The sequence below is a fragment of the Homo sapiens genome, chromosome 1 (genome assembly GCF_000001405.40).
Source record: "Homo sapiens chromosome 1, GRCh38.p14 Primary Assembly".
Taxonomy (NCBI): domain Eukaryota; kingdom Metazoa; phylum Chordata; class Mammalia; order Primates; family Hominidae; genus Homo; species Homo sapiens.
The window spans coordinates 143,646,786-143,707,613 of NC_000001.11; the positions used below are offsets into that span (position 1 = coordinate 143,646,786).

At 45.3% G+C, this 60,828-nt stretch overlaps 1 long non-coding RNA gene, 2 other non-coding genes and 2 pseudogenes across 3 annotated transcripts; 2 read left to right on the forward strand and 3 right to left on the reverse strand.

The window, feature by feature from the left end:
- On the reverse strand, positions 5,265–5,430 carry RNU1-114P (RNA, U1 small nuclear 114, pseudogene; annotated as a pseudogene).
- Positions 14,185–37,767, forward strand: LOC124904406 (uncharacterized). Its single transcript, XR_007066578.1, has 2 exons — positions 14,185–14,305; positions 37,610–37,767. It is a non-coding gene; the product is annotated as an uncharacterized LOC124904406 (long non-coding RNA).
- On the reverse strand, positions 20,203–20,274 carry TRE-TTC7-1 (tRNA-Glu (anticodon TTC) 7-1; annotated as a pseudogene).
- A 6,921-nt stretch (positions 37,768–44,688) lies between the features above and the next one.
- TRQ-CTG4-2 (tRNA-Gln (anticodon CTG) 4-2) lies at positions 44,689–44,760 on the forward strand. Its single transcript has one exon. It is a non-coding gene; the product is annotated as a tRNA-Gln (tRNA).
- Positions 44,761–52,670: 7,910 nt separating this feature from the next.
- RNVU1-17 (RNA, variant U1 small nuclear 17) lies at positions 52,671–52,834 on the reverse strand. The gene has a single exon (NR_104078.1). It is a non-coding gene; the product is annotated as an RNA, variant U1 small nuclear 17 (small nuclear RNA).
- Between the last annotated feature and the right edge of the window lie 7,994 nt (positions 52,835–60,828).

The window sequence follows — 60,828 nt, forward strand, 5'->3', positions numbered from 1 at the left end:
ATTGCTGTGCTTAAGTGCCTGAGATGTATCTCAAATGAATAGGCCTGAGGAGAGAAGCTTGTGTCATTAGCTCTGACCCTGCAGCACTAATCCTTATTTACCCCTTTCTTTCACTCACCCTGAGCACATAAATATTTATTTGGTGAAAGAGCTTACACTTTAACATCGCACTGAAATAGCTCATTCCAAAGAAAGAGCTAATTCTAACCTCTCACAAGTGCTTGAGCATTTGCATAAGTGAAATTTCACTGTGTGAGTTTCACCCAACACCACCTCTGCTCCAGCTCCTGCTACTCTACTGCTCATACCATGGAACTCCACAGGTGGAGTAGAAGATGGAGGATGCACGATGCAGTACACAGCAGCATCCTCTTCAGAGAGAGTTTTATTTGCAGTAAATTCAGTGTGCAATAGGCAAAGCAACGAAGAGTCAAGGTGAGGCAGGAGAGCAGCAGAGGGAAGTGGAAGTTGGATAAAGAGTGAACTGAGTAGGAGCAGAAGCAGGTTAAAAAGGTGGGTGAGCCTAGAAGAAAACCTAGGCAATACCATTCAGGACATAGGCATGGGCAAGGACTTCATGTCTAAAACACCAAAAGCAATGGCAACAAAAGCCAAAATAGACAACTGAGATCTAATTAAAACAAAGACTTTCTGCACAGCAAAAAAAAAAAATATATATATATATATCATCAGAGTGAACAGGCAACCTACAGAATGGGAGAAAACTTTTGCAATCTACTCATCTGACAAAGGGCTAATATCCAGAATCTAGAAAGAACTCAACAAACTTACAAGAAAAAAACAAACAACCCCATCAAAAACTGGGCAAAGGATATGAACAGACACTTCTCAAAAGAAGACATTTATGCAGCCAACAGACACATGAAAAAATGCTCATCATCACTTGTCATCAGAGAAACACAAATCAAAACCACAATGAGATACCATCTCACACCAGTTAGAATGGCAATCATTAAAAAGTCAGGAAACAACAGGTGCCGGAGAGGATGTGGAGAAATAGGAATACTTTTGCACTGTTGGTGGGACTGTAAACTAGTTCAACCATTGTGAAAGACAGTGTGGCAATTCCTCAAGGATCTAGAACTAGAAATACTATTTGACCCAGCCAACCCATTACTGGGTATATACCCAAAGGATTATAAATCATCCTGCTATAAAGACACATGCACACGTATGTTTATTGTGGTACTATTCACAATAGCAAAGACTTGGAACCAACCTAAATGTCCATCAGTGATAGACTGGATTAAGAAAATGTGGCACATATACACCATGGAATACTATGCAGCCATAAAAAAGGATGATTTCATGTCCTTCGTAGGGACATGGATGAAGCTGGAAACCATCATTCTCACAAAAAACCAAACACCGCATGTTCTCACTCACAGGTGGGAATTGAGCACTAAGAACCCTTGGACACAGGAAGGGGAACATCACACGCCGGGGCCTGTCATGAGGTGGGGGGAGGGGGGAGGGATAGCATTAGGAGATATACCTAAGTAAATGACGAGTTAATGGGTGCAGCACACGAACATGGCACATGTATACATATGTGACAAACCTGTACATTGTGAACATGTACCCTAGAACTTCATTAAAAAAAAAAAGGTGGGTGAGCAAGAAGCAAGATAAGCAGAAGTTGAGCAGCGAAAACAAAAGTGAGATGGAGTAGTGAGTAAAAGCTTATGGCTGGCAGGATCCAGAGCAAACCAGTAAGAGGCAGCTCCTCAGAGATAGGCATGGGTATGGGAGAGAAAAAGTAGGCTTAAAATGACCCCGTATGATAATCAGCTCATTAAAGCTAATGCATATGGACTGCATATCATGGGTGTACTTAAAATTATGGGATGGAGGTGACCGGGAAGCACACTGGGGCCAAATAACTAAGCAACCCACCTATCAATCAGAAGGCACATGCTGGGTAGAGATTAGGCAGCCCCAGGAAAAGGAGAAAAAATATATATATAAAAAGACCCAAAGCCCAAAGTTCACCAAACTGATGCTGATCTCATTTTGCAGAAGTTAGCCTGTTCTCCCCTCTCTGAGAGTGTTACTGTGCTTAATAAGTCTTTTGCTGCTTTGCTACATGTGTGTGTGTGTGTCACAGCCAATTCTTTGTTTGAGACACCAAGAACCTGGGACTTCACAACACCAGCCAGTAACAAAGATATGTAAGCTTGGGAGGGAGGAAAGAAAGAAGGGAGCAAGAGGAGATTCAGACATGAGATGCATTCACCCTATGAGTTGAACCCCAGTCTCCAGCGTGGGAGTTGGCAATTCTATTACTGAACCATCAATGCTCCATGTGGTATAACCTCTCATGATTTTTGTTTGTTTGTTTTGTTTTGTTTTGCTTTGTTTTTTCAAAAAGAGAATCTCTGGTGGTATAGGCAGGCATGAGGGGTCAGGGAGGATGGAGGTGGGAAAGTTCTATAATAGGCTGACACAGATATTTTTGGAAAACAGAGCTAACAAAGCAACAGGCACTTGAAGCAAAGGCTTGCCCTAAACCTTCCACTGTTTGCCAAGGGAAGAAATTTTGGAGTCAAATTTTCACTTTCTCTCTTGTGTAGATCTCTGTAAGACATAAAAGTTTGGATGACAGTCATTTTGATTCTTGGACTTTACTAGAGACTCCAAAGACGCATCTGAGGAGAAAAGCTCTGGGTCCCTGGGATGACTGTGCCACTCGACATAGCCTCCTGGAGTGGCCAAAGAGAGTGTGGTTGAAAAAAGAAATATTGGAGTGAACTTTCACTCACTCCCACTTTTGTAGGTTTCTTAAAAACATGAGTTTAGAAACAAGATACTGGGCTTTTTCAAATGACTCAAAAGAGGTGTAGATGAAGAGAAGCTCGATCATCCCACAGATCTTTTGGAGTAACCTGGACACATCCCTAAATCTCCAGCTCCTGGGTCTTTGAAAGCCAGTTTGTCTCAGGGTTGGGAGGCAAGTGTTTGGAAAGCACCAAGGCAGGAGTTGGCAAAAAGGTTACCTCATCAGTGAAGAAATGAAATTTCCAGAAGTTTTCACCAGATCTGGGACCAGAGACAAAGGCCTGGATGAATTTCCTATGCAAACCTTTTTTAGAACCTCTGTTTCAGAGTTCTTCCAGAGACTCTTCAAAATTAGATCTGGTGAAACCGCTGCTGGTGGTGGATTGGTAGTTCAGCAGCAGAATTTTTTTCTCCCACGCGGGAGACTCGGTCCGACTCGCGGCCATGCAGGCCTTCTTACCCTTCAGGCAGGAAGGGCTACTACCTTTCTACCCAACAAAGTTATTATATTACCCAGGCTGTACTGCATTTATGGACCTTGGTCGTGGCAGCTACAAGTTAACCTGAGGGGCGTGCCACCTCTGGAGCATTCTCTGTGCTCGAACTAATCCCGGGATTTACAGTTCCTGTGCTCGAAGCCTGTCCTTGAAAGTGAGGAGTGTTTCCAGTAGGTTGCTGTAGTTTTCAATACTGGGAATTAAAACCTTTGCTACTTTCATCTAGTCTCCGGGGCAAACCCCTGGGTAACCCAAAGGCCATCAGACGGATTCGCGTGCTGGGCTTTCCACTACCTTAGGCCACGTGTCACTATGGAGCGAAGATCAAGAAGGTCCCGGAAGGAGAGAAGCTGCGGGGTCCAGGGAGACTTTTTGGTGGTTGGTCGGAGAGGCTTCAGCTGCCCAAGGAAAAGGGAAGCGTGTGGGGAGGTATCCGCATAGAGATGAGGGCCTCGGCGGAGACAGTCTCACGCAGAGGTATGCCACCTTGGCATCTGCGCCTTCCGTGGGCCAGTGGGTCTTCCGGGAGGGATTCTGTGTCCCTGGTATTGTGTGTCAACAGGTGTTAGCCTGATAGTTATATTTTTAATGAGAGAAAACGAACTACAGAATTTGCGAGTTTTGTTTTTTTTCTGGTTTTGCTTTATACCTCTTGGATTCTCCTTCCAAAGGATTCCGATCTGAGGGGCATTGGGGTGTGACTATGGTAGACAAGGAGTGGTGAATTTTCATCCAAAAATCTTTGGCGGATTCCCTTGCTCTCCCGCTCCCCAGTCTAACAGTAGTTTAAAACAGAAGATCAGCAACATTTGGAGAGTTTTTTTTTTCTCTGCATTCTGATGATAAACTTGATTTATTCAATTCCAAAAATTTCTTTATTCTGAGGTTGTCTTTCTATATTTTGAGTATAAAACCATGGCCATACAATGTTGGACCCACCAAGGTTCTTCTCTTCACTTGTTTATTTGTACAGTCTCTTTGTAATCTCAGAATTTCTTGAGTAAACTGGGAACTGTTATACATAATTCTGTGTTTTTGAGCATTCTTTGTAAACAGGAATCAGGATTGGGGGTGGGGAAGGAGGGAGGAGTGGGAGTGCTGATTTGTGTAACGGAAAAATCATAGATTACTTATGTGATGGGGCAAAGGTTTTAAAAACTCTTAGTGTCCTCAGATTTCCCCTTATACTATTTGCTGAAGAAAATCATGTCCTTGACTCCCTTCCTTACCCTCTCCTGGCAAGGGAAGGGGTCCCCTCCTGCCTCAGGGTCTCTGTCCTCCTGGGGTTAGGAGAAGCGCATCCAACTCCCTCTCCAAGTGCTGGAGAGGAGGCTAAGTCTTTCCCATGGGCTGGGGGCTTTGCTGTCCCAAGGACGGCTGGGGAGGAAGAGGAGGCAGAGGCGGAAGAGGAGGCAGAGGCGGAAGAGGAAGCCGGCTGAGATTTGTGAAGCAGCTCTTGCTACCGCGGGTAGGAGAGGGCGCGCGGGACCCAAGAGCCTCCGTGCGGAGCCAGGCCTCAGGAGCAGCCGCCTTGGTCCTGGAAGGGATGCCTCCCTCCATCCTGTCTCCAAAGAATGTAGGGAGACCTTCTCACCCGGTGGGAAAGCGACGTCTCCCATGCTTTCCCACCACGGACGCCTTATGTCCCTTTTCCTGCTAGTGTCTGACCGCCAGCCTGCGGGGGCTGCGGCTGCAACGGTTCCAAGCTGGGTGGAGGCTGCCTGCCCGCGAGCCAAGAGCCACGCTAGGAGGCAGGAGTCGGGAAGTCGTGTGCAGGCCCGGAGGAGACTCAAGCTACGGGTCAGGCTTTTTTGCCAATTGCCAAATTCAGCGTGTAAAACAGAGAGCTCACATCTGTCTGTTTGTAAGCTTCGGTGAGAACAACAAGGAAGGCCCTCAAGATCCCTAGGAGGGCGGCGAAGGGTCTCTGGCGAAGGGTCACCGCGTCGGCGGTGAGCCAAGGTATGTCAGGAGAGAGTGCGAACCCAGCCCCCGGGTAGCACGAACACCACCGCAGACAAGGGCCCCGCTTGTGGGGAAATCGCAGAGCCAGTGCAGCCGCAGTGCGGTGGACTAGCCTCATCCAGGGAGAACCCCCTTCCTGACCACGGTCTGTCCCCCGCCAGGTAAGAGGAGAGGAGGGACAGTACAGCCTCCTGTCCCGTAGCCGCAGGCTCAGGGTCACCACCTTCCCCTCTGCTTGGCCGGCGCCATTCTTCCAAACCACTCTCCGCCAAAGATTCCACGGACAGTCACCTACAAGACAACCCAGCCGTCCTTTCAGCAGCGGATCCCGCCCCGCAGCCACCGCGCCCTCTCACCCCAGCGCTTCTACCCACCGCCTCTGCCCAGTCTGTGCACTTCACCTCCCTCGCCCCGGCTCCCCTCTGAGCTTACAGTGGACAGGGGGTTCGTCCCCAACCCTTCTTGGGAATACTGAATAGAAAAGGGAGGAGCGTGCGCAATTCCTTGGTAGTGTGTAGACGGACATTGTGGGATTTGACTGTGGTACCATCGCTTTGACGTCCTAGTGATTTTTACACCTGCCTTCTGCTTAGAACACCGGCCACAGTTTTCCATTTGTGTCTACTCCACCTGCTGTCTTTGTTGGATAAGTGAACATCGTCCCCCTCTACCACTCAATCAACAAAAGGGCGGTCCTGGAGGACCTCACCCGCCGCTCACCTGCTGCTCACCCCCCTCCCAACCTTGCGGACATCGCCTCCGGTCGCCTCTTCGTAAGGCCTAAGAAGCACGTTAGCTGCGAACGGAGGTGAGGAGGCTCAGCTGACCGCCTGTGTCAGCTGACAACGTGTGACACGCACAAACGCCAGGACTTGGCTTGGCCTCTCTCTTAGTTATTTGCAGCTCTGCCCAATCGGCGCCTCCGGGACGGCGGAGACGGTGGGCTTCTTGGGTGCAGCTCCACGAAGGCTGGCATCCCTGCACAGCGGTGAACACCTGAGGGAGACGCTCAGTCTCTCTCTAAAGCAACTTCTGCGGATGACACGGAGATAAATAAGAGCAGTGTGTCATGAGAGGCCGTCCACCAGGACTTGCCCTCCTTTGCCAGGGTTTGCACCTAGCAGAGAGACTGTTCTGCCTCTGGCCCTTGGAGCAGGCTGGCTGACAGCGGAGTAAAGAAAAATTACTGCGGGTGTGCAGTCAGTGCAAAACAATTCTCTGACCGATAATTGAACCCGGGATGCGGTGGTGAAAGAGCTGAATCATAGCCACTAGACCAGCACGGGGGCACGGGAGGGTCTTTCTCAACCTTCTTGCCATATAAGTGACTGTTTCCCTGTGCGCTGGGAGGACTTGGGCCTTGTGGGGGTCGTTGGTCGCTCCTGGAGTCGTCTCACAAGGCCTTTCCCTCCCTCCTTTCTCCAAAAGAGGAGCCCGGAGGCGACGCACCCAGTACTCTGCGAGGCCCACCAAGGCCACGAGTCCCGAGTCCTGGAGCGAGTTGCAGCGTCCAGGCTGCACCTGACCACTGACCTAGAAATGTGCCTTTGCGAAGCGGCAGCGCATGGAGAAACAGTCGCTGGTGGCCAGGGCCAGAGTCGCGCACCGGGTAGCCAGAACAGGCAGGAGCGAGGAGGCTCCCGGGGTGAGAACGGGGCACCCCGCACATCATAAAGGACTCAGACCTTGGCAACCCCGACATCATAAAGGACTCACACGGATGTGGAAACCGAGACGAGCTGGATGGAAAACTTTCCAGGGGGGCTCCGGGGCCCTCAACTGCTCTCTGACCTTCCCCTGCAACCTGCGACACCTGCCATTTTCCCATCTTAGGCGACGGCAACGCTACCCTTCCTTATGCTCCAGGCAAAACTCCTAGAGTTCCCTCTGACGCTGGAGTTTTTTCCTCAAATCCAAAATCCAATTGGTCACCAATTCGTGATTTCCCGTCGGCCAAGTGCGTGGGCATTGATCTACACGCGAATTTCTCCACCTCGGCGGAATGGCCACTTAGGGGTGGGGGAGGGGCCCTCCGGTGGATTGTAAGGTGTTTAGCAGCATCCCTCGCCTCCGCTGACTAGATAGATGCCAGGGGTTAACATTCTCCCTCCGGGCTTCCCCTAGTCTGGCCTAGTGTCCCAGCGGGGATGGGGGAGTAGTCTGAGGGTGAAGTTGCCGCCTATTGAGAACCACTGGTGCTCATAGTCCTGCCCTCTGAGCTTGTGCAGAGGACTCTCCAGATGAAGGCTCAGGGGTCGATCCAGCTCGAGACCCCCTCGCTCCCCCCGCACAGTCGGACCTTAAAATTGGAGGGTTTTAACATCTCGACATCATGAGATTCTACCTTTAGGTCTTTTCTTCCGTTCTGTCCGCCAAATCGGCCTCTTCCGAGTTTGTTGACCAGGGCCAGCCAGGCAGAAGGCTGGTTTCGCTCAAAGAGGATCCCCTCGCCCTCCTGGAGCTTCAGGCCTGTTTCCGTTGGGTCTGCAGAGAAGCCTTAGGGGCCACTTCCTTCGGCATGGGGAGGGGGAACAGGTGCTCGCTGCGCGGGGAAGAAGAGGGTTTGACTGCTGTTCTCGACCCCCAGCGCCAAACCTCCACCCCGGTGCGCGCCCCTCCAGGCTCCTGCTGGTCCCACTCGCCGGTAATTAGGTCTCCGGTCAGCCTCAGCTCCCGAGACACCCAGGCCCAGAAGGACACGTAAGGGAAAGCAGCTATTCACTTCGGTCCTGTCCGCAAGGGATCCCTTTCTGACGGGAAAGAAAGGTGGCGAGTCCCGTTCTGTTGAGTAAGCGGAAGAGAGATCAAAGGGAAGAGAAGAAAAATCCTGTGAGGTTTCAGGATCTAAAGTTACCATGAAGTCGACCTAACCTCGTCTGGAGGTCCTCCCGTGGCTGGCGAAGGTGAGTCGAGTCTCCGTCTTCAGTTTGTCAAAGTGGACAAAGCCTACGACAACTGCCAGTACCAGCTACTAGGCATCCGCAGTCTTTCCAGTTGGTGGTACTGGAGGTCCCTACCCAGGATTTCCGTGGATTCCAAGGGTACAACTAAACAGCTTTTGTTGTTCCAACTGCTCTTATTTGAAGAAAGGGCCGATCTGTTGAGAATCACATAGGAAAACCACTTCCATAAGAGTGTAGCTACTGTTGTTGAGACTGTCACATTCTCCCTCCTCCTCCTTCCTCTTCCTAGAAATGTGCAATGAAAATTAATCCCCACGATCGGCCTGTTGTACTTTCAATGTACAGTTGGCAGAACCTAAGGTAACTCTAGGAGGTTCCGGGATGAATATTTGAAGTATGACACAGTCATTTTTATTTGCACGTGCATTCCAAAAACACATTGGACAAACACATCCAGTTCACCTGTGCCACACTTACAAAGACGCGAAAAGAGGGGCTACATACAAACAAGTGAAAGATGTAATCAAACGGCTTTTAAATGTCTGCTGTTTCCACTGAAGGTCTTCTTCTCTGGATACACCTACCAGTGTCTTCTCTTTCTCCAAAACCAGACATTCAAGTGCCAGACCCTGAAATCAGTTTTCTGGTTCCAACTTGTTCTTCCCCATTCTGTATCTCTGCCCCTCCACTCTCTTCTTTCATATGCAGGAAAGTTCAGCTCTCCCTCAGTTTCCAATTTGCAACATCCCATTCGAAGAATGCAATGACCAGCATCAAAAATTAGACACCTTCCATGGGACTCCGTCTCTCTCTTAGTTGGAGCTTCTATAACAATGTACCATAAATTGGGTGACTCATCCTAAACAGACATTTCTCACAGTTCTGGAGTTTTCAAGTCTAAGATCAAGGTGCCAGCATGGTAGGGTTATGGTGAGGAACCTCTTCCTGGTCGTAGACTGCCGTCTTCCCACTGTGTCTTCAGGTGGCTGAAAGAGGGGGAAAGAGCTCTCTAGTGTCCCTTTTATGGGGGCACTAATCCCACTCAGGAGGACTCCACTCTCTGGATCTAATTACCTCCCAAAGGCCCCTCCTAATAATTTTAACACATTTCCTGGGGTGGGCAGGGGAAGGTTAGGGTTCCAATCAAGGTATTTTGGGGGGACACAAACATTAGGTCTCCCGTGATCTTTCTAGAAGAAGAAATTATACATGACCCAAAGTTTTGTACATTTCACAGTTAGAAATAAAGAAAACTTTTTCTAAGATTTTGAAAGGCCTGAAACGTGAGGCCAACCAACCCCATCACTAAAATCTGGACTCTGTGCTGATTGTTGTGGACTTTTTGCGTGTTCATCCTCCCTGCAGACAACTGAAGATTCATTCTCTCCAGAGGGTAGAAGAGAAGATGTATTGGGAGAACCCACCCCCAATATTTCAAAGTAGGTTCTTTCTATTTTCCGTAAGTGTCAGCTGGCTGAAAAATAAAGAGACAGTACAAAGAGAGGAATTTTGCAGCTGGGCCACCAGGGGTGGCATCACATATCAGTAGGACCATGATGCCTGCCTGAGTCTCAGACCACCAAGTTTTCATTAAGGGTTTCAAAAGGGGAGGGTGTGTAAGAACAGAGAGTAGGTACAAAGATCACATGCTTCAAAGAGCAAAAAGCAGAACCACTGATAAGGGTCTAACAAAGATCACATGCTTCTGAGGGAACAGGGCAAAGGGCAAAAGCAGAACCACTGATAAGGGTCCAACAAAGATCACGGGGCAAAGGGCAAAAGCAGAACCACTGATAAGGGTCTGTGTTCAGTGGTGCACATATTGTCTTGATAAACATCTTAAACAACAGAAAAAAGGGTTCCAGAGCAGAGAACCGGTCTGACCACAAATTTACCAGAGCTGAGTTTTCCTAACCCTAGTAAGCCTGAGGGTTCTGCAGGAGACCAGGGCTTATCTCAGTCCTTATCTCACTGCACAAGACAGACATTCCCAGAGTGGCTGTTCATAGACCTCCCCCCAGGGATGCATTCTTTTCCCAGGGTATTAATATTAATATTCCTTGCTAGGGAAAGAATTTAGCAATAAGTTTCCTACTTGCACGTCCAAGTAGGCCCCCTGCAAGAAGAAAATTATGGCTCTTTTTGCCCGACCCCACAGGCAGTCAGACCTTCTGGTTGTCTTCCCTTGTTCCATAAAAATTGTTATTATTCTGTTCTTTTTCAAGGTGCACTGATTTCATATTGTTCAAACACACATGTTTTACAATCAATTTGTACAATTAACACAATTATCACAGTGGTCCTGATGTGACGTACATCCTCAGCTTATGAAGATAACAGGATTAAGAGATTAAAGACAGGCATAAGAAATTATAAAAGTATTATTTGAGAACTGATAAATGTGTATATTAAGATGAAATCTTCACAATGTATGTTCCTCTGCTGCAGCTGCAGCTTGTCCCTCTGTTTGGGTTCCCTTACTTCCTGTAACAAGGATCCTTGGCCCCAAGGGGGCAATCAGCATAGATGAGCAAAGACTTGTGTCCCACACTGAAATGAGAGGGATGAAGTGACAGCATATCTTGATCTATGTGATGGTTACATAAGTTATGACCTATTTCAAAGCTTATTATGCTGTGTGAAAAAGAACAAAACCAGAGGACTTGCACAACCTGACATTCAGACTCACTCTAAGCTGTTATAAACAAGGCAGTATGCAAGCGGCATTGGAAGACACAAATACATCAACAGACTGACTTGGGAGATCTGAAACTGACCACAGCTGTAAGGTCCATAGGTTTTTTGTTTGTTTGTTAATTTCTTTTTGTTTTCTGAGACAGGGTCTCACTCTGTCACCCAGGCTGGAGTGCAGTGGCCTGATCTCAGCTCACTGCAAACTCTGCTTCCCATGCTAATGCAATCCTCCTGCCTCAGCCTCCCAGGTAGTTCATACTACATGTGCATTTTAGTAGACATGAGGTTTTGCCATGTTGTCCAGACTGGTCTCCAACTCCTGGGCTCAAGTGATCCACCAGCCTCTGTCTCTCACAGTGCTGGGATTACAGGCATGAACCACCATGACCAGTCACAGGTTTTCAATAAAAGCAGTTCAATGGGGCAAAGGAAATAGTTTCAATTAATTGACTTTCACAAAGAAGAAAGGGGAGATGAACAAGGTTATTTCTCCCTCACACTACACTTGAAAGTAACTTGAGGCACATTATAGACCAAAACTTAAAAGCTAAAGATATAAAGCATTTCAAGGATACTTTGTGACTTGTTGGTAGACAGAGATTTATTAAACAGGGCACAGAAAAAAAATGTATAAAGGAAAGACTTGATAAATTAGACTTCATCAATATTAGCCATATCTTCTCATCAAAAGATGCCACAAAGAACTTGAAAAAATGAATCAGCCTCAGGGAGAAAATAGTCACAAAACCTATCTGACCCCCAAACCCTGTAACTATAATGTATGGTGAGATCTTCTTACCTGGTAACGAAAACAACAACAACAAAACAAAAACAAAAAATAATCAACCCAAGTATGCTAGAAGGGTAAAAGACTTGAACAGATACATAAGAATAAAAGGTACACACATGGTCAATAAAGCACATACAATATGTTTAGTTATCAGGAAAATGGAAATTAAGACCACACTGAGACACCACTATAACTCCCAGTAGCATGGCTAAATTTATAGGGAGAGGAAACACCCAATCTTGGAGAAGATGAAGAACAACCACAACTCTCACACGTCATTGGTGGAAATGTAAAATGACACAACTACTTTGGGACGTTTTGTCATTTTTTATGAACTTGCCCATATCCCACTCTTTGGTACCAGCAATTCGGCACCCAGGTTTTCCCAAGAGACACGAAAACAGATGCCCTCAAAATCTCTTGTGAGAAGAAAGTTCAAAGCAGGCTTATTCAGAATAGCCAATACCAGTTTATTCAGAATAGCCAATATCCAGACTCTCATTATGAGGGTGGGGGTGGGGCGGGAATGGCAAACAAACTGTGCTGTTTCTTTGCAATGGAATACTACTCAGCAATGAAAGAGGAATGAACTTCTGCTACACTCAGCAATGGATAGAGCCAGAGACATTATGCAGAGAGAAAGAAGCATGTAGAACAGAGTAGATGCACCGTGATTCCATCTGCGTGAAGTTCTAGAAGCAAAGGTAAAGTGAAAACAATCTGGAGAGTGATTGTTCACAAATAAGGCAGAGGACAACGACAATGATTTTTATAATTCTAGTGATTACGTTGTTGATTGAGTAGTCACTAAATCCAGGCACATCTGACAACAACGGTGTAAGGCAGAGTTTGCGAAGTGGCACAACCTTCCATAGAAAAAATGTTGAGGCACATAAAATGTAAGATACTTAACCAAGGTCAGGCAAGGACTGACACAGATTTCCAACACAGAACCTGGGTTCTTGGACATAGATTAGACTGGACCTGTCCACTTCTCTGTTTCAGGTGTCTCTGGGATTCTCAGCTGCACCAGAGGAGAGAGAGAAGGACAGAGAAGGAGACAGAGGGAGAGAGGAGTAGGGAAGAAATGGAGGGAGGCACAGGGCCTGTAGCTGTTGAAGAGCAGAGAAGTAACTCTTGCCAGTGTATTTACAGTATAGAAAAGTTTTCTGGCGATCAGGACATTAGCAGATGCTAAGCTTGCTGTGGTCAGGAGATGAATTTGATATGCCATAGATTTAGAAATTAAAACGAAACCCTAAAGTTATTGGAAGAGAATGTAGCAGAATACATTTCTGCCTTAAGAGATAACAGGAAAAAATAAAGCAAAGTAGAATTTAACCAAAGTTATCAACTTCTGCTCATCAAGAATCACCATGAAAAGGGAGAAGGTGAGCCACAGACTGGGAGAAGATAATTGCCCCGTGTTTACCTGAAAAAAAAAATAACTCAAATCTTGAATATAGAGAGTACTTTTTACAAATCAGTAATAAAAGGCAAAGCCAATTGAATTAGGGAAAATGCTTCAATAGCCTCTCTTCTCAAAGGATTGCTAAATGGTGAAAACGCATTAGTAAATATGCTCAACAGCATTACTCATTAAAGGAAACACAAATTGAAGCCATGATGTGGTACCGTTTTACATCCACCAGAATGGGTGTATTTAAAAGACAGTAAACACCACGTGCTGTCAAGGATGTTCAGCCAGTGGAACTCTCCTTGCTGGTGAGAAAGCATTCTGGAAGAAACCATTTGGCCGTTTCTAATAAAGTTAACATTACACCTACCATATGATTGAACAATTCCAGTACTTGGTATTCCTCAAAGGAAATGAATGCACGTGTCCACAAAAAGACCCCACACAAGAAGAATCTTCATTCGCCTTGTCCAGCTAGTGGAATCTGTTTCTTACCAGCAGGAGTAGAAGTCTGAACATTTCTCTTGGTATCATTTCTCTTGGCCTCTTGGTATCAGAGTCGCCAAGGAAAATACAACGCAGTCAAGCACTGGACGGAAAAACAACACATTATTCACACAGAGAGGAGACACAGCCGGGTGTGGGCTCCGCTTCAGTAGTGGGCGTTGGTCCCCCATGGCCATCCGGTCCCTCCATTTGGCCTGCACACACAGCCTCTTGAGAAGCAGAAGAAAGGGCCCCTCCCCCTCCCCTCAGCGGGGAGCAGATACAGCAGCTGGCCAGGTGCCAGTTGATGCACATGTTTAAGTGGAACAAAGGGGTACACAGTCTGATCGGGGGAAAGATACTCCCACACAAGGAGGTGAGTCCAGCACAGGCTGTGAGGACTCCTTATCTCTTGGGAAGGAAGTGCTCCAGGCCCAAGGCCCATTCCTACCCGGCAGAGTGGAAGTGGAAAGACCCCTGGCACGAGATTGCCTTTCCCCACACTTTCCTGTTGGCATACAAACTTGGCGACGAGCTGGGAGACAAGCCATTGTAGGCCACAACAAAGAGTTTGAAGTTTAAAGTCATTAAAAGCTTGTCGTTTCGTGTGTAACAGCCCCAGTGACTGGAAAACAGGTTCTGAGGGCACCATTGCCTTCGTGTAAGCCACCAACAGGGCTGACTGGGTTATTTGCTGTGTGAGGCTCGGAAATGGACGGAGCACGTCCAGCGCTTCCCTTGGATTCCTCGCCAGGTTAGTGGGCTGTGAGGTCTCTTTTCCTTTCCCTGAGGCGCCTGGTTGCAGGGAGCGAAAGTGGATAGCTGACGGCCTGGAAGAACGACATTGCCGTGACTCGGATTCGAATCGAGGTTGCTGCGGCCACAGCGCAGAGTACTAACCACTATACGATCATGGCGAGCCACAGGCCAAGCGATGATAGCTGAGCTTGCTCTACTAATTTTGACATCAATAGATTTCGATTATTAGGCGGCTTTGTTCCCAGACAGCTACAGGGGGATCGCGCTATTCTTTCATACCCGCTCTGCTTTTCCCTCCCTTCCTCCCAATCCTCATATGTGATGAGAAAAATTCTTATCTCCTCCACTCCAGCCTGGGCCTCTCTCGCGAGGTCTCTCTGTCCTCATTCGCACCTCCTCTACTTCTCTCCGGCCTCTCCGTATTTCTGCTTTTCACCCTTCCTCTCTCCCGCCGGACCGACCGAAGCAGAGGTGAGCGAGGGTAGCGCAAGCAGCGTAGCGAGTCAGGTGAAGGCGGAGCCAAGAACTGCGAGAGCTGTCACTAGAGCCCACCGGGCGTTCTGCTTGCTTCCCTTCGGACCCACGCGATTCAGGCTCAGGGAGTCGCGGACCCGGGCGTTTCCAGGATGCTGGGTCTGATGCCTGCGAGGGGCAGGACGAGGCGAAGGCCATTCCGCTGCCCTTCCAGCTTCAGAATCACCCAATGCACGGGTTTCAACCGTAGCCGGCAAGCTGCCCCTCTCCGGTTTTCCGAGGCTTTGGAGCCTGCACAATTGTTCTACAAAAGGCGGTGGCTCCGCCTAACGTTAGATGGACGCTTGCTCTGCGTGGTGATACCAGAGCGAGAGTCGACTGTTCCTGTGTCGCAGTCGGGTGGTGTGCTTGCTTCCAAGTCTGGAGGCGGGTGGTTCGAGCTCGTTCTATGGAACGTTTCCTGCATTTTAAAAATGCTTAAACCGCTGGCAACTTTCTTCTATCCAGCACATGCACTCATGGAAAGGCAGAGCGAGACCAACTTTACCCTCCTCTCATCCCTCTCCCTCTCCCTCCCCCTCTGCCCCTCCCCCTCCCCCTCCCCCTCCCCCTCCCCCTCCCTCTCCCTCTCCAGACGGAGTCTCGCTCTGTTGCCAGGATGGAGTGCAGTGGCGCGATCTCGGCTCACTGCAACCTCCGACTCTCTGGTTCAAGCAATTCTCCTTCCTCAGCCTCCAGAGTAGCTAGGCTTATAGGCACAAGCTACCACGCCCAGCTAATTTTTGTATTTTTTAGTAGAGACGGGGTTTCACCATGTTGGCCAGGGTGGTGTGGATCTCCTGACCTGATGATCCGCCCGCTTAGCCTCCCCAGAGTGCTGGGATTACAGGCGTGAACCACCGCGCCTGACACTCTCTGTCATTCATTTAGCCCTTTCCATACGCTTTTGAGGTTAAATTGGTTCTGTGATTTTACTATTACATATAATGCTCTAGTCATTCTTGTATGGGCACTTTCAGCCACTGGTGTAAGTATTTCTATAGGGTAGAGGTGCAATTACTATGTGGAAAGCAATTACTCTATCATAGTGTTCACACGGTTTTTATATCATTCCATTCTCTCTCCTCTGTTTGCTTATTAGATATAACTCTTTCTTTTGTTATTTTAGTAATTGCCTTAGGGCTTATAGCAAACCATTTTAACTTATCACAGTCAACCTTCAAGTGATATTATACCTCGCCTTCTGGCCTTGATGCTGATGCTGTAGCTGACATGCACTTTGCTTTTACGCATGTTACAAACCCCACAACACATTGTTATTGCTTTTGTTTAAATGGTCAAATTTTTACAAAAGAAATTTACAGAATAAAAAAAAAACTAGTATAGTTACCCATTTCTGGTGTTCATTTCCTCGTGTAGATCTGGATTTTCATCTGGTATTGGATTCCTTCTGCCTGGAAGACTCCTTTGACGTTTCTTGTAGTGTGGGTTGGCTGGTAGTGAATTCTTTCAGCTTTTGTACATCTCTAAATGTCCTTATTTTACTTCCAGTTTTGATAATTTATTTTTTGTGGTATAGTATTCTAGGTTAACTTCCCCTGCCCTCAGTACCTTAAAGATGTTGCTTCTATGTCTGCTCATGTGCATTGCTGCTCCTGGTAGAGGCCGGCAAGAGCAGAAAGGAAGCTGATGCAATCCTCATCTTTGTTCCTGTGTATGTACAATGTATTTTTCTTCTGGCCGGATTTGAGCAATATTATTATGAGGTATCTAGGAGTGGTTTTCTTCATGTTTCTTGTGCTTTGGTTTCCTCAGCTCCTTGGGTCACTGGATTTATAATTTTTGTTATGATTGGGGACTTTTCAGCTATTGTTTCTTCAAAAATTGGCCGGACACAGTGGTTCACAACTTCAGGAGGCCAAGTCGGGAGGTGTTGAGTGAGGCCTGAAATTTAAGACCAGCCTGGGCAATGTACTGAGACCCCATTCCTAATAAAAGTAACAAAGAAAGAAATAAATGTTTCCTTTCCCCCCTGCTCCTTCTCAGGGACTTCCATTACTCATAATTTAAACCTCTTAAGTCTGCCCTACAGTTCACTGATAATCTTTTATTTTAAAAAAATCTCTTTTGTCTGTGAGTTTCATTTTGCATATTTTCAATTATTCATGGTTCCATGTTCCCTGATCATTTCTTCTGCAACGTCTAATCTGCTGTTGATCCCATCCAGTGAATTTATCATCTCTGATATTGTGGTTTTGGCGTGATATCGGCTCACTGCAACCTCCTCCTCCCAGGTTCAAGTGATCCTCCGGCTTCAGCCTCCCAAGTAGCTGGGACTACAGGCATGTACCACGATACCAGGCTAACTTTTTGTATTTTGAGTAGAGATGGAGGTTTCACCGTGTTAGCCAGGATCGTCTTCATCTCCTGACTTTGTGATCCACCTGACTCAGACTCCCAAAGTGCTGGGATTACAGTCGTAAGCCACCGCACCCAGCCCCCTCCCTTCCTTCCTTCCTTCCCTCCTTCCTTCCTTCCTTGAGACAGGGTCTCACCCTGTAGCCCAAGCTGGACTTCAGTGGTGTAATCTTGGCTCACGCAACTTCTGCCTCCCAGGCTCAAACAATCCTCCCACTGCAACCTCCTGAGTAGCCGGGACTACAGGCACACACCACCATGCCTGGCTAATTATTTGAATTTTTTTGGTAGAGATGAGGTTTCCTTATGTTGCCCAGTCTGGTCTGAAACTCCTGAGCTCAAGGGATCAGCCCACCTCAGCCTCCCAAACTGCTGGGATTACAGGTGCCTGTTTGTTTGCAGAGAGGAGCAGTGAGCAGATTTCAGGCAGGAGAGTAAATCGGGCATCCGTTACTCAAACTTTGCCGGGAGCCTAAGGCATCTCTTTACATGTTCTTAGTTTGACTTCAACAGGAGGTGTGTCAGTTTATCTTCCAACATATTTTTCCAACTCAATGAGAGAGCCTTTTCCTTCGTGCTCTTGCCAGCACAGCAGTTTCCATATATCAGTCTGATGTACCAGTGAGGGGGTGGTGCCCTGCCTGACTTACCTAAGCAGGAGGTGCAGCAGAAAGACATGGTGGACAGTTCCCAGAGATACTCTCTGGCACGTGTTCCACAGCTAAACCTCCAAGATGTTTAGAAAGTCTTCCAGTAATTGTAATTGTTTTCTCTGGTGATCTACCTAAGCCCAGAGAAAACTGGCTGGAGAGACCCTGAACTGCTTCCTGTCAAGAGGCTTATCAAATAGGAGGGGAAAGAATGGCTCCTTCTAGAAATTTGTTCCTTTTCTCTTTTCTTTATGAATTGCATTCTGCTTTTGTTGAATGCAAACGATCTACAGACTGTTCTCCCTCCTAGACAAGGGTGAATTGGCATGCTAATAACTACCTCTGTGTTATTCCTTCCTTGATGGTGTTTGTTTTGTTTTGTTTTTCTGTAAAACTCATCTCACTGGAGACAAATCTCTGGATCCTGCACCTCACCATGCTTCTTATGCAGACCTGGATCCTTGGAGTTATTGGCTCCCTTTGCCTTGTTTATTTTGTTGACTCTCTTCAGCAAAACTGAACTCCAACTTTTACACCCTAAATCTGGCTCTTGGACATATAGGTCCTTTTGCTTTCTGACTCCTCCTCAACCCAGCCCTGCCTTTCCAACCTCTCCATCTGTATCTGTGTGCCTGTGTCTGTCTGTCTGTCTCTCATACCCCAGGCTGCCCCCAGTATTACCCACTTTCTTCTCCCCCTCTTCAGTGTTCAGGGTACACCTTCTTCTCTGCCTACAGAGTCCCACAGGCTGAGGGTGCGTCCCCTTACAGAGAGGGGAGCTCATTCCAGAAGGTGCCCTCTAGACTTGGAATTAACCCTACAAACAACACCCAGGTTTGAAAAGCTTTTTCTGTCTTCCCATTACCTGCATTATTCAAAGGACTAAAAGTGGGGAGTCCAGTAGAATTCTTGATGTCTCTCAGAAGCCTGCATTGGAATGCCTTCATTCACCGAGCATATGTTGGGTGCTCACAAGGTGTGAAGCCTTGCTCTAGGTGAGTAGCTGCATGGTGAGCAAGTCCTGCCCCACCGAGCCCACATCTGGAGGAATCAAAAGGGACCGGGCAGTGGGAACACAACCAGCTCGTGTCCTCCCCACAAGTGTTTCCCCATTCGGGCACAGGGAACACAAGCGGTAAGCATGACAGATAAAGCATAGCGAAGGATGGGGAAGTGGGTGACTTCAGACCAAGAGGCTACTGTGGTCATGTGCAGTGGGGCCACTTCCGACAGGGGAAGTGCAGGGGGACAGTGTGGGCCAGGGAGAATGTCGTGGATCTGGCATTCCTGCATCTTGCCCTCACTCACATGGCCTGGTGTCAACTCAGAAATGTGCCCAACCACACAACTTCTGGCCTCCGTGTCACCTAGAAGACATCTAGAACCCATGCAATAGCACAAAGAAGTGAGGATGTGCAGCCTGGGGATGGGGGCATTTAATAATAGACAGGTGTCTGAGGCAGATGTCCTCAGATTTCCAGGCACCACTTGCCTCTTTGTGGAGCAATCAGGGCAATCATCGGCAAAAAACTAAAGACTACTCGTCCTGTTCCATGCAGAGGCGTAGTTAACCTTGTAACTATTCTTTTCTGACCTTCATTCTTCCACGTCCAGATATATGGGGGTCTTTGTTGCCCATCTGCTTCAAGTTAGATGAAGAAAATCCTGCCTGAAGGCTTAAGGGTTTGTTAGAAAAATAAATGCTGTTCAGAAAAGGTGCATTTTAGGCAAAAGCTCAGTTCTGGAGCTCCAGAACCTACCTATCCCAAGCCCAATACACACCTCCTTTCTCTCCCTCCCTGCTCATCGCACCTGCCTTCGCTGATTCTTCAGGCTGCACATCTCTGAGAAGATGACAATCCCTAGCAGAAGAACAAGAGAACCTTGGACACTTCTGTCCATGAAGCCATAGACGCGAGCAGATAGCCTCATTCCATGGCGGTGTGACTCTGAAGTCACTCAGGTTTTCTGTGCCTCCATTTCCACATTGTAAAATGGGCCCAATAGGAATGAGTTTCTGAATGGGTTGTTCCAAGTTTAAATAAGACACGGCAGTAAAACATTGAACACACACCCTGATGCATAGTAAACGCTCCAAGAGCAGTAGCCATTATTACTATCATTATCATCGGTGGCTTCATGACGGCTATTATCGTTATCTACATCCATCTTTGAAATAATTGTATATCCTTTTAGGGTATGGAGGGATTGCAACATATAACAAATCCTAACTGATGAACATTTCTTATTACAAATATTGCTGCTGGGAACATATTTCTGTATTTTAATCATCACCTGTGTGTTTCTCTATCAAATCTTCTCACACAATTTGGGGATGTTGCAAAAGTCATTCCCTGACCGGGAATCGAACGCGGGCCGCGGCAGTGAAAGCGCCAAATCCTAGCCACTTGACCACCAGACACAGAAATCTCCTTGTCAGAGGAAACAAGAGAAGGTAAAGATTAACTTTCTAAGAGGAGGAGAGCCCCACTGAAAATGGCTCTCTGTGACCCAAGCGGGCTGCAGGACTGCAGGGCTCCAAGCAGTCACTGCCCAGCTGCTCAACACCTCTCACCTCTGCTAGCCTGGCCACTGCTTTGGGCTGTATTGAGGACAGGCCACAAGGAAACTGAGCGGTGTTCCATTCTAGCCTTGCTGTAGCATGGTGTGAGGCAGAGCCAGGCACTTGCTCTCTTTCCGAGCCTCAGTTTCCTTGCCACCAAAGTGCGGACGTGGCTCTCAGAGGGTGATGAGCCGAGTCCTTCTAGTTCCCGATCTCTGAACTGGCTCAAGGGGCTCTACCGATAAAGACATGTGTAGGGGTCCCCTTTCGCCCCCAACTAGCTCAATTAGTAGAGCATGAAACTCTGAATGGATGGGTCTTTGGCTCGAGCTCCAGGTGCAGATTTAGGTTCATTTTCTTTTGTTCCGCCACACAATTCGACCGGTTCCGCAACTGAGCTCGGGTCGCGAGGAAGCCAAGTGGGCTTCACAGGAAAGACCTCCTTGGTTTCAGAGACATTGTAGCTGTCAGCTTGAAATCTTCAGAAAGAAGATTTCGGCGATAGATGAGAAGACTGGAAATTTCTGGATCTAAAGCTAACATGAAGTCCGCCTCATCCGGCGCCCTCGTCTCCCGATCCAATTCACGGCGGGCAAACCAGGCCTGGTTCCTAATGCTCAGCGAAGGGTTTCAGGTAGTAATGGAACTCCTCCCGTGCTTCCAGAAGCTGCTGCAGCCGGCGGGGTTTGAGCGCCGGAGTTCCGGGCGGCAGTAGTGTGGACCCCGCCCCTCCAGGTCTATGGGCCCCGCCTCGGGACCTTATCCCTGGCGTCCGGCCTTCAGGGCTCTTGGCTTTGACAGGGTACCGACTTTCGTGGTCCTTCCAGGAGCTGCAGGACCCTGCCTGCCCGCCCTTCACTCAAGTCAAGGGGCCTCATCCCTGTGCTCTTTCCTCGCTTTGGGCTCTCCACTCAGGGTGTCAACAGAGGTAGGTCAGGTGAGAAACCTGGATTTCCACACACACCTGGCTACAAGGAGATGGCACCACTCCCCTTCTCCTGCAGAAGCAGACTCAGAAAAAAGGTAATTAAAACAGAAGGTTTCAATAAAATCGAGAGTCTGATAACATAATACCCAAAAGTCCAAGTTTCTATTGAAAATCATTCATTACACTAAGAACCAGAAAATCTTATTCTGATTGAAAATAGACAGCAAATACACACCGGCAATAAGATGAGAGAGGGGTCGGGATTGTCTGACAAAGATTTTAAAGCAAGCAAGCCTGATGAAAATGATGCAGTAATTATGAGCACATTCGAAACAAATGGACAAATAGAAAGCCTTAGCAAATAAATACAAGACTTACAGGAGAAACAAATGGAAGTATTAGAAGTGGAAAATACAACAACCAAAGTAAAAAGTCCGGCACATAGGCTCAACAGCAGAATGGATGGTGCAGAGCAAAGAAATCCATCCACTGCAGATGAAAAAATAGAAATTACACAATCTTAACAAGCAAAAAATAGACTGGGTGAGAAAGTGAATAGAACCTCAGGGACTTGTGGAACTGCCTCACAAGGTCTCACTTTCATGTTGTTATCTATGTCTGGAAGGGGAAGAAGAAGAGGAAGAGGCTGAAAACATAAAGAAGTCAATGGCTAAAAGCTTGCCAGAGTTGGCAAGAGACAGAAACCTACAGGTTCAAGAAGCTGTGAAGACCCCAAATAGGAGAAAACCCAAAGACGTCTATGGCAAGATACATGAAAAAATAAAATGTAGGAAATGAAAGACAAAGAAAATATCTTGAAAGCAACAGAGAAAGGTGACACTTTACCTAGAAAGGAAAAACAATTCTGGTGATGATGGATTTCTCATCAGAAACCAAGGAGGCAGAAAGAAGTTGTGCAGTGCTTTTCAAGCCATGAAAGAAAACAATTGTCAGCCCAGACTCCTCTGTCCAGCAGAAACATCTTTCAGGGATTAAGAGGAAGATCAAAACTGTTTCAGATTAAGAAGAGCTAAGGGAATCTCTGACCACCAGTTCTACCTTAAAACAAAAGGCTAAAGGGAGTTCTCTAGACAGAAAGGAAGTGATTAAAGAAGGAACCTTGGGACATCAGGAAGAAAATTTAAAAAAAAAAAAAAAAAGTAAGCAAAATAGGCCTTCCTTCTTCTCTTGAGTTTTCTAAACTATGATTGACGGCTTCAGAAAAAAATCATAGCATCATTCAAAGTGGTTCTAACTCTCCAAAAAGAAAATGTTTGAAACAATTATAAACTGGGAGGGTGAAGAGACCGGTAAGGAAGGTAACTCATCTATCATTCACTCATACTGGTACAACAATGACACCAGTATACTGTGTGGTAAGACATAGATGCACAGACATATGAATATCAGGGAAAACCAAGAGGGCTATCCAAACAGATATATGCAAAAACACTATGGATAAGGCAAAACACCATTCTCAAAGACGTTCAAGTCACCACAGGAAGGTAAGAAAAAGAAAGCATATCCAGAAAACGACACCAGAGAGAACAAACACAAAAAGAAAAATATAATGGCAGACTTAAGCCCTACCATATCAATCATCATATTAAATATAAATGGCCTAAGTACACCAATTACAAGACAGAGATTGGCAGAGTAGGTTAATGGACATGACCCAACTACATCCTGGCTGCAAAGAGACTACCTTCAAATATGATGATACAGGAAAGTTGAAATCAAAAGGATGGAAAAAGATACATCATGCAAACCTTAGACAAAGGAAAGCAAGACTGGCTATATTAATGCCAGATATAGTATATTTCAGAACAAAGAAACTAATCAGAGACAGAGAGGGACATTATATAATGAGGAAACAACCAATCCACGAACTCCTCTCCTGACAAAAGTCATAAATGTCTATGCAACAACAACTGAAAGTACTGAACAGAGAACTAGGCAAATCCACAAATATAGCTATATGCTTCGAAGTTCCCCTTTCTTAACAATTTATACAAAAACCAGACAGAAAATCAACAAGAATATAGAAGAACCCAACAGCATGATCAACCAGCGGGGCTTAAATTGACAATTTTAGAACACCCAACCACGTCAGAATACACATTGTTAAGGGATGCATTGTGCCCGGCCCCCCCAGATTCATATGTTGAAATCAGAACATTAGTGGCAACTAGTAATATACTAGTTAAAATCACAATGAGAAATTGCTAACATACCTATCAGAATGGCCAAAAGAAAAGCATGACCACATCAAGTGCTGTCAAGGATTCAGAGAAAGCTGGATCACTCATACATTGCTGGTGGAAATGTAAAAAGTGACAGCCCACTCTGGAGAATATCTGTATAGTTTTTACTTTTTAAACTATATGTGCAACTACCATACCACCTAGGAATTGCATTCTCTGCATTTATCACAGAGAAATAGAATCTTATGTTCACACAAAATCCATGTACTTAAAGTTTATAGCAGCCTTGTTTTTAATAGCCAAAACTGGGGGAAAAATGTATAGACGACTTTCATGAGGTGAATGGTTAAACAAACTGTGATATATATCCATAGCACTGAAGAGTCCTCAATAATTTTTTAAAAAACAACAAACTATTGATACCCACAATAACCTGGATGAATCTCCACAGAATTATGCTGAGTGGACAAAGGGTAATCCCAAAGGTGACATGTAGGAGTCCATTTATGCAAATTATTCTTGAAATAAATAAATTATAAAAATAGGGAATAGATTAGTAGTTGCCAGGGATTAAGGAGGGAAGGAGGAGCAGCACTGAAGAGACAGGGTCATGGCTATAAAAAGGCAACATGATGAATCCTAGTATTGATGGAAATGTTCTGTACCTTGCTTGTATCAATGTCAATCTCCTGGTACAGTGGCATTTGCAATACATTTGCAATATTTGCAAATATTACTAAGATGTTACCATTGGAGGAAACTGAGTAAAGGATACAAGGGACCTCTCTTTTTCTCTCTGAGTTCCTAAGATTGTATGTGAATTATTAAAATGTAAAAATTAACTTAAGAAAACCTAAGTATATTTCTCCTTTACTGATCATGCCTTTGCTTAAAAACATTAAGGCAACAATATTTTTCCCAACACCCTTTATTTTCTTGAAGACAGTTTTAACAAAAGCTGTTCTTAGGGCTTTTCCTAAAAGTTTAAAACTTCCAGTAATCCTTACTGTTCTTCTTTGAGAACCCTCCAGGGTTTTGTTTTCCAAAAGAATAAAGACAAAAACTGGCAACTGGCATATAATACTATATTAGTCTTAGTTCTCCAGAGAAAGAAAATGAGCAGGATACACACACATACACACACAGAAGCAGAGAAGCCCAAGTTCTACTCTGAGTAAGCTCTAGACCTAGGAGAGTCAAATATAGTTCAAGACAAAGTCCAAGGCTTAAGGCAGAAGACTGATGTCCCAGCTCAAAGACAGTGCAGCAGAAAAACTTCTTTCTTAACCCTTCATCCTAGTCAAGCCGTCCATGGGTTGGATGAGGCCCACTCACACTCAGGAGGGAAATCTGCTTCAATCAGTTTACTGATTCAAATGTCAATCTCTTCCAGAAACACCCTCAGAGACACAGTGAGAAATCATGTCTAACCAAACATCTGGGCACTCCCTGGCCCAGTCAAATTGACACAAAAATTAACCTTCACAAATGCTCTCAATAGAAGTGATTAATAAATGTAGCATCATGTACTGCCTGTTTATCCCGTGACAATTAATATATTCCAGCATAACATTGGCTTCTGTTCCCTTACTGTAGGAACACATAGGAGTTTCATTTAAAGTGAGGATAACTTTTACCTTATGGAGTCTCTCCCTACCCGTACCTACCATTGCCACTTGTGGATTGTCATTTTGCCATGGCTTTCTTATTCATAATATCAATAAGCTGTATACTTTGCTAATGTAAGTTTGAATTTCATCCTGGCTGCATAAGTCACTTTCCATTTTGACAAAGCCTAGAAATATTTTTGTTTATCTCCTGTATATTGGTAACACATACCTATTGTGGGGCCCACTCTCAATCTCATGGTTTTCTTTATTTTCATTCAGCTCTCAATAGATATGCCTAGGCTGCTTGAACATCACTGAAAATGGCCTGTGGCCTTGTCCATCTATCAGAGTCCAGTAAAATCCTGGCCATGGAATGGGGGGATGGAAAGTGAGAACCACCAAACTCAGCACACAAAGACTCAGTTTAAACCTCTGCGCTAAGAGATGACCAGACTCTATCATGGCTCCTAATAGCATAAGACCATGTCCCATGGATGACCCTAGGCTCCCATGACAATGCCTACCTAAGAAAGCTCAAGGCTACCAGGGGAACTTACTTTAGTTCTAGCCAATACCTGCTGATGATGGTAGGTTCTTTCTTATAGCATTTACTAAGAAGGGAATCCCTCCTCCATCCCTTTGAGATATGTATGTATCTCCTAGGGACTCCAGTGTGTCTTTCCACAGGATTTGAAAGCCATTCCTTTTAGGTGTAGTCCTCAGGAAGGACAGAATCTCTGTCTTCCGGTCTCTGTGGGAGGTTAGGATCCTAACATCTAATATTGCCAGCTGGCAGAAACAGCTGTCCTGATGAGGCAGAAGCTTACAATGATCAATCTTTCATAATGTTTCACTTGTGCCCTGACCCTGCCCTCTCCCCTGCCTCACTCTCTCATTAGAATGCCATCACCTCTGCACAAACGGGATGGAATTCAGCCCCCTCTGCTTTGGTCAGTAGTTACTGAATAAAATCTGTTTTCACAGCTTTGACTAATGTCTGACTTTATCTTTGACAAAATAAGTGCAAGCAATTGTTTTGAGCAACACAGCAGCCACAAAGAGAGGCACAGACATGTCGGGAGAGGGAGGAATCATCTGACCCTTCTCATTTCACAGGCATCTATTCCTGCCTGGTGTTTATGAGCCTGAGACTTGGCTGGGCTGCCCTGGTGTATCACTCCATGGCTCTGGGGCAAGACTTGAGTAGGCTGGTGGTGGCACTTGGTGTGACCACAGCCACCTTCAAAGATGCCATTAAGGGTTCACAAGAAAATGAAAGGAAACATAGAGAAACTGATTTTGAAAGTTGTTGCCTCTCCTGCTTCCTCATTCAGAGTGTGTATGATATTGCTGTGTGATGTTAGTTGGACTGCAATTTAGCACAACAGCTGTTCTAATAATTGGCAGTTTCTCATCGAGTTAAGCCTACCTGAAAGGGAAGCACACTTACCTTTATTGATCACCCCCGTTAAATGAACAATACATCCAACAAGGCTTCTACCAAAAATGTTCTTATTAACCTCATTTGTATACTAAGGAAAAACTGGGAACAACACAAACCTTCATCAACAGAAGAATTTAATACGGACTGTTATATAGTCATAAAACGATCCCAGAAGTTCGCTGCATAACATCAAACCCAGGAACCCACACTGATGCCACTGATGGCAGAAAATCTTGATACAAAAATAAGAGAGACGAGAGACAGAAAATGTGCTATAACCATAGTAGTGGGTAAAAGCCAAAGAGCTCAGTTTCTATTCATGATATTCGATAGAAGAACAGAAGGAACATGAGCCAATAGCTCTAAGGGTCCAGGTCTGCACAAGGTGCCTGTTGGGTGCAGGGTTCTGTTGGCTCCAGTGTTGTATCTCAAATGGGCTAATTTTTATGGACATAGCCACTGCAGAAATCTATCAAAGAATAATAAAGGGATAGCTATTTGCATGTTAATTTACCATTGTATAGGAGGGAGAACGGGCCTTAGATTGGTTTGGTCAAATAAAAGCAAAACCGAGATTTATGAAGAAAAGAGGAAAGGGGAGAGGAAAAAAGTCATCTGGGAACTTTGTGATTTTGCTCCCCTTGGATAAGCGACTTGACAGAAAGCTGTCAAAGAGGTCATTGTGACCCATCTTCTCCATACCCACATGACTTGGTCACCACAGAAAACAATTACAGATGTTGGAGGACTTTAAAACATCCTAGAAGTTTAGCAGCTCATCCTATGCCACAGAATATCTGTGAGTAATGTCCACCATGTCCTTCGGTTGTACACCCCCTCAGTTAAGCCAGGAGGACGCCTCTTCCCTCAGTGGAATATCATACGTCGATGTGTAGAAAGTTGGTTGTGCCAGCAAGTAAATGACAAAAGGGACATTGATAGAATTGGGAAACACATTGGAGTATGATTTGCTACTGCTCCCACGGAAGATAAATTTGCAGAATGTACTCAAATTAGAAGCATTATATAAATGCTGTAATGTAAAAATGGCACATCCTGTTCTCTACACTATAGAAATATCTGCATGAGTGACCAAAGATATGTGTACAAGAATGGTGGAGATTGCAGCATCATTTGTAATCCTAAAGTCATGAAACCCACCTCATTTCAAAAACATCTTGAAAAGGGTTAAATCATGCACAAACAGAGGAAGAAATGCTGTTTTCACAAACAATGGCGAGGATCACCATGAGGATGAGTGATTCCACTGGTCACATTATTGATAGAGCAATCAGTAAACCCAGGCACATCCTGAGAATAGGATACTACTGTAATAGCTCTCCTATTACTAAACATGAAAAACTCGAGGCACTTTACTCCCACAAGCCTTCCATGGGAGCAAAGAACATTTTTATCACACTAGAAGTGAGTTCCTCTCTAAGGTCTCTGGGATTCCTGAGTTTGACAGATACAAGGCACCATGGGCCTTGCCAAGCCTCAGCCCTAGAAGATGGGGAGGAGGACATGTGTGTCTCCTGATTAGGCTGGAGTTGATTGTATATCAACAGAAACAACAAAAATCAAATCATGAACTATTTTTCTATGGGGAAGTTTTGTTTTGTTTTGTTTTGCGACAGGGTCTCACTTGGTCGCCCAGGCTGGAGTGTACTGGTGCAAACAAGGCTCACTGCAGCCTCGACCTCCTGGGGCCAAGTGATATTCTTGCCTCAGCCCCCAAGTAGCTGAGACGACAGGCTAATTTTTGTATTTTTTGTAGAGACAAGATTTCGACATGTTGCTGAGGCTCGTCGCGAAGGGGAAGTAAGTTCTTTTTAAAAAGCATTTATTCCGATTGATTTCTCCGCATCCTGTGGGGCGCGCAAGGGGCAAGGCCTCCCGTGGCCTCTCTTGCCACTCTGAACCAGGGAGCTGTGGGGGCTCAGCTGCGTTGTTTTTGGGTGCGTGTCTGGGGCAGGAGGCCGGGGCCGGGCAAGGGGTGAATCCAACAGGGAACTGCGAGGAGGAGGGCAAGGAAGTCGGTAGAGGCATGCACCAGGGAAACTTCCCAGTAGCTTTGTGCAGCGATAAGGACTGCACAAGGGAGAGATGAGAAGTGTTTTCTTATTGTATCAGAATGGGGAAGAAAGGGGGGAAAAACGGAGAGACACCAAGAAAGAACGAAATCTACGCGGACCCTTGGGTCTCCAAAAGGGAAGCAGTCCTGCATTAAGTTTAAAGAAGGAGCGCGGCGCGCTTCAGCTCCTGTGGCTTGCCGTGATCTTATTGTGGTTAGTACTTTACGCGGTGGCCGCAGCAGCCTGGGCTCGAATCCCAGTCGTGGCAACGTCCATTCTAGGGTGTAGCGCTCTTCTTTCCCTTTAGCCTCTAACCTCAGCCTAGGCTGCGCTGTTGACCTGCGGCTAGAGAGGTCACAACTTTCCTGTGACTTCGGAACTCTCTGTGGTGTCGAGAATAGAAGGAAACCCTACCCTGAATGCCTAGGGGTCCGGTTATCTTGAAAGACTTTTCCTCCTCTCTGAGCAAGTACAACACCCAAAAGATGAGGTGCCCCCTCTCAGTCAGCCTTATTGGAATCTTTAATGTTAACATGATGTGGCCGTACCCGTTTTTCTGGCTCAGATATTTCAAAAATCCGTGGGGCCTTTTTCAGGCCAAATCAGAAATGAACAAGAGAAGATGAGAGTTCGCACTCCAACTGGGTATTTTAAGCAAAACCTAAAGAATACAATAAAATCTAAAGTTTGTGACTTTCTCCAACCCCAATTTTTAATTTTGTTTTTATTTATTTATTTATTTATTTTGCTATCAGTAAATGATTGAAGTATAATCCACAGAGACCAAAGTGCACCAATCTTAAGTGTGTGAGCCAGTGCATTTTGACAAAAGAAACCATCACCTATGTCAAGTTATGGTACATTTTCAACAGACCAAGAAGTCATTAGAGCCCCTTTCCAGTCAATCCTCACCCCATCCCCATTTAGGCAATCACCATTCTGACTTCTATCTCCGTGATTTACTCTTGCTTCTTGTAGAAATCACGTAAAGGACTACATTGATTTTACCTGTTTTCTTTTAATGCAACAATGATATGTGATGCTTCCATTTTATGACATGTATCTCAGCTCTTTGGTGTTATTGATGAGTGTTATTCCAACATGTGAATATACTACAGTTGATGGACAATTGGGCTATTTCTAGTTTTGGCTATTGTGAATAAGGTGTTTACAAATATTCTACTATGGGTCTTTTTATGGACCTGTGCCTTCATTTCTATTGAGTATAAATCTAGTAATGGAATGGCTGGGTCATAAATAGGTGTATTTTTAACTGTATTAGAAACTATCAGACAGTATTTTAGAATGGTGGCACTATTGTATTTTCTCTCTCTCTCTTTTTTTTTTTTTTTTTTTTTTTGAGACAGAGTCTCGCTTTGTCACCCAGGTTGGAGTGCAATTGCAGGATCTCCACTCACTACAACCTCCACCTCACGGGTTCAAGCAATTCTCCTGCCTCAGCCTCCTCCTGAGTACTTGGGATTACAGGAGTGCACCACCATGCCTGGCTAATTTTTGTATTTTTAGTAGAGACAGGGTTTCACCATGTTGGCCAGGCTGGTCTCGAAATCCTGACCTCATGATCTGCCCACCTCAGCCTACCAAAGTGCTGGGATTACAGGCGTGAGCCATCACACCTGGCCTATATGCAAACTTCTGTATCAGAATAGAAAAGTTGAGAAGATAGTACACAGAATGGAGTAAAGAGGATGGAATGGGTTTTTGGAAACCAATTCACAATTTAAAGTTGTTTTAACACCCCTAATCCCCAAAGAAAAATGTATATTCTCCAAAGACATCCCTTTCTTAAAATATGCAGAGAAAGTGTGGGATAAAAGAGCATGTAGTAAACTTCTCAGAACGTGTGTCTGGAAGTGGACAGGGGAATGGGAGTGGGATGAACAGAGAAAAGAAGGAAAGACAGTAAGGGCCTTGCTGAGAGCAGCCACCATAATGTGCCCTGAGCTAAGGTACATGATTACCTTCTTCCTGTGCACCTGAGATCTAACAGAATGTATTGACTTATCAGGGATATGGAATTTCAAAAACACTACAGGAAATCAAAAAATTTACCAAAACAGAACAGTCTAGTTAAGAAAGGCAGGAAGAGATTTTATAAACAAAGCAAAAACACAGAAATCATACAGTGAGGTGGTGGGAATGAGACTATGCGCATCGTCTCCAATATAACACTAATTACTGCTAATTATAATGGATTTAAGTATCTCATATTGGATAGAAAAGGAAATGCCAGCTCTAATGCTTTAATGGTGGAAAAGGGTTAAATATTCAAAGCAGTGCACATTATTATTGTTAGTAGTAGTAGTAGTATTTTGAGATAGAGTCTCACTCTTGCCAGACTGGAGTGCAGTGGCTCGATCTCGGCTCACTGCAACCTCTACCTCCTGTGTTCAAGCGATTCTTCTGCCTCAGGCTCCTGAGTAGCTGGGACTATAGGTCGCGCGCCACCATGCCCAGCTAATTTTTGTATTTTTAGTAGAGATTTTAGTAGAGATTTCATATCGGCCAGGCTGGTCTCAAACTCCTGACCTGGTGACCCACCCGCCTCGACCTCCCAAAGTGCTGAGATTACAGATGTGAACCACCGCACCAGGTCAAAAGCAGTGCACATTATCATTAGCAAGCTAGCCCAGAAAGAGAAAACCAAACACCGTGTGTTCTGACTTATAAGTTGGAGCCGAATATGAGAATGCTTGGATACATAGGTTTCGGGGGTGAGGACAACACACACTGGAGCCTGTTGGAAGGTGGGGGTTGGGAGGAGGGAGAGCATCAGGAAGAGTAGCTAATGGATGCTGGGCTTAGTACCTGGGTGATGGGAAGGTCAGTGCAGCAAACCACCATGGCACACATTTACCTATGAGACAAACCTGCACATACTGCACATGTACCCCTGAACTTAAAGTAAAAGTTGGAAATAAAAAATTTTTTAAAGTCAAGAAAACAAACAACAAAAAGAGTAGTGCAAATCTGTACCATGCTCATTTGTACGACTCTTTTGTTTGTACCACCAAACAAAAGAATGAGAGTGAAAACATGAATATCTGACAAAAGTAAACAGCAAAAGAACACTTTATGTTAGGAGTAATACCCTAGCATCTACCTAGAATGAAATGAAACTGTTTTTCCCTGAACTGGCCTCCCAAGCTGAACTCTTGGGACTGTGCCTGGGATGCTCCAGGAGACCAGGGTGATAATTGAACTTCCCTCCTCCTACACCTCTATCGAGTTCCTGGAAAACGCCAGCGATCAGATCTTGCTTTTAACTTCTTATACTTTACAGAGACCTAAACAAGAGGGAAGAAATGGACATTTCATGCCAAGATTTCTTCCCTTCACCTCACACTCGAGTTCCTGGGTTCTGACGGCCTTTTTTGAGGAAAGTGCTGATGTTTGCGTCAAGGTTGGGAGGAAAGGGTTTGGGAGGTACCAGGCAATGGGGAGGCAAAGAGAAGACATCAACAAGCGAGGCAAGAACTTTCCACAGGCTGACACTGGATACAAGACCAGAGACAAAAAGCTGGGTGAATTTCTGATGTTTTCCTACAGAGGTTTTTTATCCAGTTGCACACAGCCTACTCAGAATAAGGCTTTTTCAAGTCAACCCTTTTAATGTGAAGCCATAATTTTGTGGTGTTGCCTGATGCAAATCTCCACTGTGAGCCTTTGCTCTGGGTGTCTTTTTTGTTAGTCACATCTTCCAAAGAGAACATGGTGAAAATCTTGACTCCTTTCCCCAAGTCTGTGTCTTAACTGTTTCCAAGGCTGCAGAGCTCGGGGGTCAGGAGGCATTGGCGGTACAGTGGCAGAATTCTCGCCTCCCACACGGGAGACCTGGATTCCATTTCCGGCAAATGCAGCGTCCTGTCTTTGTGCCCTGTGGTTTTCACATTTACTTACTGTGCCACGCTAATGAAGAAAAAAAAAGGAGCGGGGGGTCGGGGGAACCACTGTGTACTCCTCAGGTTCTTTCCGTAGCGGAATTTATTTTTCTTTTATTTATTTATTTTTGTTTGTTTGTTTGTTTGAGACAGAGTCTCGGTCTGTGGCCCAGATTGGAGTGCACTTGCACTATCCTGGCTCACTGCAACCTCCACCTTCCGGGCTCAAGTGATTCTCATGCCTCAGCCTCCCAAGTAGCTGGGATTACAGGCACATGCCACCATTTCCTGCTAATTTTTGTATTTTTAGTAGAGACGGGGTTTCACCATGTTGGCTAGGCTGATCTTGAACTACTGACCTCACATGATCCATCAGCCTCGGCCTCCCAAAGTGCTGGGATTACAGGTGTGAACTCCGCCCCGGAGCGGAATTTACCTAAGCAGAGACTCTCTTTGAAGCAGCCTGTGGGTCTGGTTGGTCTCCGCGTTTCTACATATTTGGCCCTAAAACCGGCACGACTTTTATCGTCTCTGTTGTTGGATCTCTGCAGTACAAAGAGTCACCTGGTCACTGATTCTCTGCCTGGACCTTGGATAGACCATTGGGACACATCTTGCGATGGAGTGCGACTCAAGCAATGACATTCCTGAAAGGAGAGAAGCTGTGGGGTTGGGCGGACACACGCAATGTTGGGGAACTGGGACCCAGGGAGAGGGGAGGCTTGTGAGAAGGAACCCACGTGCAGATGAGGGGAGCTGCAGAGAGGGGCCTCGGACCTTCCTGTTGAGGAAAGCCCAGTCTTTAGTGGTCTCGGCAAATTAAAGGATTGGCCCCGAGTGGAGAGCAGCATATCCCCAAAACTCATTTCTATCAGCCCTGTTTGTTTTACACTCCACCAGGCAAATCTTCTGTCCACGGGATTCTTTTTAATGCTTCTCTTTAAGCAGCGTGGTGGGGAGGCCATGGCGATCATTAGCTCTGGAGGCCTGGGGAGGACACTCTGAAGAAGAAAGCCCTGCGATTATCCGGTTTCACCCTGTTTTCATCTACTCTTTGCCTCAGCGAAGTTTATATTGGGTCCTCTATGTTACATCACAGCTGCTGCACTGGCGGATTAAGAGCCGCTGACAAGTCTCTTTCGGGAAGGGGTAAGAAGCGCAGCTGGCCCAGAGCCATGGAGAGAGACGCAAGAGCAGAACCGAAAATACTTTCCTCCTTCTTGTTCTCTCTCTGCTATTGGTGAACATCAACCTTCCACACAAACCGGTTCAATACTGCCTTGGTCTCTACAGGAGGTTTACCAATTTTTACAGTTCCCGTAAGCCATGTTTTCTTCTCGTTTCTACAGTTCTTCCAGGGTTGAGTTTCAGGAGCTGGTCAGCAGTCCAGACTAGTTCAACATCCTGGTTCAAAACCATTTGTCTCGTTTCGCTACTAGGGTAAAGCTTGCCTCCTAGACCAGAGTTAAGACGTGTTCCCTCGGCTTCTGTTTTCTAGAGAGAATTGGCATAGTTTCTTCCTTAAATGTTTGGTAGTGAAACCATCTAGACCTGGTGCTTTGTTCTGGAAGGTTGTTAATTGTTGCTTCAATTGCATTAATAGATAGAGACCTATCTAGGTTGTCTATTTCTCCTTGTATGAGTTTTGGTCAACTTTATCTTTCAAGGACTTGGTCCAATTCATTGAAGTTATCAAATTTGTGAGCAGAGAATTGTGCATAATAGTCCTCTACTATCCTTTTAATGTCCACGAGATCTGTAGTGAGGGTCATTGTTTTCTTTTTCATATTAGTAATTTGTACCTTTTCTCATTGTTTCTTGGCTCACCAGCTAAAGGTTTATCAATTTTATTGGTCCTTTCAAAGAACACTCTTTAGGTTTTGTTGACATTTTTCTAATGATTTCTGGTTTTCAATTTCCTTGATTTCTGCTTTAGTGTTTATTGTTTCTTGTCTTCTACTCACTTTGGACTTGATTTGCTCTTGTTTTCTTTGAGTTTCCTAAAGTGCAAGTTTGGATTATTGATTTTAGATTTTTATTTGTAATATTTAATCTTTTAAAATCCATTATTATTTTACTTTTTGTACAGTAATTCTTTTAGTGTAATATAATTTTGTTCTGGTAAAAATTTCAGTTTTATTTTATGTACCAAGTGTACATGTATAGGATTGTTACATGGATATATTGGACCCAGGTAGTTCACATAGTACCCAATAGCTAGTTTTTCAACCCACTCTCCCTCCCTCCCTCCCTACCTCATGGTAGTCCACAGTGTCTACGGTTCCCAGGTTTATGTCTGTGTGAACTCAATATTTAGGTTCCGCTCCTAAGTGAGAACATTCGGTATTTCATTTTCTGATTCTGCATTAGTTTCCTCCAGAGTATGGCCTCCTCCTCTCTCCATGTTATTGCAAAAGACATGATTTCATTCTGTTTTATGGGTGTATAGTATTCCATGTTGTATATATACCACATTTTCTTTATTTAATCCACCACTGATGGGCATCTAGCTTGATTCCATGTCTTCGCTATTGTGAATAGCCTGGTGATAATCATAGGAGTGCATGTGTCTTTTTCTTTTAATGATTTACATTTCTTTGAGTATATACCCAGTAACGAGATTACTGGTTGAATAACAGCTCTGTTGTAGGTTCTTTGAGAAATCTCCAAACTGCTTTCCACAGTGACTGAACTAATTTACATTCACTCCAAGCATTTATAAACTTTCTCTCCAGAGCCTTATTAGCATCTGTTGGTTTTTGACTTTTTAATAATGGCCATTCTGAGTGATGTGAGATGGTATCTCATTGTAGCTTTGATTTGCATTTCTCTGATTATTAGTGATGATGAGCATTTATTCCTGTGTTTGCTGGCTGCTTGGATGTCTTCTTTTATGAAGTGTCTGTTCATGTCTCTTTGCCCACTTTTTAATGGGATTTTTTTTCTTGTTGATTTTTTTAAAGTTCCTTATAGATTTTGGACATTAGACCTTTGTCAGATTCACAGTTTGTGAATATTTTCTCCCATTCTGTCGGTGGTCTGTTGACTCTGTTGATGGTTTCTTTTGCTGTGCAGAAGCTCTTTCATTGAATTAGGTCTTACTTGTGAATTTTTGTCTTTGCTACAATTGCTTTTGTGGACTTGGCCGTAAATTCTTTGCCACGGCTGATGTTGAGAATGATATTTCCTAGGTTTTCTTCTACGGTTTTTCTGCTTTGAGGTCCCAGTATATATTGTGTCATTGCAAATGACAACCAACCAGAAACTAATCATTACAAGCCAAGAAAGGGAACTTATTGGTGACCAGGAAAAATGTCCAACAAATGAAAATTAGTAAAAGAGATTCCTGGGTGTCTTTTTCTGTAAAGCCTGGGGCATTGTTGTCTGCAGAGTTCACATTTTCTGTAAAGGGCCAGGGAGATAGGAAGTATTGTAGGCTTCTGAGCCAAGAGGCAAAATTAAGGATATTATGTAGGTGCACATATAACCAGGAAGAAAACAAATTTCTAAGCCATTTTTATTGATGAGATTCTAAACTAACAATAGCAACTGAGTAGAACTTCTCAGGTGGTAAATGTTCGCTGCATTGAGAGCCTAGGCTCAGCTTTCCTAGAATCCCTGGTACAGCCCTCCCTTTCCACCCCTTAGGCTGTTTCCTCCCTGTTTTCCTCAGAAGAGTTCCATACAAAAGACCTACTACTCTGAGAAACAGTGAAGTACTCCTGGGGCCCACCAAAGCACACGAGTCAAGAAGTGGATGGCCTTGTCCCAGCTATGGCTCAGATCACCTTTGCAGGATGACATCTTGTTGGGAGATTGTCATCAGAGCCAGGGACATGGAAGATGCTGTCAGAAGGATGAAAGGACTGGTGCCCAGGGGGAGAAGTGGCCAAACAACTCTGCATTCAGCCTCACAAAAATCTCAAGGGGATGTAGAAATGGGAACAGGGCGAATGGAAAACTCTTTCAAGCAGGGTTTTGGGGTCCTGAGCTGATCTCTATTTTTCCTCCTACAACCTGCCGCACAGGCTATTTTCTCACCTCTGTGGATGGAAACTGCATCCTTCCATATGCTCAGTCCAAAAATCTTTGAGTTTTCTTTGACTGCTGATCTTTCCTTCACACCCTATAGCTGTTTAGTCAAGAATTCACATTATGCTGAGCATCAGGTGTGCTCCTTAATCCACACCATCCTTTTCCCCCAGTTTATAAAACTTGTAAAGTCATTCTCCTGATAAAGACAATAGGATTTCCATGAAATTGCACAATTTTTATCCTTCCTGGATACATGACTCATGTAAGAGCTCTGCTATTGTTTGCTACCATTTCCCCCTATTTTTATTTCATACCTGTTTGACCTGCATTCTTTCCCATAAGCCAGGCACTTCAGCTCAGGTGTGCTTTCCTAATCATAGAATTAGCAATAGCAGCCTTGCTAACAACTTCTTCCTGGCCCCACCACCAGGCAAATGTCACAGGATTTAATAGGTAAAGAATCGTAGGATCGCTGAGCATGGTGGCTCATGCCTGTAATCCAGGTCTTTGGGAGGCTGAGGTGGGTGGATCACTTGAGGTCAGAGTTTGAGACCAGCCTGACCAACATGGAGAAACCCCGTCTCTACTAAAAATACAAAATTAGCCAGGCATGGTGACGCATGCCTGTAATCCCAGCTACTTGAGAGGCTGAGGCAGGAATATTGCTTGAATCTGCGAGGCGGAGGTTGCAGTGAGCCTAGATTGCGCCACTGCACTCCAGCCTGGGCAACAAGAACTAAACTCCATTTCAAAAAAAAAAAAAAAAAAAAAGAATCATAGGATCGTGCCTATTACTCGGTTTTATAAAATGAATTGTTTTCCCCTGAATTCATATGTTGAAAGCTTAACCCCCAACTTGACTGTATTTAGAGATAGAGTCTTTAAGGAGGTAATTAAGGTTAATTAGGCCATACAGTTGGGGTCCTAATCTGGTCAGAATGGTGTCCATATAAGAAGAGGAAGGGCATCAAAGAATCTGTCTCTTTCTCCACACAGGCACAGAGGAAAGGCTATGGGAGCACAAAGCAAGAAAGTGGACTTCTGCAAGCCAGGAAGAAAGGCCTCCCCAGAAACCAACTCTGTGAGCACATCGATCTTTGACTTTTGGCCTCCAGAATATTGAGAAAATAAAAGTCTGTTGTTAAGCCACCCAACCTATGGTATCTTTCTATGGCAGCCTGAGCTGACTAATACCCTTGGTAGGTGGGTGGCAGTCACCTTACTGGGCTACATGATGTGAAGTTAAAGTAACTTTAGCAATAGGCACCATGTAATTTCATTGTATAGATATTATGTCTTTTGCACTGATATTGCTTTTTTAGTTGTATGTATATTGATGCCTGGGCCTAGCATTACAAGACCAGTCAAAATGGGAAGAAAGAAAAGAAGGTGGGAAAGATACCAAGTTCCATAATTGCATCCTCTACCCACATCCAGTTCTTAGAATCTTTTCTGCTGGAGGCTGCACCTTGTGTACACTCAAATTCAATCTGAGCACACAATCATTTAAACAACCAAGGCAACTTTTCCAATTTTCAGCATCACGCGCTTGAGGAAACAAGTATTTCATCACTAATTTAATATTCATTGAGATAATTGTTCTCAGGTTGATGAAAAATGTGGTGTATCCATTTACTGTTGTCTTCTTCTGGGTGAAGAATGTTGCCTTTACTCTCTAGCTCACATTTGACCAGAAACTGGAGTCCCAGCAAATCTTAGTAGCCACTTAGGAAGCCTATTTTAAGATATTCCCAATCTCAAACTTGTTCTAAGACTAGTATGCTTATTGAGGAGAAAGAGCTTCATGACAAAAATTCAACTAGAGCTGTGGGTGACAGTTGTGTGTTTCAGTGCTGGTCTGGGCCCAGGTTTCCCATGAGCACCTAATGAATAGGCTCATTTGCAGAGATCGTCAAGGTGTTCACTATGTCTCTCTCACAGCCTCAAAAGAAGTGATCGGCTAAAAGAATTTGTGTAGTATCCTGAAGGGAAATTAGTCCAGAAATAGAGGACAAGATAAGGATTTTATAAAACAGACATGTGATTCAACAGTTGTTTAAGATGTAGAAAGCTGCAAGAGACAGTTGTTCCCACTCTAATGACAAGAAAAAGCTGTATGGTCTGCAAAATCATATGTGTTTTGATCCCACCAGAGAGCTGAAGTTGCAAGGCCCCTGAGTCAGCTGAAGTCCAAAGCATGAGAAACCCCCCTACAGAAGGACAAACAGATGAAGCAGTTCATCTTTAACAGATAATGGAAGGAAAAGATGGAAGCCATAAATGTTGGTTGGAGAAAAATCACTGAAGTTTTCATCATTTCTTTAGTTTTTTTTTTTTTTTTTTTTGATACGGAGTCTCACTGTTGCCCAGGCTGGAGTGCAGTGGCGCGATCTTGGCTCACTGCAGGCTGCACCCCCCGGGGTTCACGCCATTCTCCTGCTTCAGCCTCCCTAGTAGCTGGGACTACAGGTACCCGCCACCCCGCCCGGCTAATTTTTTGTATTTTTAGTAGAGACGCGGTTTCACCGTGTTAGCCAGGATGGTCTCGATCTCCTGACCTCGTGAACCACCCGCCTCAGCCTCCCAAAGTGCTGGGATTACAGGCTTCATCATTTCTTAAAGGCCAAGTGTGAACTATTGTGACAGCTTAGAATCTCTGAGAGTCCCAGACACATAGCCTGTTTTGCCCATTTACTGGGTCTTTCCTCCCACGTACTTAGTGCTGATAAGACACATGTAGCAGGGAAAGAGAATTTCTCGAGCTTGCCACAGTGGTGTAGGCATATAAGTCATGAATGCATGATAGAGCACCACCAGAGCACAGGCACAAAACGTGGTTGCTTCTCTCACATAAAACAAAAGGCATCTACCACTGATGTTGGAGCTAGAAACCTGTCCAACCCTTGCCCCCAGGTATAGGCCAGCTGCTGAGGCAGAGTTAGACACAAAAGCTGTCTATACTGGACAAGGGGAGGAGACCTGCTCTTGCCCAAGACTTCCCATCATTGAAAGGTAGAGTTCCACCACTCCCAGGGGATGTCATAGGAACACTAGGACTCAGGCACCCATGGCCTGAGGTTTGGTACACATTCAGTGCTATCAGTAATATGAGTTGGTTTCAATCGATCATTTGAGTTGGTTGCAGACCCTTTCCTTTAGTGAGGAAAAACTGTGATGTGGGTACAAAGTTTCCACGTTTAGGAAAGATTGGCCCGTCCTTCAGGATATTATATTGATTGGATTTCTCTCAACCTCCTTTAGTTGTGTTTACCGTTATTAAAATTCAGTGACATTCACTTGGATGAGGTGGTAATAAAAACAAGTTGTGAGAATTTCTAGTGATTTTTGATCCCAAGCCATGTATCACTGTTGGGCCTTCATGTGTGTACTTGAAAACAAAACATGTACAATTGTCGCACTGGTTTGAAGATTTTAATGGTGAAAGCAACCTAATCAGTAATCAGTACTCTATCTAGAAACCAATCTTGGAAATATGTGATTATGCTCTTTTAAAATAGCTGAAAAGAAGGCCGGGTGTTCTGGCTCATTCCTACAATCCCAGCACTTTGAGGGGCCGAGTTGGGCAGATCACTGAAGGCCAGGAGTTCAAGGCCAGAAGCCTGGCCAAGATGATGAAACCCTGTCTTTACTAAAAACACAAAAATCAGCTGGGGGTGGTGGTGCACACCTGTAATTCCAGTTACTCAGGAGGCTGAGGCAGGAAAATCCCTTGAACATGGGACTCGAAGGTGGAGGTTGCAGTCAGCTGAGATCCTGCTACTGTACCCCAACCTAGGTGACAGAGGGAGATTCTGTCTCAAAATAAATAAATAAATAAAATAGCTGAAAAGAAATGACTCTGTGTTTATTCTCACTTTGTTCTTGTTTTGTTGTATAGTATTTAAATAAAAGCAGATTATTTATCCTCATACTGAATTTCCAAAACTGATATTTGCATTTAACATTTTGTTAAATGATGGAGAGAAAATTTAATTGTCTTACTTTGAAAAGTTTGGCATAGGTTCTGTCACATTTTTGATGCTTTCAATCGCAGTCTGTCATTAGAATGCTGGCAACTAGTTACATGCAAGGAGTATCCTAACCACTTTAATACAATGGTTTGAAGTGCTGCAGGCAGTAACTACTGGACACCAAATCACAGTGTTTTTATTGGTGACATGTTAGAGAGAAATAGAACTTTCTGCAGTACAAATGTCCTATTAACAAATCCTTGTGCTATTAGCTTACAGGACTTTGACTCCTGGGTCTGAAAAAGGCACCTACTCCTGCTAAATCTTGAATATTGACACCATTCAATGCCTCATCTTCAGACCCTGAGGAAGACGACAATCCAAATGAACTGCTTTCATGAGAAACAGAACAAGAAATTGAAACAATTTAATCTCTCTAGACCCAACAATCCCACCTGCCCCCTTTTCCACCTCATGCCCCCTCTTCCTCTGGACAGAAGAGATGGGCACATGACAATGGTAAGGCCGGAGTCTGAGGGATAAGTTTAGTTCAGAGACTTTCTTTTCTTTCTCTTTTCTTTTCTTTCCTTCCTTCCTTCCTTTTTCCTTTCTTTCTTTCTTTTTTTTTTTTTTTTTTTTGCATTTTTGGTAGACACAATGTTTCACCATATTGCCCAGGCTAGACTCAAACTCCTAAGTTCAAGTGATCCACCCACCCTGGCCTCTCAAATTCAGAGATTTTCTATAAATTAGACATTACACTCAGGAGCACACTGATGCAAGGCCAGCAACTGGCCCCGTGTATCAGAATAACAGGGTTTTCTAGAGCGTTCATCTGATTTTTCATAGAAAAGTATAAAAGGTCATGAAAGGTTTTTGAAACTCTTACCTTATGGTCAAACTAATTGTAATTAAATTTGTGTATAAGGTTTTATTAAAATTATCTTTAACATTTTAATACACCACACAAAGGTAAAATTTAGTTTTCTCTTTTGATCAAAATGTTTGTGTAATATTAATAATAGATAAAATATTTTTGTTTACCTTTTGGCTAAATGATTGACTATTATAAGGTGACCTGTGACCCTATTTTGTGATATCAAGTGTCTCAAAACTTTGATATCTGGCAAACTTTCTAAGAGTAAAATTTCTAAATTCAGCCCTTTGGACCTCAAATTAACTTTTTGGATATTAGGTTCTTGAAGTCCAAGAGAGATATATTAGGCTTCTTAGGCTTATTTGTTATGTAGAATTATGCATGAAGCATTGTCAAATCTGAGGTGGTGTTTCACTTCCTTTGGGTTCTATTGACACAGATGTGTTGTTAATGTGTGTTCCAGGATTGTATGAGATTCCTAGAGTTCTGATATGCTGTTGGTAATAATTATGATTATTACGTTAAATTGTTGTGTGCCACAGAACCAACCAAATTCCCTTGTCAACTGTATCTTTAACTATGGCTGTCTTAAGGCTTTTGTCATCCACAATTGTTGTTTTGCTTTGATTCTTCTCAAAAAGTGACTTATAATCAGTCACAGTCCAGGCCTTGGTTTTTTGGGGAAGTCCATGAAAAGGACTCTTGGATGCAGGTTTCTGATAACTCTGGAGATCGTGCCATTAACTAAAGAGAAAATTTCCAGGGCACTAACAGAAAGGCTGATGTGTTCATAGAGATTGCTAGCCCAGTATGAAGCAAAGCAGGAGATGATTGCATGGATTAAACTAATGGAGGACTGAAATAAGTTTTTATGGCCTTTGTTTGTTTGTTTGTTTGAAACATGGTTTATTCTTCAGAGTCTGGAGAACTTTTTTCCTTTTGAGCTATTTATAGCCTGAAACAATTGAGTAGAATAGTCTTCTAAACAGAATTTGAGGCATATTTTTCTCTCTCTGCTGAATTTCTCCAGAATTTGTAAACTGAATATTCTTAATTCATGACAATGTGTTTATTTGCATAAGTTCAATAAGATTCTGTTTTCTTTTATAACCTGACACAGGTGGAGGAATTGGTAATTTTCCCAGGGCTTTGCCTGAAATGTCATTGTGAAATGTTCCAGCAAAGCCCATTTAGGAGAGCCTATGTGAACAATGATTCTTGCTGCACTTTGTGTGGGTAATCAGGCCAAGTATATGGGACTGAAGCTTCTTTTGCAGGTAGGTTGGTCCTGCTGTGTTTTATCTTAGTGGAAATGGGGAACTGGAGAGAGGAAGGTTGTGTTTCAGGAGAAACCATGGTATTAGATGAATGTTTGATTCCTGGGTGGCCATGCGGTCACCCATGGTGTGGAGCTGCCCAGGATGCCCCTTCTCCACATGACACAGCCAGAAAGATGGATGACCAGATTCCCCATGATTGAGGAACTGACAAATAGAAAGTGGGGACTGAAATCGATGCAATAGTCCCACAGACAGTGTTTTTGGATAGATGTAGAAATGGACCCTTCTAGTCTTAAAGCTTGAAACTTACATTTGTTTTATCTGAGTTCATTCCTCAGGAAAGGACCCTCAGCCTCTCAAAAAGCATCATAGACCTGAAACTCAGCAGATCACAGCATCCAGACAATGAGATGCCAGACCCCTCACTCATCATAAGTGCTTCCTCACCCCTCCAGTTCCTCTTTTCCTACTCACAGTTACGTTTCTTCCCTGCTACATAAACTCCTCACTTTAGTTGATCAGGGAGATTGATTTGAGACTGATCTCCCGTCTCCTCAGCTGCAGCACACAGTTAAAGCCTTCTTCCTTGGCAATACTCAATGTCTCAATGATTGGCTTTCTGTGAGCTGAGCCGCGGGCCTAGACCAAACACCTGGGCTTTCAGTAACAATACATGTACACTTTTAAAGCCTGCAATTAATGGGTCATGAGATATTGAGAAATTGGAATGACATCAACTTGGCCAATTCTGAGAAAATACACTGTGCTTAAATGTCAGGGCCCCGCCTCCTGACCTTGACAGTATATGGTTGATTTTGAGTCATAGCAGGTGAGTATGGCCTGGTTTGAGTGTTTTATAGAAATATATAATATGGCTGATTGCATTTATTTTAAATCCAAAAAATTTCCATTTCTGGTGAGCAAATTTTGTTAAAACCAACCAAACAAACAAACATAGAAGTATATGAACAAGACAATGAATGATTCCCTGCCTCCCAATCTCATTTGATTGCTGTCTTCTGTTATATACTACAGGGAAGAAGGGGGCAAGGCACCCAGGATGTCCCATGTCCTGTTTTGACAATCATCTGGCCTCCTTGGGCAAACAGAAAAGAAGGAAAGCATCAAGAAAATAACAGAAATTTTGCAGAAATTTCATCTCCGGTCTGGGCGCAGTGGCTCACACCTGTAATCCCAGCACTTTGGGAGGCCAAGGTGGGCAAATCACTTGAGGTCAAGAGTTCAATACCAGCCTGGCCAACATGGCAAAACCTCATCTCTACTAAATATACAAAATTTAACCAGGCATGGTGGCCCACGCTTGTAATCCCAGCTACTGGGGATTACAATCACTTGAACCCAGCAGATGGAGGTGGCAGTGAGGAGAGATCACCCACTGCCACTGCACTGCACTCCAGCCTGAGCAACAGAAGGAAACTCTGTCTCAATGGAAAGAAAGAAAGAAAGAAAGAAAGAAAGAAAGAAAGAAAGAAAGAAAGAAAGAAAGGAAGGAAGGAAGGGAAGGAAGGAAGAAAAGAAAGAAAGAAAGAAAGAAAGAAAGAAAGAAAGAAAGAAAGAAAGAAAGAAGGAAGGAAGGAAAGAAAGAAAGGGAGAGAGAGAGAGAAAAGAAAAGAAAAGAGGAAGAAACGAAGAAAGGAAGAAAGAAATTTCACCTAGGCACAGGAAACTCTATGACAGAGGCTTCAGGGGCTCTTCTCTGGCCCTAAACTCGCAGTGGATTTTTGCCTCATTTTCCGAGGTGCAAATGAAATGATAGAAGTCGATCAAAGGAGAGGGCAGAGAGAAAGCAAGAAGGATGGCTCCTTCCTGCAGGTCCACCTTCCTGGAGTGTTGCTTGTGGGATAATAGAAATGCCTTGACATGGGTGGGTGGGAACTATTGCTACTTATTAGGAATTCAGACGCTTCTGGCAAATTCGCATTGTGAGGTTCCATGGTGTAATGGTAAGCACTCTGGACTCTGAATCCAGCGATCCGAGTTCGAGTCTCGGTGGAACCTTTCTGTTTAATTAGGAAGGCAATGCCGTGTTTTACTCCCTAAATGGAATGGGGATTCTGCTGACGTTCAGAAGCTCTGCGCTGCGGGCCTCCGTGTCCCTTCTGCTCCCGCTGTCTGAGCCTCGGGATGCACGCCGCTCTCCTCATCCCCTCTTCGGTGTTCGGGGTCCCAGAAACCGGGTTCTCACAGTGGCCCGGACCACAGGGAAATCGCCGAATCATCCATTCGGGGTCAAAGAGCCTGGAGGATCCCCTTTCAGGGCCAGCCTCCTGGCACCCAGCAATCGGAGGCCCGGACTCGCCCCGCCAGGGACCCAGCGACCCAGCAAGTCCTCACCCCCTCTCAGGGCGACCCTAGGCCTCGGGGAGAGGTCTCCACTAAAAAGGCTGCCACCTCTCGATCCTAGACCCCGAGATTCCTTTCACCCGGGAAATCTCTTAATCGCATCCTTTGTCATTTTGGTAAGTAAACGGTGGCGTGAGAAATTTTGATGGGGTTAGCTCAGTCACTGGAGATTGTGTCTCAGTTTAGGATCGGTGGTTGGAGACCTAACTTGGGAGTAGCACTTTTTTATTCGCATGGCCCATCCAATTCCGAATGTTAATTTATTCTGTTCTTCATATTCAGATTTTTATGCCGAATTTCTAGCTCCTACGTCTCTATTGCGGGCCCTAAAAGTCGCTGTTTCACTAAGCTTTGGAACCTGACTCCGGGAAATTTCATTCTTTCCTCCCAAGATCTCAGCCGGAAAGAGAGATCCGCGCGGGCTGGGAGCGCGGGTTCTGTTCCTCGGCCGCCCCGGCTGAACTCCCGCAGGACCACGGGGAAGAGGAGCCTGAGCAGCTCTGAGGGGCCAGTCTCTGACGGTGGGGCTCCCCCTCGTCCCGTCAGGACCCTGCCCCAAGGAGAAGACGCCTTAGAACGCTACCAGAGTTAAAAATGTTTTCTCCTGCGCTTCAGAGCACTTGGGATGAGGTTCCTGATGGGTCTTGGGAGTGAACTAAGATGTCACTCCAGGCGCTCAGGACCATCGCTCTGATTTTCATATTTTGGGGCTGAGAGCGGTTACGAAGGACTGAAAAACACCGCAGTCTTTGAGGGGCTCAGTTTGGAGGACGAGCTGGGGGAGGGGGGCGGTGAGAAGACGCCTTCTTGGCTCCTTGGAGTGGACTGGCAGGTAAGGAAAAATAAACTCCGTTTCCCCTTGCAGGCTACACTGCAGGGCCTGGGATGGACAATTGGACAGTCAAAGAGTAACAATATTTATGTAGAGGTTGGCTGCATGCATTAAAAATTGTTATCCCTACAGATAAGTGTAGGAAGGGACCACGGCACTGCGGTTCACCACCAGCTTTGCAGCATATGTAACTATGAAAACAGTGTATAGTGCATAAAAAATTCATTCCTGTTCACAAATAATTGATCACAACCAGTTACAGGTTTCTTTGTTCCTTCTCCACTTCCACTGCTTCACTTGACTAGCCTTACAGGAAAAAAAAAAATCATTTGTAAATATGATATTGTTTCAGTTGATCCTCAGCCCGCCCGTTCCCCACCCCCTGAAAGTAGCTGGAATAACAGGTGTGCTAATTTTTGTATTTTTAGTAGAGACAGGGTTACGCCATTTTGGCCAGGCAGCTCTCGAACTTAAGAACTCAGGTGATCCGCCTGCCTGGGCCTCCCTGAACCTCTCTGCTGGGATTACAGGCATGAGCCACCCCACTTGGCCATCATTTGTATTTTGAATTTAAATATTTTGTAGTCATCACTCTTCAAAGATTCTGGGTTTTGTTGCATGTGCATGATGGGATTCAGGACATGCTACTCCAAAGTATAACATCTTGGGGTATTGAATATTTTATGCTAAAGGAATATGAGTAAACCACAGAAGCAGGAAGGTCACTGTCACCCTCCCCCTGCCCTTCTTCCCTGAAGTCGATTGTAAGACTCTTATGTGAGAGGTGCCCTCTCTGTACCCAGAGGAAAGGTGCATCCTGGAGTGTGAAGACACAGGGACACAGAGAAGAGCCTGAACACAGAGGCCTGGCCACATTTTCCCCAGTTTGTTACTGTTAGATCATACTTTTATTGTCTTATCATACTTCTCCATGACTATCCATTCTTCAATAAAACTACTGTTAAAAAACAAATAAACAAAAAACTGAGGTTTAGCTGTTTCCATGGGCCTTCATTTTCTTTGGAAGGCGCTCCTGTCACATAAAACTTACATTAAACAAATACATATGTTCTTCTCTTATTAGTCTGTGTTTTGCTGTGAGGGTCTCAGCAGTGAACCTAGGCTGGGTGAGGAAAAGTCATATTTCCTCCCCGACATGTACAAATGTCTTCCACTGTAAAGCTATAAAAATTTTATTGGGGCAGATGTGAAGCAAAAAATTGAATCATTATTCCCCTTTGGATGAGTTGAACAGATGAGCTAATAAACTCCCAGTTCCCCCCAGATAGAAATACTTCTCTAGCTCATTCCCCGAAGCTCCTTGAGGGTCAAACTTGTTGGAGATTGAGGGGCCTTCCTGGGATCTCCCAGCCCAGGAGGTTGCTGCTGGTGAGAGGATTGCTGCAGTCTCCCTGGGAGGGTGCATGGTCACTGGAAAGTATCACTGCTATAACTTCAATACAACCGGTTTTCATCACATCTGCTCTTTGTGCAGTGTTACAGGCAAAATACAAGAGCTAACATGCACATGAGTAACACATGCACATCATCAACTGTGCCTGCAACCCAAAGTGCTACATGTCACACACAGTTGATGAGTGTGCGTATGTTTACTCATTTAGTCCTTACCTCAGGCAGAGGTCACGCCATCACCTTCATCTTCCATATGAGAAAACTGAGATGCACAAAGATGTTAAGTGACCTGCCCAGGGTCACTCAGCCAGCAAAGGAGGATTTGAAAGTGGGAATTTGAAGTGAAGGCAGCCTGTCTCCAGAAGACATTCTCAGAACCACTGTGTTTATACTGCTCCTAACAAAACCAGCCTTGCAAAAATTATGACAGTGAGAAAAACCTGACATAGGAAAACTATGACTGTGAAAGAAATCTGACCTAACTGACTGCATCTTGCTTCTAACCTCTGAGCTGCCCTTGTCCATTCCTGGGCATAGGCCAGGCTAACTATGAGAGGAGTTTAGTTCCAAGTCTAAGTCTGAAACAGAGATGATTGCCCATTCCTGAGACAAACCCCTTCCTTTCTTGGGGATCAGACCTCCTTAGCAAAGCTAACAGATCAGGTACGAGATTGGAAATTATGGCTCAGGAGCCATGCAGCCAGAAGCCACATGATTCCTAAGCTCCCCAACTGTGCCTTATATAACAGTATTAGTGTCAAACCTAAGATTTGACAGGGTGTTCAAGGTATTTTTCAGACCCTGCCTTATGATGGACTAGCTGGCACACCCAGACCGGTAAACTGTCTCATCTTGTCCTGTGGCCCTCACCCAGGGACTGACTCAGTGCCATAAACAAGCTCTGACACTGTGATTTCATCCCCAACGCAACCAATCAGCTTTGCCCATTTCCTAGCCCCCTGCCTGCCAAACTATCCAAAAAAAAAAAAAAAAAAACCCTAGTCTCCGAATTTGGGGGGAGGCAGATTTGAGTAATAATAAACCCCTGTCCTGGTCCCTCAGCTGCCTTTGCATTTATTAAATTTTTTCTCTATTGTAGAAAGCCTGCTGTGCTCAGCTCCATTGGCTTTTCTGGGCAACCAGCAAGATAAACCTAGCAGGCAATTACACTAATAAAAGAAAAACACAAATGGTAAGCATGCTTGAAAAGAAATGTAAGTCTGTATATTTCTTTTGAAGAAACACAAAAGGAGGAGGAATGATAAGATAGGCAATACACTGTCCTAAATATTTTCATGATTCTCCTGCCTCCCGCATTTCCTTCTTATCCCAATAACTGCTCCCCAGAAACCTTCAACTTAAACATGGTCCTGCCAGAACTGGGTTTGTCCTTCCCTTTACATTTTCCTCTCACCTGCCCCACACCCCTTCCATATCTAATCTGTCCTTTCACTTCCAAGTCATTGAGTTTTTCCATTTAAAAATATGAAAGATACGGAAAGAAGAAGATAACCAGTTATCCATATTAGCAAAGTACTGTTCACATATGTACATATTTTTCTTCCAAACAATTTTAAAGTTACTCTCATTTAAAAAAAAATTATACATGCTTAGCATAGACCATACCACCAATACAGAAAAAGTACAGATACATAAAATTTCTGATCACGTTAAGTTCAAAATAATTTTTGTTAACATTAGGGCAACACTCATTGAGTCATGTTCTTCTGGTATATCTACAGAGACAGTGTATATTTTAGGTAGACTGGCCCCCGCCCCATGCACCCATAAAAGAAAAAATAGAACAATAAAGAAAGCTATATATATATATATATATATATATATATATATATATGAGTTATATATTTTATATATATATATCCACATACATATATGCTTTTGTAAAATTGAGCTTAGACTGTATTTTTATTTTACAAATATTCCATTTAATAGTGCATGAATTTAACTGAAGACAGAGACAGAAACACAAATGAAGGAATTCCTGAACTCTCAATCACATTTAGAGAGACATTTTCTAAAGGAATCTTCTAAAGCTAAACGTACATTAAATTAAGTAGAAGGCATTATGATTTGCAGTGGTTTTCCTTTTTTTTGTTTTTTGTTTTGTTTTGTTTTGTTTTGTTTTGTTTTTTGAGACCGAGTCTTCTCTGTCGCCCAGGCTGGAGTGCAGTGGCACGATCTCGGCTCACTGCAACCTCTGCCTCCCAGGTTCAAGCAATTCTCCTGCCTCAGCCTCCCAAGTAGCTGGGACTACAGGTGTGCACCACCACATCCAGCTAATTTTTGTATTTTTAGTAGAGATGGGGTTTCACTATGTTGGCTAGGATGGTCTCGATCTCTTGCCCTCGCAATCCGTCTGCCTCGGCCTCCCAAAGAGCCGGGATTACAGGCGTAGGCCACTGCACCCGGCCTTCTTTTTCTTTTCTTTTCTTTTTTTTTTTTTTTAGCATGGCATCACTCACTCTGTCACCCAGACTGGAGTGTGGTGGCGCCAGCTCAGCTTACTGCAACTTCCACCTCCCAGGTTCAAGAGATTCTCCTGCCTTAGCCTCCCAAGTAGCTGGGATTACAGGCGCCCGCCACCACGCCCAGCTAATTTTTTTTTTTGTATTTTTAGTAGAGATGAGGTTTCACCATGTTGGCCCGCTGGTTTCAAACTCCTTACCTCAGGTGATCCGCCTGCCTCAGCCTCCCAGAGTGCTAGGATTACAGGCGTGAGCCACCGCACCCAGCCTGCAGCCTGTAGTGGTTTTCTTATTACTTTTTACAATCAAATTGATTAAGGCATTGGTTGAATATGGTACAATGCATCCATTTCAAGTTTGATGACATGTCTATTACTCCAAAATGTCCTTTTGTACCCTTTGTAGTCAGTCCCCTCGACTCCCTGAACCCAGCAATCAATGATGTAGTTTCTGTCACTATACAGGTTAGTTTCACCTGTTCTAGAAATTCAGCTTGATGGCGCCACAGAGGATGCACTCTTTTCATCACTCAGCATGAGGTTTTTGAGATTCACCAATGCTATCTCATGTTTCCATAATTTGTCCCATCTTCCCCTGGAAGAATATATCACAATAGGTCCATTCACCTCTTGATGCATATGAACGGTTTCCAGTTTCGGGACTATTGTAAACAAAGCTGCTAAGAACAAGTTCTTTTTGTGAATATATGTTTTGTAAATTCCATTTGTCATTCTTTAGTATTAACTTATTTTGTAAAAGGATGTCACCTTCACAAGTGCAAAATTCATTCAAATGTTTTTTGAAAAAAGTTGAGGCCTGAAGCAGCAGTCTACACAATTTCCTTTCTTATATTTCATAATTAAGGGGAAGAAACTTTATCTGGGATATTATTTCCTATCAGCAAATCCTTAATGTAAGCCACACACGATGCTAGCTGTACTATTAGACTATCTTCTGTAATCTGTGCAATAACTCCAAGAAGTACTTCATATTATTATTTTCCTGTAACACTTTCCAACTTGAAGCCTAGCAAATTGAAGGACCTGGCCCAAGGTCAAACAGAAGGCAAGGGGCAGCGCCAGGACTGGAAGAAGGCCTTCCCAAAGGCAGACAGAAGCTCATGTCTTTGTCAGAACCTCGGTATTTCTGATGCGCCTGGAAGCCAATATCCAAGCCGTTCTCAGCCACCGGATTGGTGGGTCCTTTTGCTCAGAAACTCCTCGATGAGGAATCCCAAGCATACGTTAGTGATGACGGTCCCGAAACAAGGGACATTTCTTAAACATTCTAAAAACCCTTTTGCTCATCGGTAACGCAATGAAAGTTGTTTTCGGTCTTGCTTCATATATTTTATATTTGAGCAAGGCAATGTCCGCTGTTGGGGTTAGAAGTAAATGGCTCGTCTTCATCAAACTAGATCAGTCCGTAAGAAGTACGGCTTCCACTCGCAGTGTCCTGAACACTCGCTGGGCGTCCTGTGCGTTCTAGCCGGTTTTCTTTGGAGCCGCGGGTTTCTGCACCGCGCCCGGGTTGGGATGGCAGAGGCTTCTCGGGACGTGCGGATCTATGAGTGCCGTCCCCAGGGTAGCCACCAGGGGACGCCATAGGCCTTCCTTCCGTGGTCCTCTTTGCCTTTTTCGTTTGGGCCAGGTAGTTTCTATTGACCAGGACATTAGAGATCAGAAGTGGGTGGGGTCAGAAAACACACCCTGGGAGAGGCTGGCGAAATGCCCAGAACCTCCATCACTAGGCCTGGGGTTTTCTTCTGTAGTGGAATTCTTGTGCTCATGTAGTGCAGGGACAAAACCAATTAGATACTTCTGGGAGTTAAAAAGAGATGAATTTACAATGCCATTTGAGAAGGGGTATTAAGGAAACGTCCGAATTTGCCAGGGTACTGATGCGTGTCTGGTGCAAAACGCAGGTTGAGAGAGAGCTAAGTACTTCCTGTCCATGAAGGTGATAAGCGAGGGCCTGAAGAGGGACGGGGGAGGACACTGGCGCCAGAGATAGAAAGAGGCGGCTTGGGGGTGGGAAGCATGGGTCGGGGTGCTATTTAGAAAGTTGCCTGGCAATGGATGTGGGATGTGGAAGCGAGACATCAAACAAGAAGCTGTCACTTAAATGAAATCTGAAGAAAGACTAGATATGTAAACGGCAGGAGATAGTGGATCCGGCTCCTCATAAAATTTCCCGCTTTATATTTCAGGGAGGATCGCAGCGCATTTTCGCCAAGACAGGTGAGACTGCGGTTCTGACCTGCGTGTCTCGGGATGAATTGCGTTAGGGCACCTGGGCGCCGGTAGACCCCTTCCCCTCCGCAAAGTAAGCGTGTTATGTCTACAACCCAACGGGAACACTAAGAGCCCCAAAGGCCCTGATTTCTTCCCAAAGAACAGCGCCCGTCTGCGTAGTTTGTACCTGGCTCTACCAAGTGAGAACACATTCCCCGCTAGCACAGAAATCCTACAAACTCCTGAGGGGGCTGCGCTTAGAAGCAGAGGCTGTGTAAAAGGTGATTGGGGGCTAGGGAAAAACAAGAAGATTTTTACAGAGCGTGAGACCCCAAGAGAATGGAGACTATGGACCAATCTCTGCAAAAAGCAGCCTCATGTTGAAAGGAAGGAGCTGTGCGGCCTTCGCGCTACTTAGCTTGTGTTAAACAGGAACACAACGCCTGACGCTTATTTTTCCGGCAGGAACGACGGCGACATGTTACTTCCTGTTTCCCTGCCATCCGGCTATAAGAATAACACACCACCACCAAGATTATACAGCAAAAAAAAGCGAGAAGTAGACCTTTGCATACCAACTGCTTTTTGCACTGGAAAATTCAGGGGAAAGCGCGAACGCAGTCCCCCACTACCACAAATTACGCAGTCGAGTTTCCCACAGTTGGGGAAATCGCAGAGGTCAACACATCCGGAGTGCAATGGATAAGCCTCGCTCTGGAAAAACCACTTTCATGATCATACTATCTCCCCTGCCAGGTAAGTGTGAGTTCACACATCTCCGCCCTGCGACAGCTCCATACGCCTCAACCTTTACAGACACGGTCACTTGCCCCGCGCACCCGCACCCCCACCCCCACCCCGCCCCATGCCACCCGGAGCCCTCCTAGCCCTGACACACAGCTGGGACTCTCACGTCCAACCAGCGGTCCTGGACTTGCTCCCAAAGCAGGAGAAATCCTTCGTGGGAAGCAGCAGCCCCTAAGCTGCCTCATCTACGTAGGAATCGCCCTATCCGTGATGTCACCGACAGCGCCTTTCCCGGTCCCCATCTGCTCTTCCGCCCGACCCTCCGCCACTCAGCCGACCAACCCGCTGCGGGAGCCGGCGGAGGAAGTGAAGTCTACCTCTATCTCCTTTCCCTCCCTTCCCCACCCCTGGTCTCTCCCAAAGAAGTAGGTTCTTAGCCTGTGATGCCAAGGACCCCTTTGGCGGCCAGCTGGAGCCTGGGCGCTCTTCTTTGAGTAATGGCTTTTAATGCGCAAACTAGAAAGTTTAGGATTACAAAGAAAACCGGTTCTTTTCACATACGGTTATCCTTGTGATGTACCATTCCGCTTGACAGTGGAAGTCGTTCAATATCAGAGAGAAACAGTATCTATGAAACTAGAGAGGCTGCTCAGATGACTGCAAACCAGCCATCCTTACTTGTTTTATCACTAGGAATATTATAAAGACGGCTGTCCAGTTTCATCAATCTTGTAGGGTTTTTTTCAAATACAGCAATGTACAAAAATGTGCTGCCCCAGCAGAGCACACTGGACACTCAGGCATGGTGCTGGAGTCGTTTTGCCATCTCTTCACTGCCTTCTCTAGACCTTAGCGCTTACCTCATGTTAACACTTTATATGCTGCAAAGACAGAAACAAAGTCATCCAAATGTGGCAAAAATATTTTGGGGAAATTTTATTTCAGGTATTTAACTGATTACTTTTAATATGTAGGCAACAACACCAAACTCTGACAATACTCCGCAGACTTATTAATGGTTTCCACCCCCGTCTCTGCAAATCTATCAGGCAAGTTTTTCCCGCCCTTTACTTTCATATAAACTGAGTCATACACTGTGTAGTGAGTTTTGGGGGGAGTGTTACTGCCCAACAGGTTCACCTTGCCTGCTGCCTAGACAGAGCCAATTTTTTGACACAGGGGAATTGCAATAAAGAGTTATTTAAACAGAGCTGGCTGTGTGGGAGACCAGACTTTTATTTTTACTCAAATCAGCCTCCTCAAGCATTCCGGGACCAGTTTTTAAGGATAATTTGGTGGATGGGGGCCAGTGAGTTGGGAGTTCTGATTGGTCAGGTCAGAGATGAAATCACAGGGAGCTGAAGCTGTCGTCTTGTCCTGGGTCAGTTCATGTGTGGGGGACACAAGACCAGATGAGCCAGGTTATCAGTCTAGCTGGTGCCAGCTGATCCACTGAGTGCAGGGTCGGCAAAATACCTCAAGCACTGATCTTAGGTTTTCCAATAATGATGTGATCTCCAGGAACAATTTGGGGAGGTTTAGAATCTTGCAGCCAGAGGCTACATGACTCCTAAACCATAATTTCTAATCTCGTGGCTAATTTGTTAGTCCTGCAAATGCAGTCTAGTCCCCAGGCAGGAAAGGGGATATTATCATCTTTGTTTCACAGCTAAACCATAAACTAAGTTCCTCCCAAAGTTATTTTGGTCTGAGCCCAGGAATGAACAAGGACAGCTTGGATGTTAGAAACAAGATGGAATCAGATCAGATCTCTTTCACCGTGATAATTGTCCCAGTTCTAATTTTTCAAAGGCAGTTTCAGAAGCAGAGGCATAGGTTTGACTTCTTTCACTCAGTCTTATGTCTATGAATTTTTCACCTTATTCATATGGTTATTTGTTTCTGTGTGTCTTACTTTGTATGAATATACATTAACTTATTTATTCATTTGACTGTTGTTGAACATGTTGACCTAAAAGAAAGAGGCTGAAGCACAAAACATAATATAGAGTTTACTTGAGCCAACATGAAGACAGCTGCCTGGAAGACTCACACCCAAGGAACCTTGGATCTGAGCTCCCTTTGGCTTTTGTCACAAGCAGGTTTTTAAGGTCAAAAGCAGGGACAGACAGTAGGCTGATAGAAAGGTGCCTGTCAGGAATTCTCATTGGTTTACAGAAATAACATTGATTGGTGATTGGCTTTATGTTGTTAAGTTATAGGCTATGGGGTATAGTGTTTGGTGTGGCATTATTAGGATAATTTACAGCGACTTGAGGCGATATCAAGCAGTTTCAACAGATGAATACATAGCTCAAAAGGAAGGAATGGAAAGGGGTTTCTCTCTCGATTTAACATCTCTCTGGGCCTGATCATTTGAAAGGGCTCACATTCCTCAGATAAAAATTTTTTTAAGTCCTCCTCTCCCTCTCCCTCGTCTCCCTCTCCCTCCTCTCCCTCTCCCCACGGTCTCCCTCTCCCTCTCTTTCCACGGTCTCCCCCTGATGCCGAGCCAAAGCTGGACTGTACTGCTGCCATCTCGGCTCACTGCAACCTCCCTGCCTGATTCTCCTGCCTCAGCCTGCTGAGTGCCTGCGATTGCAGGCGCGCGCCGCCACGCCTGACTGGTTTTCGTATTTTTTTGGTGGAGACGGGGTTTCGCTGTGTTGGCCGGGCTGGTCTCCAGCTCCTAACCACGAGTGATCCGCCAGCCTCGGCCTCCCGAGGTGCCGGGATGGCAGACGGAGTCGCGTTCACTCAGTGCTCAATGGTGCCCAGGCTGGAGTGCAGTGGCGTGATCTCGGCTCGCTACAACCTCCACTTCCCAGCTGCCTGCCTTGGCCCCGCAAAGTGCCGAGATTGCAGCCTCTGCCCGGCCGCCACCCCGTCTGGGAAGTGAGGAGCGTCTCTGCCTGGCCGCCCATCGTCTGGGATGTGAGGAGCCTCTCTGCCTGGCTGCCCAGTCTGGAAAGTGAGGAGTGTCTCTGCCCGGCCGCCATCCCATCTAGGAAGTGAGGAGCGTCTCTGCCAGGCCGCCCATCTTCTGCGATGTGGGGAGCGCCTCTGCCCTGCCGCCCCGTCTGGGATGTGAGGAGCGTCTCTGCCCGGCCGCCCCGTCTGAGAAGTGAGGAGACCCTCTGCCTGGCAACCGCCCCGTCTGAGAAGTGAGGAGCCCCTCCGCCCAGCAGCCACACCCTCTGAGAAGTGAGGAGCCCCTCCGCCCGGCAGCCACTCCGTCTGGGAAGTGAGGAGCGTCTCTGCCTGGCAGCCACCCCGTCTGGGAGGGAGGTGGGGGTCAGCCCCCCGCCCGGCCAGCCGCCCCGTCCGGAAGGGAGGTGGGGGGGTTAGCCCCCCTCCCGGCCAGCCGCCCCATCCGGGAGGGAGTTTGGGGGGTCATCCCTCTGCCCGGCCAGCTGCCCGTCCGGGAGGGAGGTGGGGGGGTCAGCCCCCCACCCGGCCAGCCGCCCCGTCCGGGAGGTGAGGGGCGCCTCTGCCCGGCCGCCCCTACTGGGAAGTGAGGAGCCCCTCTGCCCGGCCAGCCGCCCCGTCCAGGAAGGATGTGGGGGGGTCAGCCCCGGGCCCGGCCAGCCGCCCCATCCGGGAGGTGAGGGGCGCCTATGCCTGGCCGCCCCTACTGGGACGTGAGGAGCCCCTCTGCCCGGCCAGCCGCCCCGTCCAGGAGGGAGGTGGGGGGGTCAGACCCCGCCCGGCCAGCCGCCCCATCCGGGAGGTGAGGGGCGCCTCTGCCCGGCCGCCCCTACTGGGAAGAGAGGAGCCCCTCTGCCCGGCCAGCCGCCCCATCCGGGAGGGAGGTGGGAGGGTCAGCCCCCCACCCGGCCAGCCGCCCCATCCGGGAGGGAGGTGGGGAGGTCAGCCCCCCGCCCGGCCAGCCGCCCTGTCCGGGAGGGAGGCGGGGGTGTCAGCCCCCCGCCCGGCCAGCCGCCCCGTCCGGGAGGTGAGGGGCGCCTCTGCCCGGCCGCCCCTACTGGGAATTGAGGAGCCCCTCTGCCCGGCCACCACCCCGTCTGGGAGGTGTACTCAACAGCTCATTGAGAACGGGCCATGATGACAATGGCCGTTTTGTGGAATAGAAAGGGGGGTAAGGTGGGGAAAAGATTGAGAAATCGGATGGTTGCCATGTCTGTGTAGAAAGAGGTAGACATGGGAGACTTTTCATTTTGTTCTGTACTAAGAAAAATTCTTCTGCCTTGGGATCCTGTTGATCTGTGACCTTACCCCCAACCCTGTGCTCTCTGAAACATGTGCTGTGTCCACTCAGGGTTGAATGGATTAAGGGTGGTGCAAGATGTGCTTTGTTAAACAGATGCTTGAAGGCAGCATGCTCGTTAAGAGTCATCACCACTCCCTAATCTCAAGTACCCAGGGACACAAACACTGCGGAAGGCCGCAGGGTCCTCTGCCTAGGAAAACCAGAGACCTTTGTTCACTTATCTGCTGACCTTCCCTCCACTATTGTCCTGTGACCCTGCCAAATCCCCCTCTGCGAGAAACACCCAAGAATGATCAATAAAAAAAAAAAAAAAAAAAAAAATTTTAAAAATCTTTCTTCTTGAAAGCATTGATGATCAAAAGCTCAGTCAAGGTGTCCCTCTTTGCCAGAAAGGCTCATTCCCAGATAGTCCTATCCCAGGCAGGGGACAGGGAAGGAAAGGAGCCACCTCACCAAGGAATTTTTAAGAATGACCACAAGTCCAATTGAAAGGGCATTACAGCCAGACACGGTGACTCACACCTGTAATCCCAGAACTTCAGGAGGCCAAGGTGGGTGGATTGCTTGAGTCGAGGAGTTCGAGACCAGCCTGGGCAATATGGCGAAACCCCATCTCCACAAAAAATACACAAATTAGCCAGGTGTAGTGGCACACACCTTAGTCCCAGCTACTCAGGAGGCTGAGGTGGGAGGATTGCTTGAGCCTGGAAGTTCAAGGCTGCACTGAGCTAAGATCACACCACTGCACTCCAGCCCAGGTGACAGAGTGAGACTCAGTCTCAATAAAAAAAAAAAAAAAAAAAAAACCAGAAAGAAAAGAAAGAAAAAGGGCATCATAGAATGGCAAAAAAAAAAAAAAAGAGAGAGAGAGAGAGAGAGAGGCCTCAGTTAAGTCTATAGCTGTTGTCACCTGTTGAATCATCTCTAGTCTTCAGAATACCATGAAATTAGTTTTCTCAGAAGTAAAACGATGAGAAATACATAACAATAATGACATTGCACTTCATCATTCCATGCTCTTAGACATTTATAGGGCCATGGATGGTGATCTTTTCAAGAGACAAAAATAAATGCTGGTGCAGAACAGGTAAGTGCGCTATAATTTGAGTACATCAGCTTTTGAGCATTTAAATCATGCATCAGAAATTTAGAGCAAGAGGGCAGGTTGGATCCTGATAGCAGGAGTGTTTTTCTTTTAACTTTCCAGTAGCATCATGGTGTTTACCACTGTCATTTCAGAGTGACGTGACAATTTTTTGTTTGATTTTGTACTTTTTATTTTTATTATAATTACTTTTTGAGACAGGGACTCACTCTGTCTCCCAGGCTGGAGTTCAGTGCAAGATCACAGCTCAGTACAGCCTTGACCTCTTGACCTCCAAGGCTCAATGGCTCAGCCTCCTAAGCAGCTGGGATTACAGGCACACACCACCACACCCAGCTTATTTATTTATTTTTTGAGACAGGGTCTCACTCTGTTGTCCAGGCTGGAGTGCAGTGGCATCATCAGGGTTCACTGCAGGCTTGAACTCCTGAGCTCAAGTCATCCTCTCACCTCATGCTCCTCAGTAGCTGGACTACAGGTGGGCACCACCACACCCAGCTAATTTGTATATATTTTACAGAGTCAGTGTTTCACCATTTTGCCCAGGCTAGTCTCAAACCCCTGGGCTCCAGTGATCCTCCTGCCTTGGCCTCCCAGAGTGCTGGGATTACAGGCCGTTATTTTGACAATACGATTATGATGGGTTAAACTGAGATGTGAGGCAGGAAGGTTAGGGTGAGTCACATAGATTCGATAAGCAGGTTTTGCTTGATATGACCCTGAGTTGCATCGTGAGTGCAATCAGGAGGAATACAGGTGAAATTTAGCACAGGATGTACCAACGGGCCATTATGGCCAAAAGTGGTTGGTGGTTTAAGGTGGCAAACCCAGCACCTTGTTAAATTTCCCACAGTGCAATGGTTTGTGAGATTCTGATCAGAGAATTATCCCTCCCTGCTATAATCAAATTAATTAGGGACAGTGAAACAGAAATCTGATCATAGGCATTTTGCTATGTAGGTATGTATATGTATATACACATACACGCAATAGGACTAGTGTGTCATATCTTAAGAGAATACACATATAGGATGATTTTACCAAAACCACCAAGAGAGGACCCCTACAACTTAAGGGAGCCCTAGTGGTGTATTATTCCAGTCAACAGAAAAAGAGACTCAGGTGCAGTGAGCACTGGAACTGTATTGTTGATACAGGCCAGTATCTTGGGCAAAAGCGGACTACAACAGATGTCAGCTACTTGCCATCTCGGTCAGGAAGACTGAGTTACCTTTAAGTGAAAATCTCCACTAACAGATGTCCACTCTGGCAGTGCTGCCTTTTACAAAAGAAACATGAATCCGTGTGTCAACGCCCTTAAGTTTACTGGCACAGATTGTTCAGTAATACCTGTTGTGAGTTGGGTACATTGGCCCATGCCTGTGGTCCCAACTATTTGGAAGATTGAGGCAGAAGGATGGCTTAAGCCCAAGAGTTCAAATCTACAGTGAGTCATGATTGTGCCACTGCATTCTGGCTTGGGGAACAGAGTGAGATCCCATCTCAAAAAAATAACATAAAATAATAATACCTGATGCGGTCCCTTCTAACAGTCTTGGGAGGAGTATTTTATTTGATGTTGTTTCCAGTAAACAACAACATCTCCAGGTTATAGGCCAAGATTTTTGATATTTTCATCTCCCAAGAATTCATTATGAAAGGAATCCTGTGTTAATGTAGAGTTTTTAGTAAGTTTTGTGAGATCTTAGCAGTAATGGAGAATGTCACCTTTGAGAAGTGCATATTCATAAGTGTCTTCACCTAACCACTGCATGGGTCTTCCTGTTATTATTTCAAAGAGAGAGAGTGTGGACATTTTCCAGAACTAGTGGGAGATCCTTGGCCAAGAAAGGTTAAAAACTTCTGTTAGCTTTGCCTATGGAGTTTTTATTGTATCATCAGTGCATTCCATCAGCCCAGAGGATTAGGAGTGATAGGCACAATGGAATTGTTGGGACATAGACAAAACTGTACAAATGGATCCAATTACCTGACCGATGAAGTGTGTTCCTTGGTTGCTATGGAATTCAGATGGCACTCTCCATGAAGAATTACCTTTTCTAATCACAATCTACTAACCTACTACTTGGGCTGTGGCTCATCGGCATGGAAATGCTCACCCCAGTGAGCACATACAAATTAGCACCAGAAGGTATCTGTAACCCTCAGATGGAGACAGCTGGATAAAGTCTAAGTGCTATGTCTCAAAGGGTCCTAAAGGTAAAATGTTCCTGTGACCCATGAAGTGGTTTTCCAGGGTTATGTTTGGGACAGACAGTATAGCAAAAATAAACCTTTTCTACTATCATAGGCAATGATTTTCAATACCATTGCTTTCCCCATGCTAACATTTTGTCTGAATTCCAATAAGTCAGCTTATGAAGTACTGTAAAAAGGGTAACTGAAGCCTAAAGGGTGGATCAGTGTATCATTGGGCCCATACCATATGCCTGTTTCTGGAAGAAACTTGTTTCCTTTATCCTTCCAGAGATCCCTCTCCTGCTTGGGAGCTCCCACTTATGCTTCTTCTTCTGTTTTTTTTTTTTTTTTTTTTTTTTGAGCCAGAGTCTCGGTCTGTCACCCAGGCTGTAGTGCAGTGGTGCAATCTCTGCTCACTGCAACCTCTGCCTCCCAGGTTCAAGTGATTCTCATGCCTCTGCCTCCCAAGTAGCAGG